Genomic DNA, 72089 nt, shown 5'->3' on the forward strand with positions numbered 1-72089 from the left:
CTCGTCTCAGCACAAGGGACCTCTGAACACGGCATGAAAGCAACATGCTTGCTGACATACAAATTTTCTACCCCAGAGCTGCAGTGCCACCCAAAGCATAACGTTGCAGGGTCATTTTCCAGCGACGAAAATGACCCTGCGGACAGAAGGCAGTGGAATGTCGCTGAATGGGTGCGGTCGTGCCTCTGAGAAGCTTACATTGCCGTGTTCCTGAGCGTTGCCGTCTTCCAGGAGGTGGTTTCCCGCTCTGCGCTTCGGTGTTGGAGTGTAATTACCTGCGAGATTCCTCTCTTTCCTCTTCTTCGGGACACTCTTACACATATAGGCGGGCACGTCAGGGAATATTGTGGGAACGGCGTCGTCATTGAGCACTGGCCGTTCACGCTCTATTTCGACGAGCTCCCCATTAATGATATGCTTGAAAGTTCTTTGGACATAGCGATCGTCAAAATGACGGGAACACACCACACTTGTCTCATCCAGCACTTTGTCCTCTCGTTTTATGTTCTTTGCCCATTCTTCTCGACAAAGAGCGTCTGCGGGAGCACGAAACAGCGAAACCTTTCGGCACATGACTTATACCCCCCTTTGCACAGGGGCACAAAACACGTTCTGCCTTTCTTTGCAGGCATGCTCTAGACACACAAACCACATTCACGGCACTGTTGAATCACTGCGCACAAACATGCCAGACAATCAGGAGCGAAGCGGAAGCACACCAGAAAGACTGCGCTTTCACTCGACGAGCGACACGAGGAGCTGCGGCAGCGGTCTTCTCTGCTCGCCTAACCCGCCTGCTGCGAACAGCGCCACCAACGCTAGCATCGAAACAGGTTTCGGCGCGGCGGCTGGCGAGGGCGCATCCTTACGACACTAGTCAAATCTTCTAGCCTCAATACTACCATGGCGGACTTTTCGGAGAAACTGGTGCTCTTATTGAGCGTTCAAACCTCTTCAATAACAAGACACAACGTGATTGACCTTTCAGAAACACACCACAGTACGATGAAAGACGCACCGAGAATTTCGAGGATGAAAACGTTCAAAGGTAAATGTCCATACGTGGAAGCGAAGTTTGCATAGAAGCCCACGCTTTCAAGATATGGCGGTTCTTCAGTGGTTTATCGGGCTTAGCGCCATCTATCTGGGGTGCGAACATCTCTCGCAAAAAAATAAAATTAAAATGGAAGTGGCGCTAAATCCAGTAAAAGAAAAAAAGAGTATCATAGGCTTTCTATTGGAGCGGTATTTTTAAACATCCTGTAGCTCAAGGAGAGTCCGCTGTGGCCGACGCATTGTGAATTCCAAACTCCTCTCAATGGGTCGTGTGCTTTAAGTCGATGTCGTCTTTTTACATCCAACGCCTTATAGTATGCGGACATATGGCTAGTGAGAAGTCACTGGAATTTAAGTATGCTACCCTTTCACGTTGATTTTCCTGTGAAAGTTAGTACTATGCGTGTTTGTGACCTTTACCTAAACTATGCTCTTGATCAATATTCCTTCCACATTCGGCTGAGCTGACCCGGCTACATACCGCATGTTATTCCGTTATTTCGTTGTCTCTTACGCATATAGGGCCTCAAAAGTTTAGAGTGATGCTCCACATTGCTAGTGAGTTTCCGTTGAAACAAAAAAGTAATTCATAGTTATGCTCACATTTCTGTCAACAGTTCAGTATTATTGGCTGAAAAACCGAAAACAAGAATTGCACAGTTGGCATACGGCCCACACTAACTGTGGCAACGAAAAAACGTGAACATCAGCGATTTGTGCTCCCAAAAGCCTTGCCCATAGCAATTACAAAGTGCACTAAGCATTCTGGTACAAATCTTCCTCAATACTAGACAGACTAGAGAACATGCCAACTTACCCGTACTTTCTGCAACAACCAGAATGTCGATACAGTTTTCGCTCAAACTTGAAACATTTATCTTACCTTGCGTGTCTGTCATAAATAGTGCTTTTTTTCTCGTCATGCAGGTGGGACGGTCTAGATTTATCTTTGCGTGCGATGTACAATCCCATTCGTACAATTAGCTTTACAGTATAGTATTAAATTGGATGTGTGTTTTGAAGCACTTAAAACACTTTATATTTGCGTCCCTTTTTAGGATTGCAGATAGAAGGGGACGATCCTTCGAGCAGACGCAACTTAGAGCTTATGTGTTAGTTGTGAACACCACGCAGCCTGCGGTACGTTCAGAAATTATGCCTTTTCTTCGTTTAATCCCTCATCCCCTCTCGCATGTGCAGGGTAGCAAACTGGAGTTCGCGTCTGGTTAACTTCCCTATAATATTGCGACAGCAATAATATGCACACACCATGGCCGTGATGTTCCCTATAAAGTACAAGGGTGGTGACTCAGTAACCACTCAGTGCGGGTCGTCTAGGAACCAAGATTGCCTTAGTATTGTTGACGAAGCAGACTTCGTTGTCTTTATTAAAGTACGTATTGGAAGGAAAAAATAGCAAACTAAAGTCGGGCTCAGACAATATCTTTTGTAGCAATGTCTGTTTTTCATGAGTAATTATTTATCTTTGTTGGTCACAACTATATATGCAAGAATAATCTGTGGCCACCAATTGCAGCCTTCGGTAGCTGTCGTGCCGATCAGAATTTCAACTAGCTGCAATGAGGTCGGTGCCAGAACTGATGCCACGAAAACAACCCAGCAGAGTCCGAAAAATGGATGTTTCTGGAGTCACGCTTCGACAGGCGGACGAAAATTGCCCACGTTCTAAAACGTTGGGTCAAGACTCAACGCTTGTACGCAACTCCGTACAAGCATTTTCCAATACACAAATTACACTTCTGCGTTATGTTCCTGTGTGAGCTGCTACCATTACAGCAAGGAGCGCTACTTCGTGTCGTACAGACTGGAAGACAGCCCAAGCGGCAAGACGTGCTATCGATATCGACCAGAACATTTAAATCACAAAGGTGCTTGCTACAGGAAACTATTGCACTTCACAGAGCTCTTCCTTCAGCCATATGGCCCACCGTTATTCAAAAACGAACTTTTCGTAAATGGCCGGTTCACCCTCACTAATCTGCACTGTCATCATGGCCCCTTAATAATTGTGCGGACGCCTTCCACAACTATATCGCCACTGGACTGACGCTTCGTCGGTAACAGTGCATTGTCGCTGTATGTCATTGCCACAATGCCGCTGTATCTTACCCAAGGTTGCACAGCAACCTTAGGCAAAACATAGCGGCATTGCGCGTACTTTGTAGTTGTCAAACAAAGTGAAATGGTTTACGATGAGCAGTTGATTTGTTTGTTATCGCTGTGCCTTACTTGTCAACATATGATGTATCAACCCCTTAGGGGCTCACCGTGTTTATATGAATGGTGCCAAATTGGCTATACTTTGTATGGTGCAAAACGTTTCATTAAATTATCTAGGGCACTGAACTCTAACTTAAGAAGATTTATCGGTAAAAATAATAATTGATTTGTTATAACAAATAGAGAGCTGCACTCCTGGATGCCCTCGAGAAATATAGATTATTTGGAACAGCTGTACTGCACTGAATTATATTGAAATGGACTGTTTCTGATCTAATGTTTCCACGCCTACTAGAGTCCATCAACGGCATGGTACCGAGAAAATCCCATGAGAACAGGACAAACTCAGTTCGCATGGTACGGCTCCTGCCTTGTAGTGTGAAGAAATGAACTCAAATAAACGCGCCGAAAACGAAACCACTAATACCATCTATGTACTAAACCGAACGACAAACTTTGACAACCATCACAAGCCATTGAAGAAGTGGCAAAATACCCATGACGAGATCGGCTCGTCCTAATCCAAAAACGTCACAGCTTCGCCCAAAAGGCGAAACATCGATTGCGATGGCAAATAAACTTGTGAATGTTCGCTTGCTAAATAAGCTTACAAGCATGATGTCAGCGCCGACAGACAAACAGGCCCAAACTACATTCGATGACCGCTGACAGTCGTTGTCAAAACGTTGGAGTGAGGGATCGCGGAGGTAGCACCGAGTGAAGCGACCTTCATGCTGTCTATCGCTTTGAAGCAAACTGAGCGGCAAGAAAACCGCACATTCAAAGCTACGAGCCGTTGACCCACCTCGACTCTGTCCGCATAGGAGATCGCTTTCAATATAAAGCTCGCGCGTTGCTGCTGAAGTACAACGCAACCCCCTACCTACCCTCACCTGGTTCTGTGCACACGACAGTGGACGGCGCGCTTTCTCTCCGTATTCCTCCCTTCAGCATGCGAGATTGAGCGCCGATCTTCAGCTTACCCTCGCACGCTTTTACTCGCACATGCAGCGTACGGCGCGCGGAGACTACTATCGCCCTTGGGCTTTGTACGGAACGTGGAGGTGGCGACGACGCCGAAGCCGACGGCAAGACGGGGACTGGAGTATCCTAATAATTGCTAGTGGAATAAAATGTCGATTGCTTGTGACAAGCTGAGGTCGTGAAAAACACTTGATGGGTGAATAAAGCTTGCTGCCAAGAAAATATTGGGGCCACGGCTTGGCGTAAGCCCTGTCTATGCATCAGGCCGATGTCTGGTAATGTGTGTTCCAACACATATGCAAAAAAAAAAAAAAAAGAAATCATTCGTCGTGGAAGCAGAAAAAATTACCAAGAAAAAGATGGTTGCGTGTTACTTGCCCGAGAGCAGGAGTGAAAACAAATACTCATTGAGTAGATCGCCGTTGGATTTGAGTGAAATAGGAAGGGAACCCATTCTAACAAGGTTGACGACTTGGCGTGTTGGTATAGCATATTATAGGTTGGATTGTGCAACATTTTGACGAGAGACACAGAAGACGCACGCTCTGTGGTGTGCGCTTCCCTTCTGTGCGTGTCGTCCAAATGTTGCGCAATCCAAGCTCTAAAAAACCATTCTAATACATAAACAGGAATCCAAATTTCTCGCAAATGTAACTACCAAGCGTGACGAACATTCCACGTGGGAAGAAGATTGTATGCGGTAAAATTATAGTTATTATTAATATTTCTTAAAAACAGTGGTAAGGTGGCACAGAAAGACCGGCTGACGTTTCGAAAGGAGAGCTTATCATCGTGAAAAGCGGCCTTCTCCTCCTCGGCAGGTTAGTTTCAACAGGTTAGTAGAGTGACGTCACGTGCGGTCGTTGTCGGTGGCGGCTGGCTGTAAAGGGAAAGGCTCAAAAAAAGAAAAGAAAGCGCTGTCGCCTGACGTCTCTCGGCGTGTTTTTTAAGACGAGGGTAATAGAGTGGGAAAGTGAGAAGGCGGCAAAGAAATAAAATAAAAAAAAAGTAGAAGAAAGGAAAAAAAACAAGAACAGAAAAAAGAAGGACATAGGACGGTGTTGGGGAGTGTAGTTTACGGAGCCTTAGGGGTGTCGTTGGCGGCGTGCGCTCGTTGGTTTAGAAGAGTGGATCAGCCGGTTAATGCGTCAGTAAGAAAAAGGCATGAGGTGAAGGAATGACTTGAGTAGCTTAGCAGCAATGCGTCAGGTAGTATTGAAGGTGCTCAGACGGTTACACGGAATCTGGGGGCATTGGATGGGTTAGTTGAAAGTCCGCGGATTCGTCTTTCAAGGGCCTGAGCATTTCAGGGAAGGCGCCGTCACGGCGTTATGCAGAGGTGGCGTGAGTTTGTGTGATCGAGGCGCCGAAGAAGGTAACCTGGCGTGTGGAGCTTTTGAATTTGTCGGTGTGGGTGATTAAAAAGAAATGAAGAGAAAAAAAAGTTAAAGAACGAAGCGGTAGAACAACTAGGAGGGTGACAGGAGAAAAAACGGAAAGGGGCAGGTGCACATGGGGAAGCGGTAAAAGCGTGGATGAGAATAATAAATTTAGTATAAGGGAGAGGCAGGGAAAAACTGGAAGCGGAGGAATAGGTGAAGTTAAAAATCGAGGTTAGCTGCGGCACAACGCGTTTGTGGCCTTTGTAAATGATATCAGAGTTTTATGTTTATGTCAGAGATTTAAGCGAGTCTAAGTTGCCACGTGCCAAATTTATTTCCGTCTGGTGCAGGCATTTACAGTTGTGTATGAGGTACGATTCCGTATACTTGCTTTCTCAAGGTGAACAAAAATTTGTTTGTAGTATATAGAGCCTTGCTTTATCGAGTATATGTCAAGGTAAAATTGTGTTTTGTATGTGCGCAATAGCCGTTGAGTCTTTTTGAGTTGAGGAGTGTTTTGCGAAATCACCAAAGATTCGTCATTAAACAGTCATTTCTACAAGGTACTCCTCCCCCTACTGTGAATTATGGAGGACATTAATACTAAAAGTAAACGGTCACAACACACAATTCTCGCAACAGTAGACGTCACGGCTCTGTATTCCAACATTCCAATCCCCGATGGTTCATCTTCGCTAAAGAAACCGCTGTCTAAATACAATCCACAACACTGTATTGAAGTCTATGTGTCTATTCTGGAATTTGTTCTAACGTATAACTACTTAAAATTTGAGCACAATCATACCTAAATTACATGGAAGAACTATGGGAGTACCTCTTACACCAACCTACGCGAACATATTTACGGGGACTTTACCGTTACAGATTTCCTGTCGCGCTGCACAGACAAAGCCCGCACGTGCCTAGGATACATAGACTACATATTTATAATATCTGGACACGGTCACGATAGCCTAGACAGATCCGAAACATTCCTAAGTTCTCTTCACCCAATAACAAAATTGCCGCTGGAATATTCAAATGAGCGCATAAACTTTCTGGGCACAAGAATGTATATTGACAACAGTACCTAAAATATGCAAGTCACCATCTCAGGCATTGCAAACAAGGCACCTTTAAAGATCAAGCCACTAGTCAACGTCGCATTCACGTTGAAAACTAAGACTAAGTAGATAGACTCGGTCGCCTTAAAAAACCGTCTCAAAGAGGAACCGCCTAAAGAATGCCCTTCAAAAAGACTACGCCGATGTAGCCAAACTTCACCGAAGCGAGGCACTCAAACCCCGTACTAAGATGGCAAGAGGAACAGCGGCCATTCTTATTACCAAATTCGCAAACGCACTCCCAAAAATGAACAACATCCACAATAAATTATACGAAATTCTCACCGGCAACCTAAAACAAGATTTTTCACGACCCGCTCAGAATAGCCGGTAGCAGAAAGTGTAATTTCATGGAAATTCTCGTACATGCCAAGCTAAAGACAACGACGAAGCCAACATCCAGCCCCTGTGGCCGCCCAAGTGTTCTACATGCTAACATATTCAATCTACTACTATGCTAAAAAGAACAACGCCAGATAACCTTACCAAGGTAATTTCGAGTTTCACGTGCACTTCAAGCTACAAAGTCTACTGTCTAGAGTATATCACCTTCAACAAACAATACGTAGCTGAGACTGGACAATAAATTCATGCAATACTCAATGACCATCACGCAGATACGAAGCCCAATTTACCCAACGCAAGAGCCAGCCACTTCTGTGAACATGGCCATGCATTTGATAAAACAAGGCTCTATAAACTACAAACAAGTTTCCTTTCACCTCGCGAGAGGATGCACACAAGTTTAAATTCCTATACGCGACGGGAATTAATTTGACTCGTGACAACATAGAATGTCTAAAAGCTGTAACTTAAATCTGAAATTCTCATATCATTAACAAAGGCACAAAACACGCTGTTCTACCAGCAAACCTCGATTACTAACCTTAGCTTATCTCTCGATTCAATGTTCTTTTCCACGCTTTTACGCATATATCAACTATACGAGCCGTTTTCCCATGTACACCTGCCCTCTCCCGTTTTTTGTCCTCTCACCCTATGTTTTCTTCAGTTTCTTTTCCCGCCTTTCTTTTTACTTTCTATTTATTTTGAAGACCCTCACTGACACATTCCAAAGCCCCAGATGCCAGGATACCTTTTTTGGCGCATCGACCACACAGAGTCACGCCATTTCTGTATATCGCCGTGACGACGCCTATGCCGATCTATATACTGACGTTAACGTCCCTTGAAAGACCAAGCCTCTACCTTTCAACTACCGCGGCAATGCCCCCAAACTCCGTGCAGCCGTCTTAACACCTTCAAGATTACCCGACACATTTGTGCTAGGCTACACAAGTCATTCTTTCAACTCATGTCTTTCTGTTACTCGCTCACTGACCGGCTCTAAAACTACAGACGCACGCTGCCAACGATAGTCTTAAAGGGTCGCTAACCTAGATGGATGAAAAAGGCGTAGCGCAACAGAAACATGACAAAAGAACACCGAAGACAGACACATTTGGCGCTAACTTTCAACAACGAGTATTTATTGCGGGATCACAGCATAGATACAGGGTCTTTCAGCGAACACTTTTAAACATTTTTGAAAGTTGCCCGTGGCAGATAGCTCAATTCTAGTTTATGAGCCGGTCTATTCGAAGGGGCGGACGCTAGTTACACAAAAAATTGAAATGCAATATCGACTAATTAACCACAATTCGCTAATTGACTTTTAAGCTAATAATTTTATGACCCATATTGGGATTTACAGATTCTAGCGGTGGACCCCGCAATGTGGATCCACTTGGAACGAATTCTCAGGACGACACCAGTTTCTAGATATAAATTCCCGAACTTTGTGGAGAAATGCATTGGCGTGCCAGTTAATTGTGTGCTTCAGTTCATGAAACAACATTTTGTTTACAAATGAACTGGAACGCCTGTTGTCCCGCATGCATTATAACATGTGCAAGTTACATGTACACCGAAACTTCCATAGAAGCCCACATGTCAAGAAAATAGGGCTCGTTGTAACCGTCGCCATCTTCGTATCGTGAAGACAACAGCAGGCAAAAAAATAAAAAATAATAAAAACATGATATCACAACAGGAAATGGCAGTGACGTCAAGATCTTACGCTGCTTGGTGCGAATGTTTGAAATTCTTTAGCGTCCAGCATTACGGCCGCTATGACAGCAGCTATTTTTATTTTTTTCAGGCTAAGGCAAGCTTGAGACTCGTCTCACCTGAAACGCCAGCGCGTCCTTTAAGTGGTGTACGTCTTTATGTGAGCTGTTATTGCTGCAATGGCTCCAGTAGCTTCCTTAGGAAGGTGAGCGAATACGATGGTAATAAATGACACAGCCAAAGAGCTTTCAAAATTCACTTCACTTTCATTCGTCTTAAATAATGCAACCAATATAACTGACCAAACAAAACATGTTTCAATGATGAAAGGTACTATGACCAGCACACAGTCATAATGCATAGCAACCTATGCGAATCATTTTCCCAGAATCATTCGTAATTCCTTCTGACACGATGTATTCATATCCAACAATTATCAGGCAACGTTTCCCCACATTATCTTTAGAAAACATTGCACTTAATAATTTTGCGGCCCGTCGGACATTCAGAGCCTGCGTTACAGAGAGTAAACGAACATAGTGCGACGTTTCTTGGTGGGGCGTTGCGCATCTATCATTACGACGAGACAAGCGCGTCGGAAGCCGCAGCGTTAACGTGGACGATAACCAAAAAAATCTGCACTCACACGTTTCGCCAACGAATGCAGTGCACTCGATCACGGAAAGTTTGAAGTGAAGTGCATGCCCCGCTTTAAAGTACCATGCAACAAAATAATAAAAAAAACGAACTCGAACGATACCGTCGCGTTCAAGTGAGAAACGCCGTTCCTCACGACACAATAGCTGGCTTGGACAGCCTTGCCACGTCTTGCGCCAGAATCGCTGTTTGGTAGGGGTCGCCAAGAAAGTACTAATAAATTGTGAAATAGAAACAAGATAACATCTGTTCTTTTAGTGCCGGAAAAATATGTGAAACGGAAAAGTTACTCTTATGCCAGTATTCTGATTAAAATTTTAGAGCATTTTTTTGCGCATAGGGTTTCTAGCTTCCGTGTTTGTCCTCCCCTAGTCGCGCTCCAACCGTGCGCCACTAATTTATATCCTCCTTGGCGATAGGTTTTCGCATACTTTTCGTTTCAAGTTTCGCTACCGATTTAGATGGACGTTGACATGTGCTCCGGGCAACCTGACAACGTCTCTCGCGGCAGAATGGGAAATCTGTGTTAAAGAATCATGCCAAGCGCATAAATTCCACATCTTTCCGTGATAATGAGATCGGTGGTTTGCTGATACAGGAGCCACTAAAGGTGGCGGTGTGACATGCTTCAACGAGAAGCCTGGACATCTCGTTAAGGCTTTTTCCTTCCTTTTGCCTCCATCATGATATACCAACAAGCGCAACGTGCAACTTTCGCTAACCTAGCTCACTCCCCCCAACACTCTCCTATGCTTTTCTTTTTCTTGCTTTGTTTGTTCATTCATTTGCTTCCCTCCCACCCTCCCGCTCTTGTCTCTTCGTCCTATAAACCAGGCCTAGAGAAGTCAGGCGACAGCGCTCATTTTCTCTTCAGTCTCTCCCTGTACATCCAGCGACCGCCGACCACGACTGTACGTGACGTCACTCTATTAGCACGCTAAAGCTGACCTACCCAGAATGAAAAAAACCGTCTTTGAAGAAGATAGGTTTTTCTATGGATACGTTGGTTAGCCTTTCTGAGGCACCTTATCCTTGTGTATAACATTTATACCACAGTGTGCTACTCCATCTGTCAGCCCCATTCTTGATTTTGCAAAAACTTTGTGATGCACACATGCATGCACACAACTTGCATGCCCAAGCTCCTCCTTTTCTGTCTTGCTCACATAATTTGCTCGGCAGATGACTGACGATATTAATGTGCGCTTAGTGTCTTCATGCCTGTCCTGATGCAAAGGTGCATAATTAACTAGTCATATCATGGCGCACTCGCCTTGGCAGCAGTAAATGTTCAGCGAAAGCTTAACAAATCTTGAGACCGATTCTTTAACTTGTTACTGCCGACGTAACATGCAAAGTCTCGACCATGAAGTAGGTCAAACAGCACGCAGTAGAGGAGTCGGCGATGTTATTATGCATGCTTATACTGACGCTGCCGGCTTTGCTCACGATGCTTCGAAAGTGCGCCATTGAAATGTATTGACCTTCCTCTACAAGTAAACCGTCTCTGCAAGTGCGTCTAGACAGATACGTCGGAGTTGTTTATCTTGAGTTTACTGGGTCTTGACGGCAAAGTATTGAGGCGATCCCAGCGCAGAAAGATAAATGACAGACAGTTAGTTCGCGTAGTCACTATTGCTAGGCACCAGTTTGTTCTTGCTGTTCTAGGCCTCGATAAATACACCAGAACGCATCCACGGATCGTAACATAGCATCATTTTTGCGTATTGCTTCCGCATGGGATCACAGAGCCTGTATTGCGCACGTAACTTTAGCATAAATTTCTTTCGGCGTATTGAACGTTTCTGAATAAAGGTGAATAAAGGTCTTTGTAGCAACTGATATGAACGGGTGGATGTCTCATTTTCGCTTTTTGTTTCCCTTTATTCATTACTTTTCTCCGCCTTGCGGGTTTCCACAGAACTATTACGTCATTGAACGTTTCTAAGTGCCTTCTGAAAAAAAAACGATAAAACTAATATTCGGGGCATTTTTTGGTAGGCTAGTCAGCATCTTATGAAAGAGAGGTTATAAAATTCATCTTTAATTTTCGCTGCTGTGTATTGTGTACGACAGAAGGCTTGTCGTCGTTATTATCTTCAACAACAACGACGAAACACCGCCATCTTTCTCGTCGTCCTTGCCGTCATCGTTGTGCTAAATTGTCTGACCATAGGTTTTCTGCCACACGAAAGAACAACAGCCGGTTTCTTAATTGGCGGCTGACGTAACAAACCCGTTTGCGGTCTTTTGCGCCGTCACCGCCTCGGTTAGTTCACAAACAGCTGCCATAGCAAGGATAGATAGATAGAATAAACTTTAATGTCCAACGCATTAGGTGATCTACCCACCCCCCGACACGCAGGGCAGGGGGCGAGTGCCGCCGCCTCAGATGCAGGCTGGGAGGTCTTGGGTCCCAGCAGCCTCTTCAGCCAGTTGGGCGAGCCGGAGCTGGAGCTCAGAGTCCGAGCTGCGCAGCAGGGTCTCCCAGGCGTCTCTACTATCTATTTTGTGTTTTCCCCCGGGAGAGTACGGACATTCCCATATTATGTGGTCGAGGGTCCCTCTCGCCCCACAAAGATTACATTTATCGCTCCTGGCCTCGGGGAACATGTGGTTCGCCATAACCGGGTGCGGATATGTATACGTTTGTAGTCGTCTCCACGCGACTGCTTGTGTGTTGTTTAATTTTGGGTCTGGCGGGGATACCAGTCTACGAGCCAATCTATAATGCTGCGTGATCTCCCCATATTTTAGCATGCGCTCTCCGCTCCCTCGGTCATCGAGGGGCCCCGTAGCGGCTCGGCGGTAGAGATCTCGAGCCAGCTCGTGGGCCGCCTCGTTGCCGGGGACGGCTTCGTGCGCCGGAGTCCAAATTATTTGAATTTTTCTATCTAGCTTTCTCTGGCCTAGGATTCTGGCCGCTAAGGGCGAGATCCTTCCCTTGCTAAAATTTTGTATGGCAGTTTTGCTGTCACTGATCACAAATTTCGCGTCCGTTCCAGCGCAAGCTAATGCGATCGCAATTTCCTCGGCAACTTCTATGTTGCGCCCGCGCAGAGTGACAGCGGTCACGGGAGTACCCCGGCCACTGACGGCCGTTGCCACCGTAAAACTGCCGCTATACCTCCCGCCGCGTCTTCATAGGCCACCTCATGTTCCGAGATATTACCGAATCTAATTTTTAATGCTTCGGCTCGTTTATGCCTCCTGTTTTTGCTATGTTCCGGGTGCATGTTTTTTGGCAGGGGGGGGATAATCAGATTTTTTCTAACTTCCCTATCTACTTCCACCTTTTGGGTGGGGCCTCTGTCCGGATTTATTCCAACTTTGGCCAATATGGCTCCTCCTGTCCTCGTGGTGCTAAGTCTCTCAATTTGAGAGGTTCGCACCGCTTCCGCCAGCTCTGCCCATGTGTTGTGCACTCCTAGAGCCATCAGTCTCTTTGTTGATGTACACATGGGCAGTCCCAGCGCTCGTTTTACGCACTTTCTCATTAGAGAATCAATCTTTTCTCTTTCCACCACTTTCAAATCGAGATATGGCGTTGCATAGCTCACCCGGCTGAATATGTACGCCAGCATTAGTTTAATTAAATTTTTCTCCTTTAACCCTCGGCCTTTGCTGGCCACCCGCCTAATTAGGCTCAGGGTCTGTATTGCGTGATTCTGCAGCCTCTTGACGGTCTCGCCATTGTGGCCGTGTGACTGGAGAATCAGGCCCAAGATTCTTATTTGCTCGACTATTGGTACCTCTTTACCCGCCACATTAATTTTGATCTCCGATGGTGCCTTGCACCTTAAGTGTTTCGGATTGTATATGAACAATTCTGATTTCTGCGGCGAGCATGCTAGGCCTCTCTCGGCCGCGTAATCGACGATGATGTTGGTGGCGGCCTGGAGCAGGCTTTCGACGGCTGAATCACTTCCCCGGTTGACCCAGAGGGTGATATCATCCGCATATATACTAAATTTTAATCCCTCGAGCTTTGCCAATTGCTCGGGGAGTTCTCTCATAGCCACGTTGAAGAGTAGGGGAGACAGCACTGATCCTTGGGGCGTACCCTTACTCCCTAGCTCAATTGTGGGGGATACCAGCGTTTGGAACTTCATGCAAGCAGTTCTTCCCGTCAGAAAGTCCCTGATGTATCGATATGTCCTGGTACCTACATTAATCTTGTTCAGCCCTTCCAGGACCGCCTCATGCTTTACGTTGTCAAATTAATTGAGACGTTCGTGGGGGAAACATCGCGAACTCCACTACCCGACTATGGTGGAGCGCCTAACGAGGCGTTGGACGCCCCCATCACAGAAGCGGAAGTGCGAGCAGAGATTGTAAGACTCCGAACGAAGTCGGCTCCGGGCCCTGACGGGGTAACGAACAAAATGCTCAGGAACTTAGACGATGATTCCATTAGTTATCTAACGACGTACAGGCGCCCAAATCTTTAGCTGGCGTGCGCGAGCGGCGACTTTTCCGTGCGTCAGCGCCGCATGACGGGGCGAGGCTGGAAACAGTCTGAGGCTAAGCTCATGCGGACAAAGCGCGCTCAGCTGGGCCCATCGTCTGCTAGGCTGTTTCCATCCTCGCCCCGTCATACGGCGCTGACGCCCGGAAAAGTCGCCGCTCGCGCACGCCAGTTAAAGATTTGGGCGCCTGTACATGCAGGAATGTTGGGAAAAAGGTGAGCTCCCACAACAGTGGAAGACGGCAAGCATTATTTTAATACCAAAACCCGGGAAGCCTCCGCAATTGGAAAACTTACGGCCAATTTCCTTAACTTCATGCGTGGGGAAATTGATGGAGCACGTCGTCCAGACCAGACTGATGGGCTTTATGGAGCAGGGCGATCTGTGGCCACATGAGATGGTCGGGTTCCGACCTCACTTGTGTACGCAGGACGTCATGCTCCAAATCAACCATAGCAAGGAGGGAGGCACGGAGCACGTAGAGGGATTCTTTCAACTCAAGCGGGAGCGTCCATTCATCGTAAATTTTATCAGCCAGTTTTGCTACTGCTCTTGGCTGCAAACTAAGACCGCCACAGTAGGGCGGAAAGAACACGACAGCTCATCGTAAGTTCCTTTCAAACAATCGGCCGCCGATGTGAAACAAAAGAAAAAGCTGGCTTTCTCATCCTGGTCCGTTTTGTGAGCCTTTCTTTCGCAACAATTGAAAGGAATGACGCAGCCAAAAAGCGACTTCGAGAGAAAGGGCCTTCGGTGGCGACACAGTAGTTGGTATAGAAATCAGGCGGCGTACGACAAAAAAAAAAAAAAAAAAAAAAAAGAAGACAGCTGCTTCTTTGCAGCCAGCCCAAACAAGCTCAAGTATGGAAAAACAAGTGAGATGGCTTATCGGGGCGATACGCAGCGGTGCAGTGGCAGAGAATATAGCGACAAAGAGGCAGCAGGCAAGATCGTGGTCACAGCAGTTGGGGCAGACGCTGTCCAGAGACGAACGCGCGAGCATGTCCGCCGAGAGAGAATTCTGCGGGCGCCTTGCAGTGGTCACCGGAGGAGGCAGCGGCATCGGTGAAGCCATCTGTCATGTGCTCGCCGAGAGAGGTGCCCGCGTCGTCGTAGCCGACATCAATTTCGAAGCGGCTCAAAAGGTCTCGAACTCCCTGCCTGGTTCGTATTGTCATACCTTTACTTTGCTTTGTTCTGACGCCTTTTGGTGAAGTTTACCTGCGTATGAAAGCCTCGCACAAGAGGCACGTAGCACATTATTGCGCGATGATTTGCTGAGAGACAGAGTAGCTACACTCTTAAAACGGTTGCACCCTTTGGGGTGTATATTTGTCCTACAACAATAATCGTCATCTGCCTTGCTTGCGTTTCCTTTCCTGAAAACTCGGCGCTCGCTACTTTCCTGTCGAGAATGCTGCGTCACACTGATAACGCGCATGCCGTTCGTGACTGGAAAGTGCCGGGCTCGCAGCGCGAAAGAAAGGAAACGCGGGCAGCACGGATGACGATTATTGATGTGGGACAAGATACGCCCCAAAGGGTGTAAATTTTTCTAAGAGTTTATATCGTGTGTTATCACGCGTGCCGTAGCCGCAACGTAAAACGCGCTCGCGGCTACATTACTTGCTGTGCGAGTGTCGCAGAATGGTCGACCTTATGTGATGCACAGTGTGAATGTGGTACAGTCACGGTCAAAAACACGCGGCCCACGGCTCTGGGCGCAGGAGCGGCTGCGATGTGTCCCCGCGGCGCTGCTATCGCCATCGGGCGAGCGTGCACCGAGTGACGCCTATCTTTGCCCTCGCTCTCGTGCGGCCAAGTCTGACGCTTGATAAATTTCAAGTGCGGCGTTAGGCTGTTTCGTAGCTGACGTCCGGTCAGTTGGAAAGAGGGTTCGTCTGTGCGCGCTTGCCTTCCTTCCCGCAACATCGCCTGCTCGCTTCCCTTGCATACACGGACCGGCTCCGGCAGGCGCGCGTTCGGACGTTCAGCTAAGCGCACGGCACGTATACCTAGCAGAGTCCGATTGGGGTTCACACTTCACGTTTACGTGCTCCTCGCGCCCGTGCCTGGCGCCTGAACGGACGGCGCACATGCAAGCAGGCTCTCAGTGAAAGACGCCATGGCAAGGCACTGGCGCGTAGGAGTAGCAAGCAAAAAGCCACCACTTTATTGGTGCCAACGTCCGTCCTGTCTAATGTAGCATGCTCGTTTAAGGCGATAGCGTTACTAGGCTCACATTGCAGGAACTGTCCGAACCTGCCAGCCATGCCCGGAAGCCGTCTGCCGCCGCCGTGCTAACTACGGCAGCGCGGCGAACGAAGCAAAATGGAAGCGCCCTCCTGTGCACTGACCATCAGCAGCGGGACAGCTGAGCATCGCATTCATCAAGCGGGTGACGCGGCCGTACGAGAGTGAGAGCGAAGTTTGTCGTCACTGGATGCGCCCTCAAAGCAGGCACCCGATATAACCCGATAGAGATAGCAGCGCCGCGGTGTGGCCGCGCAGCCACTGCTACGCCCCGGAGCCATGGGCTGCGTACTTTGATCGCGACTGTACATTTTCTAGGATTCGTGCCTGCTGCCGTCAGATGTAGAACACACAACACCGCATACCACGACTTTCTATGCGTTGTAAAAAGAGTATTTCAGGCGAAATGACGATCATTATTTACAAATGTTGGTAGCAGCAGCTGACAGCAAATTATGCCCTAATATATTGTCATTAGTATTAAGAATTCACCTAAGCATCTTGTATGTGCCTGTTGTTTGGTGAACTTGGGGATGGTTTGTTACTCGACACAATGTAAGTAAGCCTTAGCTCAAACGATAAGATTTTGCTAGAAACTTCCTGCCACGCGCCAGGCTTGATAAGTAAGTGCGTGCGATACGTAGCGAAATTGAGATTGCACTAATTCAAACAGTATTAACTGGAACAGCAATGCATATCATGATACATTTTAGCACATGTTTATCGGCATCGTCGTCAAAAATGTTTCCAGCTAAGTGATCTGGTCTGAGTATTGGTGTCTTCAAATACAGCAAATACAATATGCCCGCTATTGCATTTAGTTAAATGTTAGTTCGTAGCAGTTTTGTTAAGTCTAGTCACATTGGCAAATGACAGGTAAAGGCTGATGTCCTTTATTATTGACCTCAGTTAACAAACAAATTACTCTATTACAAATTATTTCTTTTTCAACATCCCGAGGGAAGAAGAAGCAGACCACGGAGTGCAGGCGTGCTTCGTGTCGGCTCCTCTATTTTCCTATGTTTTTGGCGGATTATCGAGCTTCTCGTGGTAATTCTTCTTACCAGCGATCGGCGGACTCTTCAGGACTCCCCCGACACCAAGTTTCGCCAGGTGGGCCCATCTTCTGGCCGATAAGCAGCGCCTTTTGTCCCGCCACGCAGGCGGGACGAGCTAAGCCTATCTCCACGTAGGCCACTATTTCCCGGCCGCCGCGGCGGCGGGGCGTGCCAAGCCTACCGTGCAAAGTGCCAGGCCTTTCCTGACGTTAAATGGAAGTTGTCCAGGTAGAAGGAACAGATATTAGGCCGGAAGATTTAGGCGAGGGAGCGGGGTGGTGCGATGTCAAGAGGAAGAAACAGGCCGACGGTGCGACCGAGTCGGCGCATAACCAGCATGTGCACATGCAGCGACGGACGGTAGCCACATCGACTACGGGAGTCACCACAGCGCAGTACAAAAGGAAGTACGCCCGTCAAGTGCAGCAGGTTGCCATGGCAAGCCGAATGCCAGAGTTACCGCCGGACGATTACAAAATCGTCGTACGCCCCCGAGGCGGCTTCAACGTGCGCGATTACGGGACGGATCGCATTTACTGCTGCCTACGTAACGCGGCGGGTGTAGGCAGAGAAGCGGCCGGGGAAGATAGCATCTGCCTCAACGTTAAACAGAACGTGGTGGTGCTCAGCACACCGTCTGAAGACAGAGCCAAACGCTACGGAGCCATTAGCAAGCTTTGCATCGGAGACCGAGAGTTTGAGGCGAATACCTATCAAGCCGGCCCGGAGAACACTTCCAAGGGCCTGATTAGGAACATTTCCAAGAGCCAGAGCCCGGCAGACGTCATCGCTAATCTAGTGACGCAGCGCAACCCCGGAGTGCTGCACGCGAAACGCATGAGCAACACGGACAACATAATCGTTTTGTTCGACGGATTCCACGTACCGAGATACGTATATTACGGACCTATGCTCATCAGATGCTCCCTCTACAGGAAGCAGATTGACGTGTGCTACGAGTGCGGAAGCCTGGGACACCGCGCCGACGCGTGCCCCAATCCCAACGACAAGATTTGCCGTGGATGCGGACGCAACAATCCGTCGCCTGACCATCAATGCGAGCCGCAGTGTCGACTGTGCGGCAAGGGACACTTCACGGGAGACCGCAGGTGCAAGGCGAGATACAAGACCCCATACATAGTCAAGCGTCGCCAACTAGAGCGAAAAAGACAAGAAGAGGAACAAGCAGCCACAACGTACGGCAGCGGTTACAACAGCAGCAGCGACTGTAATGGCAACGCCGGCTACTACCTCAATTTTCCAAAGATAGACCGTCATTCAGTCACCGACAACCGAAGAGGACGCTCGACTAGCCGCGGCGGGAAGGGCGGTGCGGGAAAATCCCGATCTCGATCCCGCTCTCGCAACCGAGCACAGAGGCCGAGAAGCACGTCGATGACGCGCGGTGGCGGCGGTCCGGGCACCACAGCTGTGGGCCACATCAACCAACAAAGTCAGCAGCAGCAGCCGTGGCAGCAGCAAGGTCACAGGAGCACTGGGCAACAGGTGAGCTGGGCGGCTGTCGCCGCTTCTTCCGGCGGCGGAGGCGCTTCGGCGGGCCGCTCTGGCGGGCCCACCGTCGGCGGCAGCGGTGGGAACGAGCTCGAGCGAGCGATAGAGCGAGTCCTAAAACAACGTTTAGAGCCATTAGAATCAATAATTGCCGAGCTTAAACGCGAAAATGCGCTCCTTAGAGAGGAGAATATCAAATTGAAAGGCGAGGCTCCACAACCGCAACAACCATCGCAACGTCAAACGACGATGCCGCCGTCCTCGGCGCCGCGATCACCGACTCCATCACGGCCTGAGCCGGCCGGGATGGACACGGACAACGAGGGCAGCTCGAGGGAGACGGCGGATGAACGCGATGATCGTCCAGTTACCGCGAAAAGGGTCGCACTAGATCCTGCAAGACCCGACAACAAACAGGGATGCGGCCGTTATGAGAAATTACAGAAACGTGTAGACAACATCGAGAAGAGCCTCGAGGAACGTTTTACAAGACAGACGGCTCATATGAACGAAATGTTCAATAACGCGCTAGCTAACCTCTCTGAACAAATAACGCAAATGTTCGCCGCGCACTTGGCGCGCATAGACGACATAGAAACGAGGCTGTCGCCAGCTGCAGGCAGACCAATCAGAACAATGAGCAAGCCGTACGCTAGACAGCAACAACACAATCAGCAGCAGCAAAACACGCTCACAGACGTAGAGACGCAGCCGCAGCTGCAACCGCAGCAGCAACCAAGTCGCCTCGATGGTGACGGGTTAAATTAAACACAGGCATCACCATGGCTACACACGCAACGAAGCACACTAACACTGGGAAACAACAATACACAATCTGGCAGTGGAACTGCCGGGGCTACAGGAGGAAGCGGGGTAATCTCCAGCAATTCATACGCAGCCGCGAGACGAAACCGGACGTGATCCTTTTACAGGAGACAAACCATCCGGTTAAACTAGCTGGCTACAAAGCCATAGACGCGACCGCGACGGAGAACAGGCAAAGAAGGAAACGGGCTACACCCCGCGTGGCGGGTGGCGCTGGGCCGGGGGCGATGGTGCCACGCCGGCCGTCTCCCCCGCCGCGCCCGTTGCCGGTCGCCGCCGTGCTCGTTCGACGTAATGTCACTGTGGCGCAGCGAGAACTTGCCTGCGTAAATATACCTCACGTGTTCGTAGAATTAATTCCTAAGAGCGGCCGAGGACTCTTCGTCCTTAACGTGTATAGTAAACCCACGCTGCAGCACAGATTCGGGGACCTACTGCGGGGCGCGCGTGCGGCTTCCGGCGGCGAGCCTCTACTTGTTGCGGGCGACTTTAACGCGCCCCACGGAGCCTGGGGCTACACCCGAGAAACACCCGAGGGCAAACACCTTTGGGAAGACTCGCAAGACCAAAGGCTTGCACTGATCGCGAATCCCGCCGATCCTACACGCAGAGGGAACAGCGTGAGTGCCGATACGTTACCAGACCTTGCGTTTGTTTCAAATGTAACAACAGCGCACTGGCAAAATACCCAGGAAGATTTGGGGAGCGACCATGCGCTGATCGAGATCACGATAGGCACGGGCCCGAGCGGTCGTGGTACTAACCCTGAGGGCAAAGGTCGTCAGCTCAAACTCGTGAAGTGGGACACGTTCCGCAAGAAGCGAAAAGAAGCGGGGCGAGGCGACGAGCCGATTACGGACATAGACGAGTGGAGTGAGACGCTCAGAAGGGACCTAGGAGCAGCAACGAGTGACGTTCCGCCCGAGGCGAACCTCGAAATAATTGACAGCAGGCTCCTACACATGTGGGAAGCAAAGCGAGCCCTCCTAAAGAGATGGAAATGCCAAAGACATAATAAGGCGTTGCGCAAACGCATAGCACAGTTAGACAGAGGCATTGAAGAACACGCGCTTCAGGTATGCAGGGCACAATGGGAAGACACGTGCAACGGCCTCGAGAGGCAGATGACCGGGGCGAGCGCTTGGCGTCTTTTTAGACACCTATTAGATCCGGAGGAGACTCGGGCCGCTCAAGGCCATAAGACTCGTAGACTCGTAAGAGATTATAAAGGCGATAACTTCCTCGACGCAATACGTGACCGTTATTTTAAGAAGGCCGAAAGCATCCAGCACGCCGAGTAAGACGGCGTCACAAACGAGAAACTGGAAGCGGAATTTAGCGAATCAGAAATTCGGTTAGTCTTGTTCGAACTCAACACTCGATCGGCGCCCGGCCCGGACCGGGTTACCAACAAGACTCTCCGAAACCTAGACGATGAGTCAATCTCCCGACTCGCGGCCTACGTCAATGAGTGCTGGCGAGAGGGTTCCCTTCCCAAAGCATGGAAACGGGCCCGCGTTATCATGATTCCTAAACCTGGCAAGCAAGTTACACTCGATAACCTAAGACCGATTTCGCTTACGTCTTGCGTCGGCAAAGTCATGGAACACGCAGTTCTCACCCGCGTGACCGACTTTCTCGAAGATCATGACGCGTTCCCGCACACCATGCTAGGATTCCGCCGCAACCTCTCAGCACAGGACGTATTGCTTCAGCTTAAACACCAGAGGGCGATTCCACGAGAGATCAACACGGGTCAAAATTTTCATATTTTAGATGTCATTGAATATTTTATATTTTATGCGCATTTCACTAGGTAGCACAAAAGTGAACGTGGCTTCTTTGCCAAATGAATATTTTAGGAGGAAAAAAATAACGAGATTCTTCAGTGTGGAGGTGCCTATTTAATGCACAAGGCATTTTCACAAATTCACGACGATGTGAAGTACAGTATGTTACAGCTACAAAGAATACATTCTTGTGTCTAAAAGCTAGACGTAAACAAGGGTCAGCTAGCACTGTTTCAGGCTTCCGTGCAAAACGGAAGTGTTTTAAAAAAATTGCTTAATTTGCTACAATCTTCAAAAGTTGCTATATTTACGATTTTTTATCAACTAAACCAATACATGTAGCCTTCTGAAATTTGCTGGACTGCGAGACCTTAACCTATTCAACAATTGTGCTGAATATTCTTGCTGTGTCACAAATTACCATTTCTACAATTCGCCTCAAATTTGAAGTTTTGACAAAAATGAACGCTATTTAAAAATGAAAATAAAAAAAAAACCCATCGTAAGTTTTTCTCTATATCTCGTAAACAACTATTCATAGGCACGTGAAAAAGAATATTAAAAAACATGTTGCATTATTTTGTTTCTAATCACAATACAGGTGGTAGAAATGAGAGCTTTGCCAGAATGCAGCAGGGTGCTGAGGAAAAGGAACATCGGGGTAAAAAGAGCGTGCATAAGGCTCTGACTTGCCTAAACTTGACCGTAATGGCGACGTAAAGGCAGTTTTGGTAAACTATAATTATTTCAACAACGCTGTTCCAAAATGTCTGCATTTCCGACATAAATTTGTGGAGTCATGCCTCTCCTCGGCCATCATTGGCGCCCATATTTAGTTCACGCTTTCAGATGCGGCTGCTGTAGAAATCGTCTCTTTTGATCGAGTTGGTAGAGTGTAGAAGAATGGGAAGTGAATCCACGGGAGGCGATGAATTCTTACCGGAAGAAGGCGAACTGGGCGGTAGAAAGAAGTGCCTACATCCACTTGAAACTTTGCCTCACGTTCACCAGCAGAAGTCGGATTCGCGACTAAGGAACTTTCGCCTGATGCTAACGCAAATTCAACTCGGTGGCACTGCAAGGTCCAAATCTCACTTCGAAGAGTGCAAGCGCCATTTGGACCCCTCAGGTACCAAATGCGGCATGTGCACCGAATTGCTCGCCAAATTTATAGAAACCTATGACATGTGCTCTTCGTACCAAAAGCGAATATTCTTGTTGACTCTGCTGCGAAGCCAGCTGGAGCGCCGAAACGTTCAAGCTCTCATTCCAAATTTGTCAGCCTACATGATATACAAATCCCGACGTTGGCGCGAGAAATGGGGAATATGGTCAGCACCAGACGCACCTGAGAGAACACGGTTGAAACCAACAGACGTTTAGACCGCTGTGGAATATTATACCAAAGACGAGCATGGATGTGCTCGGCAGAGTCCCAACAAAAAGGACGTAGTATCTGTTTCGATTGATGGAAACAAACAGTATGCTGCCAAGAGATTCATGACCCGCTCGGTACCGGAGACATATGGTCTCTTTAAGGAAGCCCATCCAGATATATCTATTGGGCTCTCAAAGCTTTATTCTCTCCGGCCGAAATGGGTTCTTCTTGCTCCACAACAAGAAGCGTACCTTTGCATTTATTGCGCCAACGCCTCACAGGGTGTTTCCGCGCTAGAAGAGCTCATTGAAGGTGCCTACACAATTACGCACCTCAAAGAACTATGTCTTTGCCCCTCGCCCACGACCGATTCTTTCCTGGGCGATTGTGATTATTGTGCAAATGAGGATACTTTTACTACTACAACTTTGGGAATCCCTGAAGAGACAGAGGTAAACAATGCGGTATGGGAAAATGGCGACCTCGTCAAAAGGACAGCACAGGCTACTACCTTTCTCCAGGAGCTTGGTGCATGGCTTGTCAACTGGATCACCCATGATTATATAAGGGCATTCAAGTATCAGCAATACACGACGCCAAACGGAATCAACAGCACGGATTCCGTGTCTTTGACTTTGCAGAGAATTGGACAGCTGTTGTACCGAACGACATACAATCATACCATTGGCACAAAAAAACAGGTCTCGCTATTTACGTGTGTCATCACGAGTAGCGGATCCACTCAATGTTTTGCGGTTCTCAGTGATGAGGTATGTCATGATGCTGCATACGCTTTCTTTGCCCTGGAAAAAATCTATGAGTGCATGAAGGAAGAACTTCAGCTTGGCAAACATGCTACATACGTGTCTGACGGCGCCAGTAGCCATTTCAAAAGAAGTATCCGCTTTAGCAGCTGTCACAGAAGGAGCACGCGTCAACAAATTGGCTTTTTTTCGGCCACAGGACATGGCAAGAACACTTGCGATGGTGTTGCTGGCTTAGTAAAGCACCAAGCCTCGCTGTAGAATCTCGGAGCAGACAGCACTACAGTCATTAGGTCAGCCTCTGAAATGATGGCGCAGATGGCCGCAACCCTAAAGAACGTAAAACTGCTCTATGCAGATGTGGATGAAGTAGAGAACTTTCGCCGCCTCAAAAGGAACCAGTGGAAATCTTTGCCACATGTTCCGGGCATACAATTATGGCACATTTGGTTAAGCGAGCCTGACGCCACCAATTTCGATCGCGTTGTATTAGTGTCTCGCACTGCTGCAGGTAATTGGAAAAGGATCAAGCCTTTCTGAGCGTATACAGCGGGTATGCTCGAAGTTCCTTGTGCCCTCTCCCTGCCTCCATGCGGCGTGTGCGGATCATCAACAAGTGCGCATTGACAGGTCAGCAAGTCAACAGGCAAGCAACTGTGCCACTGCGTATTGGATTCGCTCCATTAGAACTGCGTGATCTGGCCCTCTGGATCAGCTGGTCCTATGGAAAAATGCGGAAAGAGCTGCCAGTACTGCAGCGCTTCGTAAACTTAGGACGTGTTCTCAGCACGCTATCATCGTTTAGCATTCGTCAGTGGTGCTTCAACAACTATCCCATACATTGTATACCAGCAAGTTTGGCCGAGAGTTCATGTGGTCCTGCCAATACTTCAACGAAGAAATAAATGCTCTACTTGAGGCTTTGCACTGAAGGCAATTTCCTCAAGAGTGCGCGGACCAGGTAATGCTTCGCAAAAGACCCAAGTATCTGAAAGAGGAAGTCTCGTGCTCCTTTCCAGCTTTTCTAAGAAACTGTGAACTTTCCGACAAGTGGTGATCCTTAGGGACTGTGAACTTTTATTATATAGTATTCTACCAGTTCCTTTTTTTTCTTTTTCTTGAGAGGCGGTAAAATAAGCAATCGCTGGAACTATCTGCCAGCAACCCTGCCTTAACCAACACCATCGCCACTCCCACCACCGCCTCTTAGGTTGTATAATGACGTTCATGTAATGACCAGTACGACATTTTTAGAGGCATTTACCTGCCGCACATTCTGTTACCTGTGTACTATCGTGAGCAATATGAGCAGGAACACGCGAGCGCGTGGGAAATAGCCTCGAAACCGACGTGGGGCGATGCGTTGCGGCCGCTGTAGGAAACAAAGTGGAAAGGGCACCGCGGTTCCGCCAACTGTCGGCACTCCCGCCTCACTAGCGTTACTGCGTAATGGCAGCTGATTGCGTGTCACCGGGCGCTAGCGATGATAAGGCGGTTATGTCATGCAGAGCGTGGACCGTGCTGTCTGTAGTTGAGCGCAAAATATCTCTAGCTCTCTTTTTATCATACTTGCGGAACGTATCGCAATGATACCGGCGTGATACTGTGGCGCCTATAATAGCGCTCGCACGCAGGAAAAAGCAGGGTTGTTTTGTTATGCGTGTTTTTCTATGTCTCGGTTATTGTGAACAAAGAAAAGTTGTACGCAGCAGTGAATTTAAAGGTTTTATTAGACGATTGCTTAATGGTAACAAAATTTTCATCCACACAAAAAGTATCCCAATACATCAGTGTTACAGCTTGACCTTTCCTTGCAGGCTTCATGCGTTAATAACGGGTCATGGCTCCGCCTGCTTGAATGACGGCCTCCATTCTTTTTGGCAGAGACACGTAGAGAGCCTCGATGAAGGCTTTGTCATCTTGAAGATGTTTCCACTCGCGCTTTATGGCTTCCCACAGTTCATCACTGGTCGTCGAGTCCAAGGAGAGTCTTGAAAGGTTAGCCTTCATACGTGCCCAAACATGTTCTAGGATGTTCATGTCTGCACCCTTCGCACACCACTCCAAGCTCCTTACCCCTAGTTCGCCTAAAAGACGTGCCACGACCTTTGCTGTGTGAACGGGAGACAAGTCCTGCTGGAATAGATAATACCCATCCGGGTGTGGACCATTCAGTGCATAGGGGATCATCTCGTGCTCCAGCAATGTGCAATATGCAGAACTCGTAAATCTCCCAGGGATTCTTACAATGGGACTTAGGCCATCCCGCGAAATAGCCGCCCACACGTTTACTGACGTGCGTCCACTTGCGGCCACCTGCTTGACGTTCTGCGGAGAGAAGCGCGTATTCTCCATGCGCCACACTCTTCTCTGCTGGTCCCAGCGGCTTGAGAACGTAGATTCATCAGAGAAGATGACATATTTCCAATCCTCGACCTTCCAGCTGCGGTGATCGACAGCGAACTTTAGGCGAGCAGTCTTGTTGGCAACTGTGAGAAGGGGCTTCTGAGCAGCGATACGACTACGGAGGGCGGCTTCCCTTAGCCTTCGTCGCACCGTGCTGTCGCTTACATGTTCCAGGGCAAGAGTACTGCGCACCTCCTTCGCATTTAGAAATGGCTTCTCGTTGACTGCAGCAACAATTTGTAGGTCTTGATCCGCCGACGTGGCGCGAGGTCGCCTCTCGTGCGGCGCATCCTTAATGCGTCCTTCATCTCGGTACGCCTGCACTATCCTGTTGACTGTGTTCAAGCGGCAGCCCGTCAAGGCAGCAATGTTTCGCTGCGAGTAAGCTTTCTTCGACAACTCAACGACTTCTTCCCGCTTATTCAACGGCACTCGAGACATCGCAGGACGCTGAAACGCACTTCTAACCGCGGGCAGTCGTGGTCTCCCTTATAAGCATTTGCCACGAAAAAGAAATTAAAGATGCGCGTCGGCCGTGACGTAGCGTTTTTGCTTCTTTTCTTGTTCATCAAAGATTCGAACGTTTCCATGAAAGGTGCGACTGGCCTTACGATAGACCTTTTAAGAAGTCGGCCAGAAAATATTCCCTGTCGCATGCTTGCAAATATCTAAGAGTCGGGTCTGACCGCTCCACATACGCACACTCAGACAAAGAAAAAAGGAACAAAAAAGGTTAACAGTGGTATTTTGCGCTGAACTACAGACAGCGCGGTCCACGCTCTGCATGCCATAACCGCCTTATCATCGCTAGCGCCCGGTGACATGCAATCCGGTGCCGTTACGCAGCAACGCTAGTGAGGCGGGAGTGCCGACAGTTGGCGGAACCGCGGCGCCCTTTCCACTTTGTTTCCTACAGCGGCCGCAACGCATCGCCCCACGTCGGTTTCGAGGCTATTTCCCACGCGCTCGCGTGTTCCTGCTCATATTGCTCACGATAGTACAATTATACAGAGTTAACTGTTAATTCTGTAGCACACAAAGAAATAAAAAGCCTGCATTAACAGAAGGCACAAATTATCTTCGCTGCATGGCGCACGCACTTGGTGTTAAATAAAGTGAGCCACGTAATGGTTATGCTGACGCTTCGTTATTCCCATTCAAGCGTGGAAGTAGTGTACTAAACGCACTTTTATGCAAAAGTAATAATTATAAGGTCAAAACTGGCTATACGTCGCCATTACGGTCAAGTTTAGGCAAATCAGAGCCTTATGCACGCTCTTTTTACCCCGATGTTCCTTTTCCTCAGCACCCTGCTGCATTCTGGCAAAGCTCTCATTTCTACCACCTGTATTGTGATTAGAAACAAAATAATGCAACATGTTTTTTAATATTATTTTTCACGTGCCTGTGAATAGTTGTTTACGAGATTTTGAGAAAAATTTACGATGGTTTTTTTTTTATTTTCATTGTTAAATAGCGTTCATTTTTGTCAAAACTTCAAATTTGAGGCGAATTGTAGAAATGGTAATTTGTGACACAGCAAGAATATTTAGCACAATTGTTGAATAGGTTAAGGTCTCGCAGTCCAGCAAATTTCAGAAGGCTACATGTATTGGTTTAGTTGATAAAAAATCGTAAATATAGCAACTTTTGAAGATTGTAGCAAATTAAGCAATTTTTTTAAAACACTTCCGTTTTGCACGGAAGCCTGAAACAGTGCTAGCTGACCCTTCTTTACGTCTAGGTTTTACACACAAGAATGTATTCTTTGTAGCTGTAACATACTGTATTTCACATCGTTGTGAATTTGTGAAAATGCCTTGTGCATTAAATAGGCACCTCCACACTGAAGAATCTCGTTATTTTCTTCCTCCTAAAATATTCATTTGGCAAAGAAGCCACGTTCACTTTTGTGCTACCTAGTGATATGCGCATAAAATATAAAATATTCAATTAAATCTAAAATATGAAAATTTTGACCCGTGTTGATCTCTCGTGGAATCACCCCAGATCGTTGACGACACTACCAGCTCCACTAAGGCAATTCTAGGCTTAGATATTAAAAAGGCGTTTGACAATGTTAAGCACGAAGCGATCTTAAAAACAATTAGAACATTAGGACTAGGCCAAAGAATGTATAATTACGTTAGAGATTTCCTCACGGGTAGGCGCGCATGCGTCGTCGTCGGCGACGAGGAATCACCGGAATTTGAGACGGGTCCGTGCGGCACGCCGCAAGGGTCCGTCATATCACCATTACTATTTAATTTAGTTCTACTCGGTCTACCCGAGAAATTAACAGAAATAGAAGGATTACATCACAGTCTCTACGCGGATGACATCACCCTCTGGGTCCCCGGAGGAGGATGTGACGGTCACGTCGAGCGAACGCTACAGGCAGGAGTAGATGCGGTTCAGAATTACTTGCGTGGAACGGGCCTCGAGTGCTCGGCAACCAAGTCCGAACTCTTACTCTACAAACCCACAAGGAGAGGTCGTAAAACCCTGCGCGAAGAGGAACCTGAATATTCCAAAATACGCATTACATTGGCAGATGGTACTCCCGTACCGCACGTAGAAAAAATTACAATCCTAGGGTTACACCTGCAGGCAAACGGCCATAACGGAGAGACGGTGCGAATACTTCGTCGTTCGGTAGATGACACGATCCGACTCTTGCGTCGCATCACGAATAGACGCAATGGTATGCGTGAAGAGTGCGCGATCCGTCTCGTGCAGGCGTACGCGATAAGCCGCATAACGTATGTTGCCCCCTACCTGAGGTGGATCGGGTCCGAAAAAAACAAAGTCGAATGCATGATCCGAAAGGCTTTCAAGAGGGCGGTCGGCGTTCCACTCAATGCGAGCACCGACAAGTTTCTAGAGCTCGGAGTTCACAACACCCTCAACGAGTTAATCGAGGCGCACGACATTGCGCAATACGAACGATTATCAAGGTCCAAGGCAGGTCGATGCATCCTCGAGTCGCTCAGCATCGCGTACCACACTCAGCATGGAGAAAAGACGGCGGTTCCCGCCTCTGTTCGCGACCGCCTGATCATCCCGCCGCTTCCCAAAAACATGCACCCGACGCACCACGCCGGGAGGCGCAACAAACGAGCAAGCGACCTTCAGAAGAAGTTTGGTAACAGCAACGAGGCGGTGTACGTAGACGCGGCGCGATATGGAGGAGGGAGAAGCGCGCACGCGATAGCGGTTGTAGACCGCTCGGGTAGGTGCCTCGCGAGCGCCACGGTGACCACGGGACACACGGAGGCGGCCGAGGAAGCCGCGATAGCCCTAGCACTCGTTGCGGTGCCGAACGCTGCAATCGTGATCAGCGACTCGCAGGCGGCAATCCGCGGCTTCGCGCGTGGTCGTGTCTCGCGGGAAGCGGCCCGCATACTCCAAATTTCTGACGACGGCGACTCGCCCTCGCAACCCCAAAATTCTACGGTCTTCCTCCTCTGGACCCCGGCACACACCGATGTTCCGCTCGCGGGAAACGAGGCGGCCCACGCCACGGCTCGAGGTCTCACACGCCGAGCCGCCGCTGATTATGTGGCCGCCTCCGCCCCCGAGAGCGGGGCATCGGATCTGCCGGATCGGGACACTACAATAGAAACACAGCAACAAGAAACACACTGGGCGTGGGGCGATCGCCTCACCACCTTCAGAGACCTCACCCAACACTACAGACTTGAAAGACGCACATTCCCGCCACCGCACGATAAACTGAACAGGAACGAGGCCGTAACATTACGCTTGCTCCAGACACACACCTACCCTAGCCCCGCTATCTTACACCACTGCTATCCGAGTTTGTACCCAACAGACGCGTGTAAAACATGCGGACACAGAGCAACGCTGCGACACATGCTCTGGGAGTGTGCCGGCAATAACGGCAATCAAAGCAGCTCCGTTGGCGACGCGTCCAGAATCGCGGCTGTTGCCAGAGTAGGAGAAGGCTCGAGCTCCATTCTTCCCGACGCCGCCCCGGATGCGGGAGCCGCGGGGGACCTTCTCCGTAGGCGTCGCCGCCGCTGGGAGGCGGCTATCAGAAGTTCGGAGCTGGCAGACCAGCTCTGGGCCGTCCGGCAAGCCAAAGATGCCGCTCGAGTCCAAGAACTTCGAGCCGTCACCTGAGGCCACCACATCAAGAACTGCCGGACTATTCTTTACTAAAGTTTCTTCTTCTTCTTCTTCTTCAACATCCCACGCAGTCCTTGCTTGAACATGCGGTGTACGGCAGCGATTTCCAAGGCACTACGGTGACCGTCTTAAGCTTGTTTCACACGGCGTGATTGCGGCAATATAAATCCTTTTGTCGCGCACCTCGCAGAGCGATTTCCTCTGACCGCTTTCACATGCGTCTGCGACAGTGCGAGTTCCGTCGCAACGACGCACAAGATGGCCACCTGCTCACGAAGCATCGATGCCTCCATGCTTAAGTCGTTAAATAAGAACAACATGGAAACTGGTCAAATTTTAGAATGTTCTTATTGTTTTTTGAAAGTAGAATAAGCACATCATGTTTTAACGTTTAAGTGTGTTGAGACTTTAGGATCGCTTAGTCTGCAGCTGCAATGAGTTAAAAAACGTTGCACAATACCGTAAGTATGTTTGTGGTTGTGGTTTCAAACGTCATTGTGGCTTTGAATATTGCGCTTGGTCTTCCTTCATTGGCCTAAATTTCAAAACAATGTATACTTTATTTAAACGAAGAAGAAAATCAGACTCTGCACAATGGTTGATAATTGGAACGGTTCCGCTTCTTCGTGCGTCTGTGGCATAATAATTTCAATATAGGCCTTCTGCGCTACAAGTTCTGTGTTCGAATCTTTCCGTCAGTCAGTTTTCATAAAGTATATTTATATATTTGTATTGCAGTTCTCTCTTGGATATGATTATTTTCCAAAGTCGCGAAGCCGTTTAAAAGCCAGAAAGCTGGAATTATAGGCGAGTCCATCTACTAAGCATCATTTTCATGGTGGCTGAACCAGCTCCGTTTGCCGTGGCAGTAATAGCGTCACAGTTCCCTCAAGTAATTATTGTACCAAACTCTATGGGTTCCGCACCGCGGCACCATCTAAGACTATTTAAAACGGTCTGTAGTAAGTTACACTAAGTGCGACAGCTCTAATGTGAATAGGGGGGGGGGGGATGAAAAAAAGATTTTCTAAGTAAGCTTACGTGCAATCGCTGCACCGTGATTTCGCGATATGTCGTTTTTACTATTTTGTGAACGAAAACTGCGTCAATGTCGTCTGCGTGAGTGCTCCTAATCAGATTGCATGCATACGACATGTGGTGTGCGTTGTCTCGTGCTAGACGCTCTACATGAAGCTTTTGGATGAAAATAGCTAAAACAAATACTGCGATGATTATGGCTGCCCAGCATTAATATCTCGGGGCACAATGTTATTTGAGTGCTTACCCATTCTTTTACGCCCTATACATCAGGATATACAGCCAGATATGCCTTTATGATATTCCTAGGATACATAAACTTGACTCACCTCTTCCACGATCCCATTTCACGGCTAAAAAACGCGTGCGAAAATTTCTCTTGTCTTTAAAGGGTGATCGCGAGATTTTGTAGCGTAAGTCGGTTGCTGCAGTTACCCATTTCGATCAACGACTGTGAGATTAAAAATGTTGCAGGTTAAAAACGTTAAGGAGCCATTCCACTCTGTAAAGGTGAAAGACCAGCGAAGCTGTAGTACATCTGAAAGGGTTAGAGAAGCGTACACGTATTTATTTTCGTCAATTGGTAATGTTAGTGGCCCTAGCTTTCTGGTTACTGTGATATACACTGCTTGGTTCTGTTACGACCTTATACTGAATTTTGGCAAAATTTAAATCTATACAGGAACATTGTACAGTAGTTGAGTGACTTGGATTGGTGTGGTACATCAAACCAAACTCTTCTAGCACAAACTGAGTGACCCGTTGCTTGTACAGTTTTGAAATGTTTCGATTGAACTCTCCAACGATGATCCCAGGAGTATCTTCAACGCGGCTAAACCATGCAAAATGCCTGGTCATGAACTTCTCGATATCACACTTGGGTTGGCCTGCAGATAAATACACAGTGTATATCAGAATTACGTCTTTCGTTTGTGTGGCACACGCATCCCCACAATCGGTGGCATTTTATTCTTGCGAGTCAAGGGTGTGTGGTCGTACATACATCTTCTTTCGTTTGCGTACATGGCAATGGCTCCTCATCGTGAGTCCATGTGCTGTTCACAAAGCATTACAGTTTACCCATTGACTTGGAACTATGCATCCTCATTGAGCTATTTCCTTTATATTTATTTACTATTATTGTATTAGGGGCAGAATGCTTGATGCCTGGTTCCCCTCCACCACGGGTCGGCCTGATATTGCACAATCTCCGAGATCTGCCCACGATTATCTTTGTCATTCTTGACGCCCAAACAGAAGACACATGAACATATTTATTTATTTATTTATTATAGTTCAATATTCTTCTTTTTACTAGCAGCGGAGTGCTTGAAGTCTGCTTGACCTCATCCGTGGGTTTGCCCGGTATCGCACAAACTCCGTCATCGACCTACGAAAGAGGCTATTTTTGGCCACGGACACGACAAATGTATTGGAGGGTACAGGTATACAACTACGCTGTAAAATACGAGACGAAATTGTTCTAGGCGCGTTCAAAGCTCGGTTAATTTGCGGGGATGCTTTATTCCAATAATGGTGCGCGGTTTCGAGTAATAGCCAGGCACAAAGCACACGACTCGGTTTTGAACGAATTCCAGATTCTTCCGTACAATTTGCGTAAAGGAGTCCGGAGTAGTACAAGCGCAGTCCAGTATCGGTTGACTAATAATTCAGAAGATATTTTTTTTTTCTGTAATTGGTACAGCGTTGAAATTCCTTTTTATTGGGAGTGTGCCTGCCCTCAGTGGAATACTTTAACGTGATCAATACAATAGAGGTAACAATACAAGAAAATAGAGGTAACAACCAAGTACTTGCCTGTGTTAACATTTACTAGCGCCTGTTTCAGCACGCTTTACCTGTACTTTGTGAAGGTATTGAAGCATTTTTGGTGGAGAGTGGTTGGTGCTTTTCATTTGTACCAAAAGCAAGTCGTGTATAATTTGCTCAGCTGTTCTCATCATGACTTTTGTTCAAGCCAAGGGAGTGTGACAGTTTCGCGCGACGCATTGCGTGCACTTCATCGCAGGTGACAAGGACCACCGCGCTGTGCAAGTCGACGTGGGTGAATCAGCGTCCGTCGAGAAGCTGTTCGAGGAAGGGTTCAGTGGTGACACGCCGGTCAGCATAGTCGTCCACAACGCTGGCACCGGTGCTCGCTTCAATTGCTGACGCGAGCGAAGAGGATCGCATAATGAAAACGAATCTCAAGGTGAGGCTCAAGGATAGACACATTTGCTACATGTGAAGTGGGACACCGGCGTCGGTGCATCACGGTCGAGATTCTTGCATTGGTCAAGCGGTATACATTCAGAACATTGGGCGCGGAAAATAAACAGGTTTGTACGTAAGAGCTGTCTACTGTTGGCTGTCACATTGGGGCTTGTAATATGTTTTCCGTCGTAATTGACCGGTGCCCGTGCCAACGATCAATTCTAAACGCGCTGTAACGTAAAGCTATTCCAAACGTTTCTGTTCTAATTCTGCAATCAGCCGTCCGCCATTGGTCAAACACTTTTTGAACCACTTGCACTTCGCCTGTCAATCACGGGATGTCATGAAAACCGCGATAGCTCCCCATCTGTTATGAGGTCAACACATTGATTATGCATGACTGTAAAGAACACAAGAAAAATGCTATTTCTGATTCAACAATCTTTTGCCATTAGGCCTTGGTTACTGAAAAACGTTTTCGGCCGACACCTACTTCACCTGCCTATCACGTGACGTCGCAAAACCGCGAGAGCTCACCACGCCAGACTGACGTGTACTCGTTAAAGATGCATTAATATGCCGAACAAAATTGAGTTTTCTTTTGAATAGCCGCAGGCTGCCTCGTTCCGTAAGGAATAAACGGCGGCTGCGGCCGATGCCTCAGGCAATGGCTACTCGCACCTGCCGCAGAGCATGGATTTATTTGCATGCAATAAAGCTTTTTGTGGGGCCGTGTAACGTTTTCGAGTACTTTCAACATGTTTACAACCTCGTTCTGCCAACTATTCTTTCAGGATCCGTTTTAGAGGCATTCTTTACCTTCCGCTACATGGCGTCACGATTTTCCACCCGCCACCGCAACATAAGTAAGAGAAAGCGGACCAATCACAGACGCCGACACCACTCTCTTCATTCGGTTATCGAATTTCAGTGCATTGGCTCGGCCTCATCGAATTCCTCTCCACTTGAGCGTGCTCCTCACCTCTTCTCAGTCAATTACATAAGACAAGCCTCTCAGAGTAGTCAATGTTATTCGTTTTCAAAGCAAACAAAAGTGACTTTGTACAAAAGAGGAGAGAGTTTTATTGGTCCGTGCAGAGAACCCTGTGGGTCACGGCCCGATGTTTACGTCGGCGGTTACGCAAATTTGACGTCAGGAGATTGTAATGAAAACATATTGGAATATTTTTACGTTATAGAGCCCTAGCGCATGAACTGTTTCATGAACCTGCTACTAGAAATTGCATTGCTTGTTGCGGTTGTTTCTAAATATCACTATAAACATGCAACATTTAAACTGTAACGTGCGCGCTTATTTGTACTTAAGGTGAAAAAAATGTCTACGGCGGTTTTGGGTTCTGAAAGTAGGCATAATAATAAATCGGCCAAACGTGCATTATGGCACGCTCAACGCCTGCAATCCCTCATAACCAAAGTCGACATTGGGAAATCCGTCGCTAGCACTTTTGGTTAACCTATCTACAGTAGGTGAATCCGTTCAGAAAACGACGGACAGTACAAAGTATAAGTTTTGGAGATATTTTGCCGGATGCTTTTCTTGCGGCTCATCATGACGTATCACTCCCACGATAGTTTAGTATTAAAAAAACTTGTTCGCTTTCGTCATCGCTTACGTCTTAGCAGACATTTCTGGCTTAAAATGTAATGCGCACATGAAAAAATGTTTATTTCACGTGTGCGAAGTCTACACGCCGTTTCGCCAGTTGAGCCAAGAACTAGGGGCGTTTTACTGGATGTTCTTGATAAAGGAGCATTACAGCGCGACATGAGAGGAAATAATAAATTAACACACAGGTACATGACGACTTGTAGCGAGCATCCGGAGCGTGATAAACATCCTATACATAAGCATGTAAGTAAGAAACAAACAAAAACGCTAAAAGCAACTTTAGAGCTGATAAGGAAACTAACCAAACCACACTTCCTTTTTTGCTGATTTCTTTCTTCTGCGTGCTTCTATGAAGCTGTTTCGGTGTATCCAAAATACATTGTTTGAAGTCACCGCTCGTGTTCTTCGTACGCGTTTTTTGGTTGTCCCTTTCTACACGGGCAGTGATTCTCACTTTTCAAGTATTACTTCCTTTGAAACACTCACATTGCAGTTGGGAAGGTATTTGCAGAGTACTTGTATTGAATTCGCTTATTTATTTATTTATTTATTTATTTATTTATTTTCCGAATATTCACAGGCTGGAGGGTTAGTGTGTTTTATGATAAAAGAGACTTTTAGCTTGTACGCTATTCCGGTAAACGGGAGTGGTTTGGGTGGATTACCGGATGGTCGGGGCGTAAACGTGAGCGGCCGGAGCGGTGAAGCCGCCTGGTGTTGTAGAGCTCAACCAGACAAACGCATAGCTAAAACTGCAGTAACTCACCATATCCTGCTTCGCCACTCGTGCTAATTTTTGGCAGCGGCATAATTGTGAACACGATTACGCCACTGTCGCTAATTTACGCCAGCAGCTAAGCAGAATATAGTAATTAGCTCTGTGTTTGTGTGGTTGAGCTTTCCGCCACCAGCTGGCGCCACCAATCTGGCTGCTCACGTTGACGGCCCCACTAAAGCGGAAAACCACCCACGCTTGCCCGAATACCGGACACGCTAAAAGTCTCTAAATACATATCGCTGAGCGTTCCGTACTGGGCCACGATGGTGGCAAAGCTCAGTCAAAATTTCTATTGTTGGCTTTATTGCCTTGTTTGTCGCATCAACCCTTCAGAGCTTCCGAGCAGTGCATTCGGATATTAGATACAGTCATATAAGGGTCAGCTTTGAAGCGTGGGCACCGTGCTTTCTTTTTTTTTTTCGCCACAAAGGTTGTATGCTGGAAAACACCTTCCTCGAGAAAGAAGCTGCAGCCGTGATGATGAAACTATCAATTCATTCCTTCATTCCCTTAATTCACCAGATAACACCGGAACGTAATCTGGGCTAAAAGCTGTACAGACAGCTTTACAGAGGCCCAGATTGTCTTTATAAGGCAGATACAGCAACCAAGCAAATGCAACATGAAGCCGATACAGTAGTACAAATCTGCTGGTAATGGTCCGGTATCTTCTGGATTATCCGAGAGTATTGTCGTGAAAAAATGGTCGCTTAATTCCTGCTAAAGAAGAAACCGTCAGTAATCTACTCCATACCAAATCTCCGCAATCAAATGTCCCTCAAAAGAGAAAGTTGTCGAACTTAACTGAAGGCTTCTTGCTTCTAAACAGGTATTAATTTGACTTTCCTTGCAGGGAACATTCCTTATGAGCCGCGCAGGCGTCCGCCTGATGCTGGCAGCCGGGGTGAAAGAAGGAGCCGTGGCCAACGTGTCGAGCCTCGCGGCCAAGGGCGGTATGAGAGGCATTGCTAGTTACGTGGCCTCCAAGTCGGACATCTTGGGACTGACCAAGTCAATGGCGCTAGACGTTGCAGCCACGGGCATCCGCTGCAACGCCGTCCTTCCCGACTTTACGAAGACGCCCCTCTCCGACAACCTCACTGTGGAAGAGAAGGAGCTGCTTATCGCTAGCATCCCGCTCAGTCGCCCTGCGCAACCACGAGAGGTGGCGCAGGTGGTGGCGTTCCTGTGCGGGCCAGAAAGTTCGTACATGGTCGGCTCAACCGTTGAAGTCTCAGGAGGCGCGATGGTCTAATAAAGGCGGCACCTACGCCACGTGACTGAATTTAATGAGCACCGTGAATAATAATAGAACAGTGTCATCAATTTTCATACTTGTCCCCTTTACCATTACAATCAGGCATGCATCACTACCACCGCGAGCAGAAAACAACCTTGTCAGGACAGGCCTTGGCACAAGACAGATTCTTTAATTAGCTACCTGCCTTAGGCTATCATATGATAAAGAAGTGTGAGGCTCGCATAAGCACATTTTGTAACGCAAGAGGCATTTGCTCATTACGTTTATAATTTACATACCTTTTTTGCCGACAAGTTGGAAGTTTTTCTTTATACTGGTTCAGCAAAACGAAACTGGAATCTTCACTTCAGAACTGCGCAGCAACTAAAATAGCGGGTTGAAATGGCTTGAATTGGTTCATGCTCCTTTGCATAACACAATGATAATTACAGGAAAACAACGTGAAATTATTTCCCGCGCTAACTTAACAGCCACGTCTTTATGTGAGTGTTGTCTTTCGTGTGTGATATTCAGCAAGATCGCACCAGCAGCCCCGGTAAGCGAAGTATGGGAGTGTTGGAAAAGAAACTTTCACTTTGATATAATTAGAAGGGGGCCCCAGTAGAGGTGACGCTTCATTTAACACATGTGTGGCATGATATACGAATCTATGGTGAGAATTCCTAAATCATGTGCACTTACCGGAGTGCAAGTATTTATTTTTTGATCTTTTATTTGCGCTAATTACGATTGCATTGCTTCATTATTTCTCGTTCACTGCCGTCTCATGTCTCACCTCGTGGTGGGCATTCTTTTACAACCATGTAAAAAAGATAGAACGCCATTTCTAGGAGGCAACTTCCGAGTTGGGAAGCTAAGAAGAAGCAGTCAGGAAACTACCACAAACGTCATACATGGTAGGCATACGAACTGTCCCTATAGTCGCACGGCACCTCGTGACCAAGAAGAACATCATTGAGGCGCTCCTCCCCCTCCCTTTGCTGGTGGCCGCTGCTACTATTTTCGAGTGGACAGCAACTCAATTCATTTTGGTGTGTGCCACTTGCCCTATGCCACTGAATATGTGCCCATTGTATGTGTCACTTGATATTTGCCTGAACGAACAAGCATAGCAAGAGGCAATCAGTAAATAAGACGCGAACGCACGCAAGAAAGTGTGAATAAATGTGACGGCACAGTGTGGGACCAGAGTGTAAGGTCGAATTCGCGTGACAACGTTTGTTGTGAGAAAAAAAGGTTTTAATGGTATTTGCGTCATTAGTGTCACATTTTCATAAAAACCTGCCACGTTCACTTGCAACCTGGTAAGGCGACTTACTACCAGTTACTTTCTATTTGCTGTTGCCTAGCGACGTTCCATTTCTTAAGTTTTCAATGCTACTTTCTTCTCGTATACCGCATTCTTTCGAACAATTACTGCGCAAACCCGCCCATTGCCCGGAACTTGCGAGCTGCAGTGCTCAACGTAGGCAAGAAGACCGCACTATCCTCCACTAATACATACCCAACGCCAGCTAAGTTACACCAGTGGTACCCTACACTATGCTCCCCGCAATGCCCACCCTGTGGAGAGGTAGCTAACCTCTACCACATGGTGTGGGCTTGCCAATTTAATCCCATAGTTGACCCCACTCCAAATCCCTCAAAAGAGCAGTGGGAGGCTATTCTGCTCAGCGATGATCCTGACCATCAGCACTGCCTGGTGGGGAGGGCCAGCGCAGCAGTAGTAACCAGTGGGCTACCGGAATAGGCGGCCCACCCACGAGTTCTACGAATATCCTGCAAATAAAGATGTTTTCAACCAATCAATCAATCAATCCATCGTTAAACAAACATGAATCTTTGCAACATCTAGGGCACTAAAGTATCACTTTAGCGCTTGTGTGCCTAAGTGATTCGTGTAAACTTTGTCAGCCGTTTTCGCGGACCCGTGAAAGATTATCACGCAAACCTCTGTGAGTTCTCTTTTCTCAAGCCTGTGCTTCTACAGACTCTCAGTATAGCGTGAAAAATTGTATACAGGGTGTCTCAGAATATGCGTTGAAAACTGGAAATGTAAGAAACGTAATACATAAAAGCTGATTTCTTAGTGATTGTTCTTATACAGAGGCACTTCTTTCATGAAAACTCAAGGTAATAATTAGTGAAGTAGTTACGCAAATTATAGATATAAAGTTATCTAAAGAACTAGACGATTCATTATTACGCAAAGCCATCATCAAAGCGATTGAAATCGTTTCCGGTCATGCAAATAGATGAAGCTACCAATTTCGGCAGGGAGCAGAGTTCCGCTTGTTATCAGGCAGCAGTATTAAATACCGAAGAGCTCACCAGCTTAGCATGAAGTGTCCTTTTTTTTCTATACAGCGAAGCTCTTTAGGGCTGCTTTCTTTAATATCGTGTCCTTGTGTAGAAAGAAATCCCTAAGATGGCGCAATGCCGGGCCGACCCACTGCGGAGGTGACGTAGGTGTTAAGCACTCCCCATACGGGGGCCGATCCCGAAGATAGTTAAATGTCTGGCCGACCGGCGGCGGAGGTGCAGCTCGGCATTAAGGGGCCCACATACACAGCTTTGCTGGTCATCCTTCTTCGTAGAGCTGAAGAGAACTGAGTATTTTTTTTTTTTTTTTTTGCAAAACAATCTTGCTCACTACATGCTCGATGAGCCAATGACGTCTGCTAGAGGTCATGATATTGGCGTTCTCTGATATTTCAGTTTCAGTTATTTGGTTAAAATTAGATATAATTTATTGCGCTGTTGAGTGTAGTAGCAGCACAGAAGCACTAAGCTCGGTGCATAGTTAAGACTCCCCAGGTCTAGCGCGAATACGAGGAGAGGCAAGAGACAGAGGGATAATTGATTAGAAGTGCAGAGAGAGGAGTGGCAAGGGAAAAAAAAGAAATGTCGATATGTCCAGGGGCGGCATACTGTCAAAATTACCATTACTGCCATTACTACCATTACTCTAAACCAAAGTTCGGCGGCATTTTACACTCATGAAACACGTGAAGGAAAAATCCCGCTGCACGCTTGTTCATACGCCGTCTCGCATCGTCCCGTTGCCGCTGTAGCACTTCGGCTTCTTCAGCTCGTTTTCAATGCTTAGCTGCGGCTTCGCGCGCTCGCAGAGCGGGATAAGACTCGCGCCAACGACATTTGTCTTCGACTTTACGTTGCATCCCCTCAGCCGGAAATTGAAGCGTATGCTGTTCTGTGTGTTGTACAGGCGCTTTCAATGAATTTGTACACTCTTCGCTTCACTTTACTATGCGCATGTAGCCTCAGCCTTAGAGGGGTACGAGCCTTTGCATATTTTGCTTGCTCACAGGCTCGAGCTCACTAACTCAGGCCGACCTCTCTGCCTTAGTTCAAATAAATTCTCTCTCTCTACGGCTGTATGAGACATGGCTTAAGGGCAAGGGTCACGTGGTTTTTGTTTGCGTGCAACTCGACTAGACACCACGTATCTGTACGTTGTATGCATGATTCAGATAAATGTATGAACTGTATTCTTCATTTTGCTGAGTGCTTGCAGCCTCTACATTACGAGAGGGCTGGGCCATTGCATTTCTTGCTTCGTTAGGAGGGTATGATTCATTGCTGGTGATGGCCGTTTTGTGCCATTGGACCGGATGACGCGTTTTTTCAAGCCCATCGGGGTATGACGCACAACAGGCTTTCGCCTTAATAAATCATTGCAAGCCTCCCCTCAGCAGCTGCAGTAATTGATTTCAAGAGCGTCACTTGAGAGCCACTTCCGCAGGGTGGCGATGGAGTCATTTTATTACACACTTTGTGCCTAGCGAATCAGTTCAATGGGATACAGTCAAACATTGAACAATTCACTGTCGACACACAATTCAGCAGCACGCGCTGGAATACGGGGAAGTGACGCTCAGATATAGTAAAATTTATTAAGACACGCCAGAAATGAGCAAGAACTCGTATTAGATAAAGGGAATAATCTTAAATTATAGCAAATACTTGACCTAGTCAGGACTCATGTGATTTCAGGAAGGTGTCAAAATTCTCAGATGTCTTCGATGAATGAGTTGCTCTGATTTGCATAAACCTTTGAAAGTTTGCATTTTTTGTCTCACGGTGGTGGAGTGCACGCGTTCAGTTGCGTTTAAAGTAGCACGACGCGTATGCCCTCTGTACCAAGTGAAACGCTCACTACGTTGGCTGTCTAGAGTAAAGGTAGCTAAGCAGGGCTGGTTGAGGAATTATCAGGTGCTGAATTGCATAACTAATTGGTATTAGTGAGGTTAGAACTGCTGCTGTCTCTACAGCACCGACTAATGGGCCTGTCCTCTGCTACAGAGTCCTTCCTGATAAGAGAGCGTATGGGCTAGGGTTTCTTATGAATGTCACAAGGTTAGATTGAGCAAGATTTATGACTTCCGAAGCAAAATTGAAAATGTAGGAGCCATCGTAATAAACAGAAGGTTACTCTCAGTGAATTGCTCTCATTTGCACACATCTTTATGTGTTATATGTATATAAAGTTGTGTTAGTTAGATAAAAACGTTACATTGGGAAATAGAATTGTGAAAACCCAGTAGCATATAGTCACACATCAATTCAATGCACAAGTAGTGAAAAAAATATCTGCTTCCAGAGCGAGCAATTCGAAACTCCATCACCGACAATATAACTAACAGTGCACATTAGGGGAACGCTATGGGGAAATGAACCAATTTTGAATAATGTGTATCTTGTTCTGGAAGCTCGATAGTAGGAAGTGAATCTGAAGAAGCCGAAGTAGGCAAACGCGAAATTAAAATTATCTGCGCGAATCCCAGTATTGTAGAGAATGTAGAAGTATTAGGTAAGTTAAAGGGCCCCGATCACAGATTGCTGAGTTACAAGATTATTCGTACTTTGCAAAGCCTAATAGAAAAACAAAACCTATTTAAAAGCGTGCATTAGCATCAGTGCACCCTCAGTTACTTGACTGGTTTTAGATGAGTCTCAGAAACATGAGGGGAAAATACCGTAAAAGAACTATCATATGCGACCCTAAAGAAGCAGGTAAAAACCACAATTGAGATTTAAGGTATTGCTCTAAGTTTGAAAACAGACAAGTTCTCCAAAGAAACAAAGCACGCCAAAAATCTACCGAGCGTGAAGGGGTCCAACACGATAGACGAAATAGAATTGGTCTTATCTGAAAACCAAAACAATGAATATATTACCTGAAATGAAACTGTGGTAGCCTTGGCTAAGCAATAAAAAATGTAAAGCAGTAAAATTGGTAAAAACACATAGCAGGTAGCCCAAAACAAGCAGACCGACGTTATCAATAATTTTGACGATCTTTAAAAAGGCATTAAAGGAAGTCTACACCGGGCTATTGCAATGAGGCTAAAATAACTTGGCGCATATTGGCCGGGGAGAAGTGGTAGGAGAAGTGAATTTGGGAGAAAGTGGCATTATACGCTATTCAAAGAGCTTACGTCCCTTATTCACAATGCCTATGTAGTTCATGTGTACTAGATATACTTTGAAGGCGACCAACATCACAAGGGCGGAAAAGTCAAAAGATCGCAAGAATAATGGATCCATTAGCATGCTTTCGGTACTGTTCAAAGTTTTTGCCAAGGAAAGTTCTATACAAGGAGTGCAGCAATTGAACTCATTGAAGAACAACAAAAAAGAAAAAGAAAGCAAAGAAAAACAGACTGGCTTTAGAAAACGATGCGCACCAATGAATCCTACCCATGTCTTCAATCATGCATTTGAGATATATACTGAGTTTAACTCAACTCTAGATAGAAATTTCGTACGTAATAGAAAGGCGTTGAATTCATTGCGTATATAAGCAGATACAGAAGGATCGCTTAGCCAAGATATACAAGAAGCACACTTGAATATATAGCCAATGTGCATATAAATACTAGGCAATTCTGCACAAGCTGAAAGGTAACAAAAGCCATTAAAAACGAGGTGACGCAAGGAGACACAGTTTCGGCAATGCTATTCGCTGAATGCTTAAAAGCATTAGGTCTGTTATAACGAGAAGTATTACAGGAGGGAATATAATCGATGGTCATTAAGGGTTACGGACTGGATCCCAAGGGAAGGGAAGCGTAGCAGGGGGCGGCAGAATGTTAGGTGGGCGGATGAGATTAAGAAGTTTGCAGGGACGGCATGGCCACAATTAGTACATGACCGGGGTTGTTGGAGAAGTATGGGAGAGGCCTTTACCCTGCAGTGGGCGCGACCGGGCTGATGATGATGATGATGATGATGATTACATGTGAGGATCAATGGTGAGTATACCGGCAAACCACCGTATGCACTTGACACAGTCCTTCTATTCGTACGCATCGTATTCCGGGCGATCTCGGCACCAATTTCGGTTCCTCCGGCCTAGCACGACATCTTTACTTCAGTGAGGGCAGATAAAGCTAATTCCGCATGAATCAATCAATGTTTATAGAGATCCGATGTGTACGAACTTCCAAATCGCAAGCAATGAAACCTCTGTCGGAGCCATGCAGCAGCCATGCTACCTCCAAAGTGCTTGATACTTTTAGACGTGCAACCGACGCTGGTATCGATAGAGAAGGCACCGCAGTGAGCTTGCTCAATCAATTGTGCCGCGCTTCATGACGTTTGCGATTTCCAAATTGGTTTATTTGCTTTCAGCGTATACGTTCCAAATACTTGTTTTGTGTGCTTCAACAGTCTTTTGTTGCTGACGTTAGCCAACAGCCTCTCAGGAGAATCGACTGGCGAGGCAACAAACGGCGAACACTCAACTGTGAGATGCGTCTGCCAGTTTGCCTTTGAGAAATGCATAAGACGGGTGACGGTGTCGAGTGTGTGAAAACTCGAAACGGCAAACTAAAAATACAATAAAATGCCAGTGCCTGACTGGTGAATGCTATGTATTGTTTTACGGTATGTGCTGGCAAACAAACTCAGTTTTCTCTTTGCCACGTGCGATAACGTGGACAAAACTGCGAGGCTACTTCAAACGGGGGTGAAAGAGGAACGCTCTCGTTTCGTTGCCTTCGCTTCACAACCAAGAAAAGTTGTCCGATAGTATCATTGTCCGCTATCATTGCACCGGTTTCAGTCGTAAATATGAGGTTTCTTCGATTACTTGTTATAAATGCAAAACACATGCAAACGCTATTGCAGTAGGACTAATTATTGCTAATAACATTAAATCCAGGGATTCATTCTTGCAGTGAGGACTACGGAATGCGTGAAGCCACGTTGAAGTTACGACAAACATCCATATGCAGGCATTCGTTAGGATTCCACAGCATTCTTCTGGACCCTTCCCGTTGGTGCTGGAGCCGAGTTTCCATCTGTTAGTGTTACAGAGGGCTGTTTCGGGTGGTTGAGCTGCCCGAGTGCCTTTGCGTTTGAACAATTATTATATTATCCGCAATTGTCTTCTTTTGAATAGGCCATCTATTGTATCCTTTGTATATAATGATGTGGTGCATATTAGCTGTAGTGAAAAGTTAAATATATAAGCCAATGACGCCAGCATCTTCTTTTCAGGTCGTAGCATGCACAACCTTAAGACATCTGTAATGACACATTACAAAAATCACCGGCATGGTAATTTTCCCGTGGAATGAACTGCAGTGAGAACAAAACAAAGACAATTATTTATAGACGAAAAATGAAGAAATGAAGAATGGAATGGAATAGAAAACTTTATTGGTTCTTTAATATATTAGCGAGTTGAGGACGAAGTCTTCATTCTTGAAAACCTTGGGTCCTCTTCAGCCTTGGGTGGGCCCCTAGTCCAGGGCACCACTGAGTCGGGCCACCTCGCTTGCGTGTGCTATGAGGGCCCTTTGGACCCCTAGCTCGCAGCTGGTGAGCCGGCTCTCCCATTGCTCCGCACTTGGTGTTGTATGTTTGTGGAATGTCTTGCTTCTCTCGCAATCCCATGGGATGTGAATGAAGAAATTCTTCATACTTGGAAAAATAAGTGGCAGTTTAAATATATAAATAGAAGGGAGGGAGAAAGGGAAAAGGGCTCCGGAGCGTGTTATGAGCTTGAAGATATGTGAACGGTGCAGAAATTAGCGCATCCGTCGTGGAAGAAACTATTACTGAGATATATATTAGAGAAAAACAAGAGCAATTACAGCATGTTGAGTGAGTGAGTGAGTGAGTGAGTGAGTGAGTGAGTGAGTGAGTGAGTGAGTGAGTGAGTGAGTGAGTGAGTGAGTGAGTGAGTGAGTGAGTGAGTGAGTGAGTGAGTGAGTGAGTGAGTGAGTGAGTGAGTGAGTGAGCTCTAGTATTGTGTTTTTCTGCGGCTAGGGCGTATTCTTCAGTGGAGTCTTCCTCCTTGCGTTTTCCCGGAGGTCTTCATCCGCTGTTTCTTCCGTCCTCTATCGCAATGGTCGGCTGCGCTAAGTCAAGCGCTCCGCTGGCCTCTGCTGTCCGTCGTGCATGCCTCACTAGTCCTAGCGGATCTTGGCAGCGGTCGCTAGACAGGAGTTCCTTCAATTCTTCCGCACTTGTGTGTGATATGATTGGGACTACGTCAGTTTGTTGACATGCCCATGTTATGTGGTGTAACTTGGGTTTGTCATTACACCATACACATTTGTCCTTATATAGCGAAAAACATTCTTAGTTCCCGAACGCGTGATGGAACCGTTGCGCAGTATGTTTACCATTGTCCTTGCGAATGCCTGCGTCACATTGAGTCCATGTTAGCTGAAAGTGGGGGAGTTGTTATGAGCGTTCATTTCTTAACAGTCGTTAAGAAAGTTTATTTTCGTGTGTCTGAGGAGTGTGTGATGCGAATGTTGAAGCGTTCGTTATGATGAGAGCTAGACATTCTTGCTCTCAATGACGAGCTTGGCGAATTACTTGGAAGTTTGAAGAGTCTGCTTGCTCCGCGATAATTTAGCAAATATATATATATATACTTATTTACTTATCTATAGAATACTGTCAATCCCCCATGGGAATTTTTAGAGGGGTGAGCAACAAGTCACATCAATTAACACTACTGAAACATTCAATAAATGAGTACATAATGATTGGAGACTATTGAAGAATAGCAGGAGTACGTTTATGCGTCATAATACCCACAACGAAACCAATGTACATCAACCAGCAGGAAAATAAAAAGAAATGCAGTGTAGAAGGGATCATTCAAATAGAAAATGCACAGAACAAAAAGTGTAGGCAAGTGCTTTCCTAGCACAAACTGAATCGGGATGGATTGCATGACGAAAGCAATTTGGTTACTTATATTAACAACTTTTAGGCTCATGCAGCATGCTCAATTAAGTCCATAAACTTTGCTAGTGTTGGCTGCTGTTTTGTGACTACATCCAGTGCATTCCATTCACGAATTGAGTGTGGGAAGAAAGAATACCGAAACGTATTATTAATAAACGGATATTCTACATGTTCCCATGCGTGCCGTCTTCTGGTCAGTCTGGTATCACGAAATTTAAAGTAAGAGTCGGGGTTTATACGGAATAATCTATGCAATAGTTGGTATACAAACTTGAGCCGAAAAAGCTTTGCGCGACTTTCAAAGGTAGCTAGACCAGCACGCAGTAACAGAGTAGTATGTGAACCAAGGCGTCCGTATCTGTTAATAAAGATAAAACGCACCACTTTCCGCTGCACCCTTTCCAAAATGGCGATATCGTTCGCAGTGTGAGGGAACCAGACAATACTGGCGTATTCCAAGACTGGGCGGACAAATGTGACGTATGCAAGAAGCTTTGTTTCATGTGTAGAATATGACAAGATCCGTTTAATGAAGAACAGTTTGTTTATAATGCTTTATTTGACACTTGACGCACGTGCTCTGTCCAGCTGAAATTAGACGATATTATGAGACCTAGATATTTATACTGATTTACACTTCGAAATGGCACATAGTTAAAGTGATATGGAAAATCAAGCTTAGACGCTTTATTTGCAATGGACATGAATACGGTTTTATCAATGTTTATTGTCATTTGCTAGTCTTTGCACCAATGAGCTATTTTATTCAAGGCAATATTTAATTTCATCTGGTCATCGCGGTGTCGTACTTCATTATAGAGCATGCAGTCATCAGCAAAGAGCCTGAGTTTCACGTCAGCATACTTAGTTATGTCATTTATAAATATTAAAAACAAAACTGGGGCTAATACAGATCCCTGAGGAACGCCTGATAACACTGGAGCAAGGTCGGAGGAGTGAGAGCCGTACTGTACAAATTAGTAGCGGGCAGATAAGTAATTAGTAATCCATTGGTAAATTGGGTCATCACTTAATATGTAATTAAGTTTAAGGAGTAGTTTAGCGTGCGAGACGCGGTCAAACGCCTTCGAGAAGTCGAGAAAAATGACGTCAGTTTGAATGCGCTCGTTAATGCCGAGGGCCACGTCATGCAGTGTTTCGACAAGCTGTGTAACAGTGGATAATCTAGACATAAAGCCATGCTGATTCATGTGGAGGATATTGTTCGACTCAATCAAACTTATGAGATATTTTATTACAATGTGCTCTAGAATTTTGCTGCAAGTGCAAGTGATAGAAATAGGCCGGTAATTAGAAGGAGACGCTGCATTACCCGATTTGAGTACGGGAGTAATTTTTGCGATTTTTCATTCACCCGGAAGGCAACAGTCTTTCAAAGATTTCGAATATATGAGATAAAGATATCTGCTGACTGGCTCCGCGTACCGTTTCAGAAAGCTGTTGGGAATTGCGTCGGGACCACTACTTTTCTTTTCATTGATGCCTAATAGGAGTGAAAGAATACCTGCCTCCGATAAAGTAGGCGTGCCTAGCAATCGATTATCCCAATTGTAAAAGGAAGGATTCATTTTCGCAGTACCATTATCAGTTGTGAAAACAGAACAAAAATAGTCGTTAAAATCATGAGCTCTAGCCTGATCTAGCGCATCTGGTGAAGTTGGATTAGTCCGCTTTGCATTCATATACTGCCAGAATTTGTGAGGCGCGTTCTTAATAAACTCGTGCAATGTAGAGCCACAGAATTTCTGTTTAGCATTACGTACTTGTTCCTTAAGTAATCTAGTAAGGGAATTTACTTGAGAACGGTAGCCTGCAACATTCCGTTGCTTGCTAGTTTTTCGTAACCTCTTGATTTTACGTTTAGTATGAATTATTTCACGCGTGATCCACGAATTGCGTTTGCGAGTTGATTTGTACACAGTTGGGACGAAATTACTCATACAGTGCATGACATGATACTTGAATTTTAACCAAACCGCATAGATACTATAACGTTCATCGGTACAAAAATCATGAAATTCAGGGTGCTCGTGCGCAAGGTACGTCATTATAGCGTCATCATTGGCTTTGTTAAAGGGCCCCTGAAACGGTTCGGACAAATTTTGTAGACGCGTAGGGTACAGCTTAAGCAGAACATTCGCACCACAATTTAAGTGAAGCGTTACGTATTAATGGAGCTACAAGCGATTAGAAGTTACCCTCCTCCCTAGCCATGCTTTTCCTCAACTCGTTCGCCGAGCGAGCGGGGCTAAGCTCCGCCTTCACTGGTTCCGCGTCACGATGCGACGTCACATGTTTCCTAGGTATACTTTGTGGCGCAAAATACATTTCTGGAAAAGGGACAGAAGAAAGGGAGACAGTGAAGCGCCAATATACTACCTTTGCCTTTCTTCTCCCTTTCTTCTGTCCCTTTTCCAGAAATGTATTTTGCGCCACAAAGTATACCTAGGAAATCTAAGCACCAACTTGCCCAAGAAGAAGTCCTTTTGCGACGTCACATGGTCCACTTCCGGTTGTTTTGGAGCCCGCCCCCGCCCGCGCGAGACCTCTCCGCTAGCCGCTTGGCCGTCGACCCCAAGCGAGAGCTATCGAAGCAGCGTGCCTTGCGAGCATTCTGTCGTAGCGCCGAACGTGTCTGGTATTCGGTAACCACAGGCAACCTGGTCATTTTGGCGAATGACTGGAGGCATAAACTCAAGCTGATGAAGGAACTTTAGCGTAGACGTACGTGAGCGGCCTGATCGGTCGCACGGTCCAGACACTTGTTGGCGCAGTACATAAACAGCCAAAGCGCTAATACTGCTCTAACCAAGTGTTAAACATTTTAAACATTGATAAAAACAGTGTGTTGATGATTACACTCCTGCGAAAAATACACACCAGCAGCAAAGCAGAATACACTTCGTTGCTGCTACTGTGTATGGTTAAGCTCTGTGCCACCAGGTGGCTGCACCATGCAGACCGTTCACATTTGCCCTTCTGCTCATCTCATGGTTCATCCCGTTACGGCATAGTCAAGCGGCCAGACCCTGTCCCATTGCGCTTGCGTTTGCCCTAATACCGGACTCGCGAAACGCTATTGCGTTAGTAATCTTCCGGTGTAAAGTGACGGCCACAAACGCGCAAATCCTGGTGCCGATCGGATAGTGGCAGTCCGATGCGCAGCAGCCAGTGCGCTCGTACGCTGCCTTGCAAAGGGACACGATGTCGCAGCTTTACATATTGCCAGTCGCTACGTTTGCAGTCCACAAGGCAACAAAGGCGAATCATAGTGCTCGCGAAAAGACTGAGACCGAATCTGACCGCAGAGCTCTCGTCAAAATGGAGTACGTTGTAACACGAGCAGACGACACTTGCTGTGTGCCGGAAGTGCTTAAGTGTACTGAAAAATTGTTCTTGTGCATTCGCTTTATCTTACTTTCTTTATATAAAAACAAATTAACTAACATTCCGACTATTATGAAGATCATTTGTTTGCCAAAAAGTTGGAGAAATTCTCGATCACGCGCCCTGGTCAGCCAATCGGATAGCTCGCCCCACTGACGTCATATGGGTGATTTCGGTCATATGGGTAGGGGCGGCTTAAAATTCCGCCGAGCAGTGTGCTGCGATCTTATAACCTTATAATAATTTACACACTTTATGCGGAGCACTTAGATGTGTCAATTAATGATCAGAAGGACCTACCCTAACGACTCAGTACGCTTGTAGAAAATCGTCAAAAGCGTTTCAGGGTCCCTTTAAAGGCGAGTATTTGCTTTAATTGGCCACGTATTGTAGGTGGGCTAGTGAGTGGCAATGAGCATAAGACCATTTTGTGGTCGGATAGTCCATCAAGTATGTCTACTCGCGACTCATTTAAAGGTCGACTGTTACTGACAAATTCAAGGTCCAAGATGGAGGATGACGTTCCCTGTACACGAGTTGGGGCGGCAACAAGCTGATCAAGGTTAAAGCCAAGCATAATGTCCAGTAGTATGCTTTGAGCTTTTGTTTCAGGGACAAGGGAACACCACTCAATCTCGGGAAGGTTAAAATCACCAGCAAGTACAATCGAGCCCCCGTGCACGTGCGATTTCATATAGTCAAGTAAAGATTCAAAGCACACGCTTTCAGCATTCGGGGGCCTGTAGAAGACGCCCACTTTAGCGATCGTGTCTTGAAGATGCACGTTGCACCACAAAGCTTCAGTATCTTTTACGTTGGGCATAGTAGAAAAGTGGATCCCTTCCTTAAAAAGAAGCAGCGTGACACCCCCACCGCATGATTCCCTGTCATTGCGCACTATCGCATATCCTGGGGGTACAACTTCCTTATCTGAAATACCGGAATGCAGCCATGTTTCTGTGATACTGACGATATCAGGTGCATGTGCCAGGAGTATTGCTTCTATACCTGATCTACCTTATTAATGAGACTGCGAGCATTTATGTTGATTATTGTTGCTGACTTCGGCTTCTCGTGATACGTGGCTCGCTTGGTAGATCTTTTTTCATTGCCTTCTGCTTGGCGTTTTTTGTTACCGCCATCATTTTATTGCGGTTTTCGTCCCAAGAAAAGAGCCTTCCCTCTACTTTAACCTTATCATACACAAGGCGTACTTTTTCCTGTCGATCACGATTTTCTTTCGTGTGAGCCCACAGCTTCCTTCTAATTTCTCGGATAGGCTGGGAAAAATCCTCACCGATGGAAATTTTGGAGCCTTTCAATTTTGAGCAGTTTTTCATAATGTTGGTTTTATCTTGGTAATCAACAAGCTTCATTATGATAGGCCTGGATTTTTGCTCATCGCCCTGCTTTAGCCTACCAAGACGGTGAATGCGTTCGACTCCCGATATCGTTACGCCAAGTACATCCTCGAAAATTTCCTTAACTACAGTTCTTTCAAGCACTTGAGTCGACTCGTTTTCTCGTTCCTCGACACCATATACGATCAGATTAGAACGACGGCTTCTGTTTTCGAGGGCATCTAGTTTTTTGGCCATAATTTTAATGCTACATTCAATTTCAGCTACTCTGTTGACACAGTCAGTCACTTTAATCTCAAGGCCAGCAATTTTCTCAAGCTTTTTATCATGCGCATTGAGTTTTTCATTCGTTTCTGCTCGGCCATTTTTTATTTCACCCGCGATGAGCTTCAATTGAGCGGCCAGCTCTTCAAGTGTGGGTCCCGGATTGGACTCGACATCGCCACCCAGAAGCAGTAAGAACCGCATGCACACTAAACATTTTTACGCCCTTATGGGTGTTAAGAGGGGTGCTTTCTGCATTTACACCCCTGTCCACACCTTTTTAGCGCCCTTTTCGGTCAAAACACCCTATCACAAGGGTGTACAGTACACATAGGTGCGACTTTGCTAGAAGAAGGGTGTTAAATCGACGACTGAAGGGTGTTGAACGCATTGATGCATAAATCTAAGTAACGTGTACACGTCCAAGCATTGAGCAATGTGTGTAGGTATTGCATTTTTAATGATAAAGCATTTTATGGCCTTTCAGGTAGGAAAGATCGCGTTCTCCGCAACAACAATCCATACGGGACCCTGCTCATGTCAATCTTGTCATTTCCCTTGAAAGCATTCAGAAAGCATTCAGAACCGCGCCGCCCTTTTATTCTCTCAAATTATTCACGTCATATTAGCGTCACGTCCATGAAAAGAACACTAGGTCAACCTGACCTTTGGTTACGTCGTAGGTACCTTCGTCTGTGTATTTTTCATAGAAAATGGTACTTTAACCCTTCTCTTAAAGAAAATATTTCACCGCACCAAGTTGTATCTCGTCTCGCATCGACCATCAACACAAAATTGATGTGCCATTCTTCCTTTTTGCCAAGAACAGCCACTGAATGGAACCGCCTTCCCGCCTCCACAGTCTCAATTTGTGACACCACTAATTCAACATCGCTGTTCAAAGTGTCTTACAGTTTAATTTTCTATTCTTGCCCTGCACTGCAAATATTGTATACTTTCACCCCTTCTTTCTCTTGTGTCTACTAGGCCTTGAAAGTATATTATACATACTTTCAAGGCCTAGTAGACCCAACAGAAAGAAGGGGTGAAATTGCGGCATTATTGCATTATTTACCCATAATTGCTCATAATTAACTTTGTTCTATTTACTGTCTTCTGTATCACTATTGACGTCATACAAGACGCTGATGACGTCAGTAGTGATACAGAAGGTAGTAAATAGAACAACGTTAATTATGAGCAATTATGGGTAAATAATGTGAATTAGGGTGGAATAAATTCGGTTAAGGTTCGTACAAACTGTAGCAAGGTGGATTACGGCAGATGAAGGTAGAATTGTGAAGACACGTGACAATGTATGACGTATCATGGTCACGTGATAATTGCAAGTGTACATCCATGAAGTGATTAAGTTTTCGCATTCCTAAGTGACTGTCGATCTTTTTCTAGGATTCTGATGTTACTGGCATGACGGCCACTCCAAAATGTATCATCAAGAAAATGTACGCACTTTCACTTACAATTTAATTATCACTATATTTTGTGCTCACAATTATATTATCATGCAATTAAACACTTCTAAGACTAACTGCAGTAGCAGAATGAAAACGAGCGAGCAACTTGCACAATTCTGTACGAATATTTCGGTGCCCTTAAAAGCCCAACAAGAAGTGGCGAAATTAAAGAAGCTGTCTGGATACATTGCTGAACAAACAGGGACGTGCTATTAGACAAGCCTCTGATGTACAATGGCATCAACGTACAATTTGCTTGGTGAAGCCATAACGAAGACATTTATAGCGGCGAGATCACGCTGGAAGTTCTCAAATCCGAATCTCCACGTACCTTGCCTAAGTTATTCAGAGTTTTACTAAGCTACTGGTCTGCCTTCTAAGCGCATCCTCGGACACAGTTTGTAAGGCTCAGCCTATATATTAGGGGCTGGTGTCGTCAAAGCTGTAATTGCTTATCCACAGCATACGCTCTTACAAACGCATTCTTCAGTCGCCTCATGAATGCTTACGCGTCGCTGTCGCACGACCAAGATGTGAGGGTCTTTATCGAGCCAGGATATCGCTGTAACTACGCTGTGACCTCGCAAGGTTGCTTCGTTTGGACGCAGCGAATAATATATTCGCACCAGCAGAAGAGCGCCGATCGTCTCGCTCACGGTCCCGATTTGTGTACTGTACCCTCAGTCATGCAGCGCCGACTGCGCCCCCCCCCCCCAAAAAAAAAATATGCTCGGCACGAACCGTAGTAGCAACTACCCGCCTCACCGCTCTTGTTTGGAGGCCACAACGAAGCAGCAGCTAACAGGCGGCCATTCGAGCAAGCAAACCTGCCAGAATAAACGTTCAATTTGCGCGCCCGCCACCCTGCCCAATGAAAAGCGACCGGAAGTGACGGGACGACGCTGTACAGTCACTTCGGCGCGCGGCACGATGGGAAGGCGGAAGCTACGCCATTATTGCATTCTTTAGCTACGTGAAATGCGTTCGCGTCTCGCGCTGTGCGACATAATTTTAAACGTGTGATTAGTTTTGTGCGCGGTGTATAAAAAGGTGTGGCCCGTGCTTTGTGTATTACTCGTGCTCCACTTCAAAGCAAAGCGTTCGTACGCACTGGAAGATGGATCCACGGACGCTGAGACGAGCAGTTGCAACGTGCCCTGTGTCGGCGGTCGGTAGTACTGCCATAATGGAAATTTTCAGGCAAGTGTCCATTTATTTGGTATTTCTTTGGTTTGTTACGTGTTTTTGTTCGCTCTAGAAGTATCTTACTGTGATCTCGTAGCATAATTCACTAATGTAAGAGCAAGAGCAGCTGCACTCCTAGTAGGGCAAGTTAACTACCTCGATCGCGCCCCGTCTTACATCGGGCGTGATGCGCCTGCATAGTTACGCTTTTCTCAGCGCTTCAACGTTCATAGATGTGCTTGTTTTGTGCGTTCAGCGCGGCTTCTTGTAATACGGTCGCTCGCACTTAAGTTAAATGTGGTCGACCACTATTGCGTCGCGTAGAAAAAGGACGACTGACTTTGCCACCTTTCGAAAGAACTGGCGCGGTATTGGTTCTCCCTGATGCGGTCGCGTGCTGCTGTTGCTGCTTGCCGGGCGCCTTCAGCATGTTTTCGGCTCGCTTTGTCTGTGCGTGTGTGCGCGCTCGCGCTCGGCTCGATTCGTGTGTGTGCGTGCGCTCAGCTCAGCTCGCTTTGTGTGCGTGTGCGTGTGTGTGTGTGTGTGTGTGTGTGTGTGTGTCTTGCGCGCGCATACATACCGGTTTGTATGGGCCGGCGTGCTTGCGTGTGTCTAGTGCGTACGTGTTTTGTGAGCGTGTTTCTGTGTGGGTCACTGTGTGTGCGTGCACGTGTTAGCGTGTCTGCCTGCATGTATGTGTGATTGTGTTTATCAATGTGCGCGTGCGTGCCTTTGTGTCTGCGCTTTGAGAGTGCGTATATTTGTGTGCGCGCGAGTGCGTTTTGTGTGCGTGTGTATGTATTGCATAAGGCCCGTAGAGTTTTACTCGCAATAAAACTCTTCCAATTTGGTGCAGCGAGTGTTGCCGCCTGAAAGCCGAGTTTGGTTTCAAGCCAACCTGGACAACTGCTGTATCAGGCGCTGTTTCTCAGGAGGATCAGTGGGAAGGCGTCAGGTATACGCTTCCTCCTTTTTCCCGCCTCTGCCCTGATGAATCGATATCCTTGATTGTTATTCTAAAAGAAACGTTATATCCAGAGCACAAATAAATGATTAAGAAATATGGTAGTGCGTTTCGCCATTACACTAATTCTGATCTTAAAGACGTGAATTTCCCATTAGCCCACATTTCCGTTGATGCATACAACCGCTGAAATTGTGAACAGCAGGTTATTCAAGACCCCCCGTCCTACGTATATAGCAATTGTCTTCGGGAGCTTTATTGAATTTTGAAAATTTGAAATGTTGTTGTTGCGCTTTAGAGGTATCATATGCAAGCTTTAGGTCCCTCCGGGTAGTTTGCATGCTCTTCGAGAGCTGTCGCCTATAGCCCTATTGAAATTCGTAACTACAGTTTGGAGCACTAGGGAAGCTAGAAGGCTTGTCCTGGATCTCGAGAAAGTGTTTAAGCTGGAAGTGTAGGTTGAGGAGTTTAGGGTTGGTCACACGAAGGCTTTTTATGCCTTAGCAGTAGGAGTGTCAAAGGATAAAAAATGCAGTGTGTCAAGCGTGGGAAGCTGCTTATGTGGTAGAGGCTTGTGTGTGTGTGTGTTTGTGCGCGCGTGTATGCATGCGTGCGTGTGTGAATTCGCTCCTCACAAGGGAGTGTGTGTGTGTAAGTGAGCTACTTCTTTGCTGGTGCTATTTGCCAAAAATTGGCAAGAAAACACAATAATCAATATAACTTGAAATAATAAGCTATGCAAAGCATGCTGGCACAGTAGCAACAGCAGCATATGAGCATACAAACATGCAGCTGTGTGACAATCTTAATGCATGACTGCAACATCTGGAAGGAAGCTTGCTTCTTTTTTAGTAAGCAGCGCAAAGTCCATATTTTTTGCTTTTCTCGTGCAAACCAAAACGAGGCTCATTACCAGTGATCTTGTCTTTCATTCTAATAGCATTTGTTTATCTTAGAGTGTTGTTTCTCGCAGGTCATGCAGATGATAGCATCAATTTCACAATGCCCAGCCTTGGTGCCCTCTATTAAGAGCAAGCCACTTGCGTTCACCTTCGGGCAGATGGTTGATGTCTTCTAGGAAGCAGTTGGGAAGACTACATTGTAAGTAGATATAGGTGTGTAGTTTAATATAGTAAGTCAAGTTATAATTTAAAACTCTGAGGCTCTTTGGCGGCCTAAGCTTGATATCATATGCAGTTGTGTGTGTATTTAAATATTGCCGATTGTAGTGCATACTGCAGGTATGACTGTTGATCCAAAGCATACACTTGCATTTTCTTGATGGCCTTTCATAATGAGGATTTTCTTTGTGCAAGAATATTCACAGATGGGGGCATTCCAGCATGATATTCTTTATTGTGCATTCAGTGCTAATTTCGTATGACCTTCCTGCTACCAATGTTTTTGCAGGAAAGGAATATTTCCTTTCTCTATGCAATGAGCTTGTTATTTGCTCGTTGCATTACTTGTCTACCCTTAATTTAATCCCGTATAATTCTCAAAACCTTAATATTTGAGCTGTTTTTATTTCAAATACAATATTAACATGCGCCGGATTGCAATCTAGACTGCAAGGGATTTGAAGAAACTACAAGAAACTAGGACCACTCATGGGTGTTAAAAAACATTTCCGCAGGCATTGCACCTATTTGTTGTACTGAGCTAGCTGCTCATGAAAATTGCAAGCATATGTCATTACATACAGTTTTGCAGGATATAGCAGGCCTATCATTGTCGCTAAGCACAACCTTTCCTCATTTGCATCATGAAAATCTGCCTCATGCTTAATTTGGGACAAGTCTTGAAAAATGAATGCTTCATAATTTTGAAACTACACAAACTATTGGTTGGGGCTTGGCAGTTTTCAGACTTGACCATGTTGAACCTAGCCATTACAAGACGAGAAAAAAAACATGCACAGGAGGACTCATTCAATCAAATGCAATGCTGTGGTCATTTTCCATGTGGCAAAATGTACTTTTAGGCGGGGGAGGGCGGGTAGCCAATTTACAACCATTGCGACTCATGCGGGTAGTGGCAACACAGGATGAGAAATGGTTGTGGCTCTGAGGTTCATTGAATATGTGAACACTTATATACAATCCCTCCTCACCCCCCAAGTGAAGGGTAACCGTGCAATATATTTTGGGCGGTAGAGATGATTTTTTAGGAGACAAGAAATTTCAGGCTCTAGTTGAGATGCTACACAAAGGAGGACCATGTATGTATTCACAGAATAACATAAACTGCCTACGAGGGGTATCACAGTTTAGAGCATGAAGTAGAAAGTGGGAGCATGACGAAGGATCATAAGTTTATTTAAACTTATGATCTTTGAGAATACTATTTGTCACCGTTTGCCAAGCTAACCTATTGAAAGAAAGGGGCCTGCTCTAAAAAAATAGTTAACACATGCTAAATTTTCAAGGAAAGTATGCCGAACTGTCAATTATTACTAAGTTAGTAAATAAGAAATACACAATAAATTTTAGGATACAGAAAGGGTCTAATAAACTGCATTGGGGAGTTGGAGATTGTTGGGCTGGATGCATGTATTGCAGGGCAAATGATAATGCCAGTGGGGGTTCCCTCATTTTCATTTTGTGTGCACTCTCTGTAAAATTACTCTTTGTCTCCTAGTGTAATAATGTTGTGTAAAAACAGCCATTTTTTAATGTCTTGTGCATGTCAGTCTTAATATGCCATATCCCGTAAGGTTCTCAGCTGCAGTACTTATAAAGTGTAATGCAGAGATATATTCCACATTTCATGCCAATTTTATATTAAGGTCACATACACACTCTTGGACAAATTTCTGTTGTTGAGAGATGTCATTGGTAGTGTCCTTAAATTTTATTCACTCTTATTTTCTATGGTGAAAAGGCTACTGTAAATTTATTTGCTTTTGCTGCTGTATGTGCCTCGTATTCACAGTGACATAGTGGTTTAGTGTTCACAGTAAATGCTATTCCTAAATTTGCAAAATAGAAATTTCTCCTACCTTTCACCTGTCTTGCCCAGTTGCCTGAGCTGTTCATTGTTCCCAGTCACATTAAGTTTGTTACTTTCAGGAGCTTGTTGCCTTATCAAATTTTCCACAGTGCACATGTGTAATTGCACAGACTGAACTCTCATGATTCTCTTCTTATTTTGTTAATGCAGGATGCAAGATTCCAGCAATGCCATGCGCTGCATTTATTGGTCAAGATGCTCAGAGAATGGAGTCCCTGCACCTCGTGGTGAAACGTGAACATTTTCTTTCTTTTGGAAAGCTAAACGTCATTTGCTGCATCAATTGCATTCTTGCAGCTCAGATGTGTACTATATTTTTTCTAATTTTGAATCAATTAATATTCACTGTTCAGTATAAAAATGACGTACAGTGTGAAGGACAAGGACTGCGAGAGATGACATACACTGCGCTGACTTCGAACAATATTTTATTGCGTTGCCACATCGTGTGTTTATACACAAGAAGGGCCATGTGCAGAAAATGAAAGGCAGTCACAAGGGGTGTTCTAACAGCAAGTCATTGTACTAAAACATGGTCACTAAAAAAAATCACAATTTCTATCTGTGGAGATACAAGACTTCACTAGGGGTCAGCGTGATAGATGGGGCAATAACGCACACACTACCCATTTTTCTGGTGAAATAAGCATCAATAATGTACCGGGTGAGCTGTGTTTCGCTAGAACTTGCGTATCTTCAAAGAGGGGCATGCAGCGGCAGTCCCGGCAATGAATGCCCAAGTGGCCTTGAACAGTGTTATGGACGTTATAGTGCACTTTTAAACGATCATTTATGCACCTGCCTGTCCGTCCAACATATTTACTGCCTCAAAACGGGAATATGGTAAACCACATTCGTTACACATATCGCAAAACGTTTTCTGTGCCCGACAGAGCAAGAACTCTGACACGATTTAGGCGCGTTTACACGCTTACAGAGCTTTGCCAGCTTTTCCGGGGCTGTGAAAAGGACTGGGATTCCTGGAGGTTGCCAAATCTTTTTTTAGCCTATCGGAGACATCATGCACATACGGTAGCACTGCGAACCAGTCTTTCAACCGGCTGGTTCCTTGTCTGAGTGCGCTCATCACGTTTTGTGCCCTTCAGAAGCTGTTCCGCTATGGCTGAAATTAAGGCCAAGGGGTAGCCAACCCAAGAAAGGCGATCAACCTGTGCAGCAAGACTATCTTGCATTTCATGTGAGCAAGATTTATTGAGGCTGTTAACGAGGCAAATCTTTACAATACCTCGTTTAACAAGCTTTGAATGTGCAGAGTTAAAGGGCAAGAGTGACTTCTTCTCGGTTCAAAACACTAGCCCACCTGTTTATTTGTAAGGCACTTGCCTGAGATCAAGAAAGCGCAAAGAATCATCAGTGGGGACCTCATTTGTTAGTTCTAGAGGCTGCAGCTCTTAAAGATCTCCAAGTCTCCCAAGCAGCAGGCTCAAAAGCATGATCAGTGCAATCAATAAATACCAGGTAGTCGTCCACAAACTTGCACACTTTGACAACGAGAGACGCATCTAGGGGACCTTGAATATTTCAATCATGATTAGCTAGATAAATATCACTCAGTGGCGGCGCCAGGCATGATCCTGCACAATATACAAATAAATGGTATTTGTATAGGATCATGCCTGGCGCCGCCACTATGTTATATTTATCTCGCTCATCATGATTGCAATATTGAAGGTCACCTAGATGAGTCTCCTGTCAAAGTGTGCAGGTTTGTGAATGACCACGTGGTATTCATTGATTGTGCTGATCACGCTTTCGAGCCTGTTGCTTCGGGAGTCTTGGAGATGTTTAAGAAAGCCTCTACAACTAACGCATGAGGTCCCCATTGATGATTCCTCGCGCTTTGTAGATCTCAGGCTGGTGCTTCGATCTGAGAAGTAAGAAGTCACTCTTGCCCTTTAACTCTGCACACTCAAAGCTCGTTAAATGAGGTATTAAAAGTTTTCCCTCGTTAACAGCCTCAATAAATCTTGTTCACACAAGATGCAACATAGTCTTGCTGCACAGGTTGATCACCTTTCTAGGGTTGACTACCCTTTGGCCTTAATTTCAGCCAAAGTGGAACAGCTTCTGAGGGGCACAAACCGTGATGAGCCCGCTCAGTCAAGGAACCAACCGGTTGAAAGACATAGGTTCGCAGTGCCACCGGTGGGTATGTGCATGATGTCTCCGATAGGCTAAAAAAGATTCGGCAACCTCCAGGAATCACAGGCCTTTTCTCAACCCCAGAAAAGCTGGCAAAGCTCTGTAAGTGTGTAAACGCGCCTAAATCACGTCAGAGTTCTTGCTCTGTCGGGCACAGAAAACGTTTTGCGATATGTGCAACGAATTTGGTTTACCATATTCCCCTATTTTGAGGCAGTAAATATGTTGGACGGACAGGCAGGTGCCAAAATGATCGTTTAAGAGAGCACTATAACGTCCATAACACCGTTCAAGGCCACTTGGGCATCCATTGCCCCGGGACTGTGACTGCGAGCCTCTCTTAGAACATACGGAAGTTCTAGTGAGACACAGCTAACAGGTCATCCGGGAAACTATAGAAGCAAATTTCACCAGAAAACTGGGTAGTGTGTGCGTTAGTGCCCCCTCTATCACGCTGACCCTAGTGAAGTCTTGTATCTCGAAAGATAGAAATTGTAATGTTTTTTTTTTTTTTCAGGTGACCACGTCCTTAGTACAATGACTTGCTGTTAGACGCCCCTTGTGACTCATTTTCTGCGCATGCCCGCTCTTGTATACATACACACAATGTGGCAACGCAATAAAATATTATTGGAAGTCAGCGCAGTCTATGTCGTCTCTCGCAGTCCTTGTAATTCACGCTGTACGTAATTTTTTCGCATTAATTGCCAGCTATCCCAAGAAAGCACCTTTTTCAGTATATGTATAATGTTTGATACGACCATTTGCTGGCAAATGTTAACAGTGTTATATTTAACTTGAACTTTTACATGACTGCCTGTGCCTGTGTTCTTTTAGTAACCAGAGTATGGCTAATTTATTAAACCATATTTGCTAATTTGTATACTCACATGCTACAGCAAGCCCTAATCTTGTATTACTGCATCTAAGTGCAAATAATTTAGAAATTTACTATGTATTTTAAAACACTCTCCACCTTTCGTGTTCAGCAAAATTGTTTAATCAACAGTGGTTTGCTTTTATCAGGCCTTTTACTGCACCTTGCACCCACACAATAGTAAATGTGGAATACTCACTCTTGATTTATGGTAAGAAAAGAACCTGTTTTCAAACTGCATATTGTATATGTACCAGTGCCTTCCGGTACTGCCTTCAAGACAGAAATTTATAGAAACTGGAATTGTAGTTAGAAAATCTCCTACACAGCACTTTTAGCACAGAGAACTCTCGTTTCACAAAAGAGGACAAACTATGTAGGCACTAAAAAATTCTACATATTTTTCGTGCTCAAGTAATCTTGTTGGAAAGAGAAAATTAGCAATAATACTGCTGGCTTAAACCTCACTTAAAGCATGTCTATGCTTGGAAAGTATTGTTTCAGTCCGAAAAATGTTGGCCAGTTATGCTTACATCGACTTTCCAAACTTTTCATAATGCTTTGCGATTACATTAGTGTACAAAGTAACAGGTGTCTTGTGCATTTGCTCTGCATTTTAATTACTCCCCTAATTCACCTTTGCAATGTCCCCTTTTTTTTCAAGGCATCAAAACTTGAATTTTCGTTCATTCAGCCTTATACTGAAAATTTATTCCTTTATGTGGCCCAAAACACTGCGAGGTCAACTCAGGCTCTTTCAGTGCTGCAATACATAGTTTCTTGTCTAATAACAGATTTGATCAATACATATATTTTAGATACCTTTGTGGGAAATGTACATGTTCTTGTACTTACCGATGTGTTTGGTGATTGTGCATGTTTATATTTCATGTGATTTATGTATATATTGTACTCTGTATTGCAGCATGCAATAAATATATTTACATTTTTCTTGAAAATGCCATATATCGTACCAGTCTGTGTTGCATTTTATGTGGATCTGGAAATCGTGATAACCGTTGGCGTTGATATACATGCTCAAAAGTGACCTTTGCTAGGCTGTATATGTGCAGCGAAGACAGGTTTTGCAATATACACCGTGAATTACTAATATGTAATGTGATCCACACGTATACGTGCGTGTGTGCCCATCGAAGCTTCAAGGCCGGCTGTTCGACGGTGTGTTTGGTAGCCGAACTTGAACCTTCTGGCACACGCGAGAGTTACGTGTGGATCGCTGTACATAGTAGTAATTGAAGGCGTGTACTGCCGAACCTGCCTTCCATACACACTAGCAATAAAAGGATGTACACCCTTCCAACACCCACATAGATGGGTGTTAATATGGACTTGCACCCCTACACCCTAAATTTATTTTTCTGGACACCCTTCCTCTAGGGTGATATAACTGCACCCCAACTGTAGGGTGTAGACAACAGCACCCTTAGGGTGTTCGTCTGGCGACAAACTGATTTACACCCTTAAGGGTGTTAAAATGTTTAGTGTGTAGAAGCGCAGGAATTGCCAACCAAATCGCACAGGAGCCGTCGGCGGCAAAATAAGGAATACATCCATACTGCGGAAGCATTTTCCAAAATGTTTTTCTCACCTGGATACAAAATAGAAGCGGATTGTTAGGCGGCATTCTGACGCTGCTTCCGTGCCCACTGCCGAGCGACCCGTTGCAGGCCAGCTTTATACCAGGCAGAAGTGTTGACGCTGGTGGCGCTGTGACGACTTCCGGAGGGAGGGCTGAGGCAGTTACAGCACCGCCACCGATGATTTTTAAAGCCAATAAGTTGATGGTCGATTCACGAGTTGCGCCGTCGATATCCAGAAGCCACATCTGCTGCGCATCTGTGGTTGATGGGGCTCCCGTTGGTGCCGTTCGTTGCAGCAGCAGAATCAGGAGCGTCTGGATGCAAAATAGAAGCTGATTGTTAGGCGGCATTCTGACGCTGCTGCCGTGCCCATATATATATATATATATATATATATATATATATATATATATATATATATATATATATATATATATATATATATATATATATATAGTGTTGCAATTTAAACTACTATTGTCCTCTCCGATACACGAATGTTGGTGGGCTTTCTACAGCGGTTGAGACGCATCGCGCTCAGCGAGCCACTGATGCCGTCCCTACCATTGCATGATTAATACGGCGTGATTGCAAACACAATCAGCTTAACGCGATGCCGTGGCAAACGCCCGCACCGCCACCTACAGGCGAAGGGAATGGCGAAGCGTGGATGCGGAAAACTTTCCACGGCACTGAGGGTGCATTCCACCACCGCTGGTGATGATGATGTTTGTCAACCACTTTGAAACAAAGGGAGAGAAATAGTTAATTAGCCTGCTCAATTAATTCATCTTTCACCACACTTATTGTGATTTAGCCTTCTGTCTATCTGATCTCGATATTAACTTTCATATTTAAAACCTCCATCACTGCATTGCAGCATTCCCTAATCTTCCAAGCATCAACCTCTTACCAAATTTATCTCCAGCATTGCTCTAACCTTCTCTGACTTATCTCGTCTGCTGAACAGTTAATCTTTCCGTCTTATTCGAATCTCAACTCTTCTGGAAGGTGGACACAGAGTGGTGCTCCCGTTGGCTCAATATTCTTGGCATTGCTGTACGATAAGCCCAGTTGTTCCGCGTTTATTTAATTATTTATATATATATATATTTATTTATTTATTTTTGCAGTGCACGCATGCCTCGTCTTAGTGGCGATATCTTTGCTCCTGTATTCAGTTTCCCTCAGGCAGCCAGCTCGGGCATTTTGCGTCGTTATATATTCTCGCCGTATTTCGCAAATACATATCGTACTTTATTGGCCTCGAGGTCCAACACTGGAAAAGCTGGCGCCACCGTCGGCGTGACGTGCTAGGAGGGATCACGTGGACATAGCGGCCGCGTCGGCTGCTTCGGGAGCGCCGAAGTGAGCTGAAAACGAGTTTAAATTCCCTCGTACGCTGCGGTCCTCATATAGAGGCGAAATTTTCCCCCTTCGAGTGTCTCCTTTACAACGCTTGAAAGTACTACCATAGGTAGTGGCTGCCTTTGAAGGCGCGCAACATGGTAGGCTGCTGCTCGGTGCCGCAGGGCCGGACGCACGTAACGGAGGCCGGTGTCAGCCTTATTCACACGTAGCCGCAGGACAAGGAGCTGCGTGAAGCTTGGCTCGCGAAGCATAAAACCGGCAAACAGTCATCGGCTACAACTCGTGTATGCAGCAAGTACAGACGCGAGGAAGATTTCTGCTACGGCGCCCGGTCTGCGATGTTCTGAAAACGCGCACTGAGACGCTCGCCCCAGTCCGCTGCCCGACTAATGTCATGATGGTTTGGTCTATGAACTTTTCGATGCTATAGATACTGGCAAGTTCAGTGGAGTGGAAAGGCAGCGGTAAGAAGCACATTTAAAAAAAGCATGGCATATGGTCATGTTTATGTTATGAATTAATGCACTGGATTACAAAAAAGGAGCAGCGGGAAATTGCACGCTGAGAACACCGATAAACATACAGTGCGACGCAACTCGAGAAATAATATTGAAAGTTCAAAGAATTTAGAAGAACAAAAATATTGAATCGTCGCGACGGCACATCACAGTCTCTGTAGGCGTCGAAGTCTGTACAATGAAATTATTTTTGAACAGCTCTGATAGCGCCCACGCAACAATGGTTGCTTGTATACTGTCAAATGCTCATATTCTGCGGCCTAAAGCTCATGGCACGGTGCGAAAACGCGCGCGTGGAGAAAGCGAAACAGTGCGCGGGCAAGCATGCAGACGCGCAGTCGGTCGCTGCGAATCTGCGCGATCGCTGCATTGTGGCTTCGTTCTATTATGCTCCATTTAGTTATGAAAACACTATAAGAACATATTTCACATAGTTTGCTCTCAGCGTTTCCCTACCTTTCACGCAAGGAGCTGGTTCGGGAGACTTCATCGCGGCGACCGCGCGCAGTGGCGTTCACTGTACGTATTCGGTAAAGAGATAGCGTCTGTAAACGATTCTGTGCTTTCAGTTTGCCCAAGGTTATTATTTAGACAGTAAAAAACTTCTCTCGTTTCTAAAGTACTTACTGAAATGTCCGGGAGAGCTCGCGCGTGGTGTTTTCAGTGAGCGCTGACAGCCAAACCTATGAGGAGCGCGCCACGTGATCCCTCATACTACGCCAGCGAGGCGCTTCCGATAGATGGCGACTCCGTAACTTCTCGCCGCCAATAGTTTCCATCCTTTCCAACGACTTTATCGCCTCGTTTCATATCGCTTTCTTCTTTATGACACATGGTTTTCTACTGAAACTTCCAATTACCCTGTGCGATGTCACAAACTGACTTGATCTCTTCCTGCATTCCATGTCCACGATTTTGAGGTACAGATATCTGTGCACTTTAGCAGGCCATTTCTTTACATCCATGTCCCTTAGTCTTTCTTGAAAAAGAAATTTTGCCAATGCTTTTCTGACTTCAAAGCAGTCCAGCCCATGACACCTTGCATTACCTCATCCGTGAGCCCCCGAGGGCCAGTCTGTCTACCGACACCTGGTTATTATCAAACCTCTGAAGCATATAAAATTTAAAGCATGGAATTGTATATGCGAATGTTCTGGGGCTACCACCATAACAGGTTGACGAATTACTCTCGAACATCGTGTTTATTGCAGCCGCAAAGTGCTCTGCGCTTCATTATTGCTTTATTCTCTTCTCCTTCATCTTAAGTTATCTTGGTGAGCGCTTGATTAGGTATTTTCTTCATTTAGTAAACACCTATGTATTTACATTGCTTGCTTATTTCTATACCTTCCTGTGGAATTAATACGACGGCATTACTTTTTTCCTAAATAACCCTTAAAGGCCAGAAGATCAGCTGCGCTGGTCAAGCGCGTACATGCAACAAAGACGAAAGATGACACTAGCTCGGCCACAACTTTTTTTTTTTTTCTCTTTGATGCCGGTTTGAAGACAATTTGAGCGGCTCTACTTATCGGTGATTTTTCCAAACGACATGCATTTCTATGTGCTCGTTGTAAACAACATAAAATTCGGAAAGAGCTGTTGAAGAGCAGAATTCGGAGCATACACTGGCTTGTGTGCTGGGAAGCCCGCCTTTGATAGACTAAAACAGGTTTCTTTCTAGCAAAATTTATCTTTCTCACAAAAATGTTGCGCGTGGTCTTTCTTTATATTCCCATAACAACCGTATGCACTCAAAGAAAAACGGCTCTCTTCCGCGTTCTTTTTTAAAATTGTGCTACCCGCATTAAACGGGTAAAGATTGTAAGTATCCATTTGTCTGTGCTAAACCTAAACTTAACACTGCATTTTGCACTTCCAGTTGCAAGACTCTACATATTTGTTGCACTATACGCGTGTGAGATAACCCTGGACAGAATAGATGTCCTACGTCACACGCTTCATTTCTTTCACCGCAATTCAAGCAACAGCACCCCGCATAGTTAACAGAGGAGATCACGAAAACAAGCTACACGTCTCCTACCAACGCCTGGAAACTGACAGAATATGAGAATTTAATTATAATTTTAGAATCACGTAATTTATATAAACATTCACATTTTTGGCACACGTCACCCATTGAATAGTTTCTATTTTCTGCATTTATTTATTTGCTACCGTTTTTTTATAACTCCGAGGGCAGCTAGAAACTTTGCAAATAATTTATGTATTGCCTGTAAGTAGAAAACTAGGTCTGGACAAATTTAGTTATTCCTAATTAGCCCACATTCTCACTTGATATGACGTGCAGGCACGTACTTCGAGTTGTGCCTGAATATCACGCTAACATTCCCCACACAACCTCGAAATATATGTTTTGTGGGATATAACTTTTTACGAAACCGTGAAAACAGGTATATAACCGGTATATATAAAGAAACACCGCAAGCGAAGTTTATGAAGAGGAAATGTTTGCTGCAGTGACGAGGTTAGGTAGGAACTGAAGAAACGTATTTTCAACATATTGTGTGCCCATAAAGGTCTAGAAATTTAGTCTGTAAATAAAATGTCCGCCAATAGGAAGCTCCTGGTGTCTGCTTAAGTAACTCCCAGTTCAACCAACATGTTTTGTGACCTACTAACGAGAACAATGCACTAATTTTAACACCTACATCTTAAGGACTGGAAAGCGAACTCTAATTCGAAAGAACGAGCATTTTAATTCTTGACGTGCGCCAATTGTTGTTACAGTTTGTAAGTTAAGCATAAAGCATCATCCCATTTGCTTTCAAGAAGTGGTCGCGTTTGCCTTCAATACGTATTAGGACTTCATTATCACATTATGGCTTGGCGACAGCATTTGTCTAATGCTTCGAGAAGCGAAAGAAGCACTTGATTTCACCCAAGCTCACGTTAGCAAAGAAAAGTATGAGAGAATGAAACACGAATGCACAAAGTTATCAGATATTACTTAGACAACACGACAAAAGGGCTAAGCAAACTTTAATAAGTGACTTGGAAGTGGGGGCGGAGATTTTAAGCTCTGTGATAAATGACACCGACTTTCTTCCTCCTCCTTTAGTTCCTGACCTTTATTTATTGGAAAAAGCCGAGTTTCTGTAAAGTACGAATATCCTGCAACTGGGAGTGTATGTAAAGTACATTTGGAATCTGGCTGCTGAACAGCGAAGAAAATCAACAGCCACGAAAGTCTGTGCGTGCCAGGGGAAAAAAGAACACACACACTCGGATCATTAAAGTGATCACGTGCAAAATCAGAACATCGCGCCGCGGACGACGCAAAGCAATGGTGCTAAAGTGCAGGTGGCACAAGAGAGAAATAACCTTGAAGGACAAACCGGGGTGGCCAGCTTAGCAGTGAAGTGTGCCCACCGAGTAACGCAAGAAACAGGAGCGGCTTCACTTGGGCAAAAACGGTTTGTCCCCAGAGGCGCAGAGCCGATCAAGCACGGCGCCCCCGCTTACATACGGTGGGGCTCTCTTCCCGTTTTATATTCCTCGGGGCGAGCCTACCTACGAAGATGATTTATGATGCGGAAATAGGCTAAAGCGTGTGCGTAAGGGCCCTGTGGAATAGAGCTCACCGACGGGATTGGGTAAAGCGGGGAAGAAGAGCACGCGTTTATTACAATCGATCTCACGTGCCGGCCGGTCATAACGTGTTAGACCCCGGGCCTTCCTCTTGTCGCTCCAGCATAGCTGATACCCTTGACCTTTGACGCCTCCGAACGCTCGCCTTCGGGGACTGGCGTAGTGTTTGGTGAAAATCGTAGCCCCCATGCGTCGTGGCGCGGAGCTGTACTATGAGAAGTGTCAGGAGAAGGTTGTAGAAGCTGGTAGCGAAATTGAGATTGAGTCCGACGGTTCATTGGACTGCAACACAGAGTTAAAGCGCCCGCAGATAAGTTAGGTTTGGAGGACCGCATTACTACACACAAGGGAAATCACTGTCAAGCAAAGGTTGTGCGAAATATGAAGGCACACTGCATCAAAATCGTTTACTGATTGTATAAGATAACTCACTAAGGCCAGTATTATTACTATTAAAAATGCCTGTGACACAACACTAGGGAGAAAGGACCTTTCTGGTCAGACAAAGCTTAAAACACAACTTTCGTGAATTCTGCGGAATCCTACCAGCGTGACAAATTAGTAAAAGTCCCCATGGGCGAAGTTATCGACGTTGTTTTGTGCCCACAGTTGACAATGAAGTAAGCCAGGAAATATGAACCGATACAACTGCCGCTGCCGTCTGGGTGCTGCAATAGAACGCAGGAGATCTGTAAGATAGCTTCACCGAAGTTTCGACGCACACACACACACACGCACGCACGCACACACACATAGGATGCCGGCGTCTTCGGTATTCGTGGGTGACTTAGGTGATACGCAATTTCATCTGTCACTATCAAACAATGTCAACTACGGAACTGCGGCGTTATAGTTTCGTATTTTTGTGCCTCTAAGTTTTGAGAAGCAGTGGCAGCTTCTCTGTAAATTCTCAATACAAGTCTGTGCTCGAAGGTCTACGCAACAAAATAGCAAGAATGAGAGGCTAGTTTTTCCGCACAGCGTAACCCCCCTCCCCCCCTCCGGAGGATAATAGGCACCATAGGTACATCTGACGCTACTGTGAGAGCGCAGGTGATGAAGCTTCGTCGTGGGAGCTCCGGCCACATCAAGTGCGCACGCCCACATTTATGTTTCAAGGTGAGCAATGGCGGAGAAACGGCGGAGAAACGGCGTAGAGACTCCACAGTGCCAACTAACGGTGATGGTTGTCGGAGATTACCTTAGGAAATCAAAGGTAATCGCCAGAAACGTGCAGGCAACGCTGTCGTCCACAGAAACTAACTGCGTGAGTCCATCTATGCATAATAAAGCGTTATACTGCAAGAAACTACCGAGCACTACCATCTTTTACACATCATAGGTGTGGAAGGTGTCGCCAATCTTTCTCCACACAATTACTTTGTAATAAAACAAATGATGCCTAAACATACTGATTGAAACCAATATTTGTCCCAAGAGTATAATTACTTTAGAGCGGCGTGGAAGCATTTTTCCTACTAGTCACGTTCTATAAAGATATAAAACCGGCAAAAGACTCCTTGCAAGCTTGGGTGTAGAAACTGGGCATTACAACTACGCCACCTCCCGAATCTCTTCACAATTTGTTTAGAGTACTTCAAGCAGAAGTTGAGTTACACGTAGTTATCACAGTGACGGACAGTTTTATGTCTCTTTTTCTCTACACCAGCGCTGTGGAAGCTACACACGGGACAAGCCAAGGGAATGAAGCACCGCCCAAAGGATGAGAGTCTCGGCGGTCAGTGGACTCGTGACCCCCCGTGGTGGTCTCGGTTAAATATATACTACGCAGAATGCCGCTGCAATCTCAGCCACCACGCGCAGCAGATGCGGCTACACGCAGATGCAGCGTGTGGATCGGCAGTTCAAAGATGAAATAATTTCTCTTACTTTTCAAGATAACATATGAAGGTTTTTCTCCTTTAACTACAAATTAACAATTATAGTATTGCTGAGAGTTTGCTCGCGATCACCAAAGCAGCAAATAGCCTTTAGTGGGGCCAACTGCTTGCCATGACGCCGCATGATGACAATGTAGAAGCTACAGCAAGTCATATTTCACTGTTTTTGACACGAGACTGAAATTTCCCTGCTGCATGCAGTGCATATTATTTGACTCACTTATCAGACGAGCCTCTTCCACAGAACGGCAATGTTTCCCTGCTATGTTCGATAAGTGTTTCAGCGCTGCTTAAAAAAAGCAAAGCTCTTTTGCCGTAGTATGCCAACTTTCCTCACTGTTATCCTCTCTGTTATGTAACCACAAAAGGCAAAATTGATTTAAGGGAACTTTCAAGCACGGCTATTTTTACTACTCTTATGGCTGTCCAGGCTGCCGGTCATGTTGTCTAAATATTTATTCAATTGAATTATGAGATTTTTACGTGCCAAAAGCATGATTGCATCATGAGGCCAGCCATAGTGGGGGACTCCTAATTATTTTGACTAGCGTGCGGGATAATTAACGTTCGCCCAATGCATGGGAGACAGGCGTTTTTTTCGTCCGCATCGAAAATGCAGCTGCCGCGGCCTGGATTTGCTCCCGTGACGTCATGCTTAGCAGCGCACCATCATAGCCGCTAAGCAACTGCCGCGGATCCAAATATTTTTCAGTAATAAAGCAAACCACACCTAGAATTTCCCATATCAACAAATAAAGGTCATTAAGAGCGCAAAACCTTTCAAGCCTACCTATACTTTCTTTCCTGGCCACCAGGTTGGCACAGAACTGCAAAGTATCAACATCTTGCTAGTCTGCCTGATGCTGATAGCGCTCCGCATGTGCTATCGCGCTCAGTGTGAGTTGAAGCAAGAGGATACACACGTCAGTTCTTTGTGTGAGAGCATTTCGCGACATGTAAAGCAGGAACTATTAGGAAGAAAGTGCATTTACCTGAAAGCAAGCGGGGAATGCGGATGAACGTAGTCAAGCAAACAAACGTGTTTATCTTCAGTAGGAAGAGAGAGAGACACGCAACAACGATAAATGCATTGTGCGAGTGCCGTGAAATTGGGTTAAGCACTTTTTGCTGAAGATATAACGGTAGTGTGCCGCCTAATGAGTCGAGTGCATTCTGCGGATTGCTTTTACAGGATCCAACCTTGTTGTACTCTCCGATTAACATTCGTTGTTTTCCTCTTTACTTTCTTCTTTTCGAGACATTACACAGCTTCACTTCCGCTTCACGGGCTAATAAGCATTGTAAATAGTGAATGCTTAACATGACTGCGTTAGAGAGGGCGCTCTAAGCGCCCGGTGAGTTCTTTGTCTTTACTGTTCGCAAATCTGTGTTCCCCTTTACGGTGGGCATAACTTTCAAATCAAGAAAAAAATGACTGTGTCGCCGCACAACTGATCGCTAGTGCCTTCACGGTTTTCCCTTCCTCACGTACAGAAAGTGCTTCTGCGAGGTGCTGGCTGCTTTTCGCATACCCTTTCAAACCTACTTCTATTATTTACTTAGGTTCCTTGCAAAGACCGAGGTGCTGGCGTATTCCACGACGGTTAGTGAGCTTTCGGTATTTCTGAGCTCATTCAGAAAAACAATGTACTACGCAACTTTGCTAGCAACAAACAAACACTGATAAATGTCACTTTTTTATCATAGAGGCCCTGGAATGCTGCTTGGCGCAGCTGCCCTTAAGTTTTAATCTCAAGAATCTCTGTAGCAAGCTAAATAAGGTATGCCATTACGAGAGTGAGTACATTCACTGGAAAAGCATCATGCAACAACAGCAATGACGAACAGATCTTTTGTCATAGCTTCGCATGAACCGTGAGAAAGAATCTTAAAAAGCGGATATGTAGCAAGGTGAGGGCACGTGCTGCTTGGGCGGGTACGAAAACTGGCGCAACACATGGAGTGAAGTGTTTTAGAAACAGGTAACATTGGGGCCACGATGCCTACAAACTTGAACTTGCCAGCTGGAATTAAGGTATACCTTCCCATCTTCCCCTCACCACAGAGCATGAGTTACAACAAGAGACCGATTCGGTTA

At 45.9% G+C, this 72089-nt stretch overlaps 1 long non-coding RNA gene and 1 pseudogene across 2 annotated transcripts; both read left to right on the top strand.

The window, feature by feature from the left end:
- Positions 1-14218: 14218 nt before the first annotated feature.
- Positions 14219-37056, top strand: LOC140214462 ((3R)-3-hydroxyacyl-CoA dehydrogenase-like; annotated as a pseudogene).
- Positions 37057-53664: 16608 nt separating this feature from the next.
- LOC129385874 (uncharacterized) lies at positions 53665-58499 on the top strand. 2 transcript variants are annotated; one of them, XR_011891386.1, is made up of 3 exons: positions 53665-54927; positions 55910-56037; positions 58099-58499. It is a non-coding gene; the product is annotated as an uncharacterized lncRNA (long non-coding RNA). The 2 variants fall into 2 exon arrangements; XR_011891387.1 differs by having other exon boundaries at positions 53665-53987.
- Positions 58500-72089: the final 13590 nt, after the last annotated feature.

Source organism: Dermacentor andersoni, unplaced genomic scaffold (genome assembly GCF_023375885.2).
Source record: "Dermacentor andersoni unplaced genomic scaffold, qqDerAnde1_hic_scaffold ctg00000059.1, whole genome shotgun sequence".
NCBI lineage: Eukaryota > Metazoa > Arthropoda > Arachnida > Ixodida > Ixodidae > Dermacentor > Dermacentor andersoni.